This window comes from Heterodontus francisci, chromosome 13, assembly GCF_036365525.1.
Source record: "Heterodontus francisci isolate sHetFra1 chromosome 13, sHetFra1.hap1, whole genome shotgun sequence".
In the NCBI taxonomy this organism is placed as follows: domain Eukaryota; kingdom Metazoa; phylum Chordata; class Chondrichthyes; order Heterodontiformes; family Heterodontidae; genus Heterodontus; species Heterodontus francisci.
In genome coordinates, this window is record NC_090383.1 from 3222951 (window position 1) to 3295039 (window position 72089).

At 42.7% G+C, this 72089-nt stretch overlaps 2 protein-coding genes across 2 annotated transcripts in view; one reads left to right on the top strand and one right to left on the bottom strand.

Moving 5' to 3' along the window:
- Positions 1-1530, bottom strand: part of zgc:153169 (uncharacterized protein LOC767799 homolog) — a 12021-nt gene extending 10491 nt beyond the window's left edge. The window contains 2 exon segments of the mRNA XM_068045648.1: positions 1211-1349; positions 1425-1530. Of these exon segments, the coding sequence (XP_067901749.1) occupies positions 1211-1349; positions 1425-1530 (245 nt within the window).
- An 8663-nt stretch (positions 1531-10193) lies between these two features.
- Positions 10194-55098, top strand: actr2a (actin related protein 2a). The gene is made up of 9 exons (XM_068044264.1): positions 10194-10360; positions 21750-21860; positions 27954-28169; positions 34685-34757; positions 39118-39254; positions 44489-44638; positions 46001-46146; positions 46384-46516; positions 53842-55098. Exons 1-9 carry the CDS (start codon positions 10313-10315, stop codon positions 54010-54012), a joined length of 1185 nt encoding a protein of 394 aa, XP_067900365.1. The 5' UTR covers positions 10194-10312; the 3' UTR covers positions 54013-55098.
- The last annotated feature ends 16991 nt before the right edge of the window (positions 55099-72089 follow it).

Below are 72089 nucleotides of genomic sequence, written 5' to 3' on the forward strand. Positions count from 1 at the left end.
TTCTCATCTATATGCTGCCCCTCGGGGATGTCATCCAAAAGCACAGCATTAGTTTTCACATGTACGCTGATAACACTCAGCTCGAACTCACCACCACCTCTCTCAAGTCCTCCACTGTTGCTAAACTATCAGACTGCTTATCTGACATCCAGTACTGGATGAGCAGAAATTTTCTCCAATAAAATATTGGGAAGACTGAAGCCATTGTTTTCAGTCCCCGTTCCAAATTCTGTTCCCTAGCTACCAACTCCATCCCTCTCCTTGGCAACAGTATGAGATTAAGCCAGGCTGTACGCAACCTTGGTGTTACATTTGACCCTGAGATGAGCTTCCGACCTCATATTCATGCCACCACTAAGACTGCCTATTTCCACCTCTGTAACATCTGCTGCAACATCTCTGTAATATCTGTAGCAGCTCATCTGCTGCTGAAACCCTCAATTATGCCTTCGTTACCTCTAGACTTGACTATTTCAATGTACTCCTAGCTGGTCACCCACATTCTAATCGCCATAAACTTGAGGTCATCCAAAACTGTGGTGCCTGTGTCTTAATTTGCACCAAGTCCCGTTCCCCTATCAACCCTGTGCTCACTGACCTACATTTGCTCCCAGTCAAGTAACGTCTTTATTTTACAATTCTCACCTTGTTTTCAAATCCCTCCATGGCCTCACCCCTCCCTATCTCTGTAATCTCGTCCAGCCCCACAACCCTCCAAGATGTCTGCCCTCCTTCAATTCTGGCCTCTTGTGCACCCTGATTTTAATCACTCCACTATTGGTGGCCCGCCTTCAGTTGCCTAGGCCCTAAGCTCTGGAATTCCGTCCCTACACCTCTCTGCCTTTTCACCTTGCTTTCCTCCTTTAAGACACTCCTTAAAACCTACCTCATTGAGCACACTCTGACCTAATATCTCTTATTGTGTCTCAGTGTCATACTTTGTTTTATAATCGCTCCTGTGAAGCACCTTGGGACATTGTATTATGTTAAAGGTGCTATATAAATATACATTGTTGTTGTTAAATTCCTACAGGAATCTCTGATAGTTTGGTTTATAGACCAGGGGGTTACAATACAGAAGGAGGCCACTGGCTATTCAGCCCATCTTTCCACGATTCTAAATTATCCATGATGTAAGGTGAACAATTCTGATGAAAATGGGAACACCCACTAATTGAAATAGTGACAACAATAAACAACCAGCACATACCCAGCCATGGCTGCTACAGCTTCAAAGTGGCCAGGAAGCCCTTCCATGATTGCAGCATCACACTGAACAACTCCAGCTTCGTTTGGGATGCCCCCTCGGCCCACCACATAACAGCCTGTCTCCTTGTCATTCTCTAGTTCTGTAAGTTGAAACAGAAAGAAACTTTAATTTATTAATATGCTTTACCTCAGTTGGAGATGTTACCTTGAAATACTGTCAAAAATCTGCAACACTCTGGAGTGGCATGGTAGGAACAGAGAAACAGGAGTAGGCTGTTCAGCCTCTAGAGCCTGTTTTGCCTGGTAGATCTCTCTGGACATCTAATGTACTGTGCCAAGAAGTGGGAACTGAAATATGAAGGGTTTAGATAGAGTAAATAAAGAGAAACTCTTTCCAATGGGTGAAGTGTCAATAAACAGAGGGAACAGAGTTAAAGTAATTGGCAAAATAATCAGAGGCGATATGAGGAAGAAGTTTTTTTACACAACGAGTGATTAAGATTTGGAATGTGCTGCCTGATAAGGTGCTGGATACAGATTCAATAGTAGCCTTCAAAAGGAATTGGATAAACACTTGATGGAGGAAAAAATACAGAGATACTGGATAAGAGCAGAGAAGTGGGACTAACTCGACTGCTCTTTGAAAGAGCCTTCACAGACTTGATGGGCTGAAAGGCCTCCTTCTGAGCTGTACTATTATATGATGCTGATTATCTTTTTAAAGGTAAAGATCAGTTGAACAGATCCATTAAGTTCCAGTATTCTGAGGAGGACACAATGGCTTCCCGTATTGTTATTGTACTGCTGGAGCTACAAGCTGCCTGAAGTCCCCACATTCTGTCTGCCTCCTGTCGTTGTGAACAGTGTAAACAGCTGATTGAAGCTGCCTGAAGTCTCCATCAGCTGTTCGCAGTGTTTACAATTACAGGAAGCAGTCGGAAAGTGGAGATTACAGGCAGCTTCGGGAGTTATTTCGTTCCTATAACCTGGCCATGCACAAATGATCCAGAGACATGAGTTCAAATTCCATCTCAGCAGCTGGGGAATCAAGTAAATCTAGAATTTATAAAAAAACTAGTCTCAGTAAAAGTGACCATGTAACTATCAGAATGTCATAAACACCCACCTGGTTCACTAACGTTCTTCAGGGAAGGAAATCTGCCGTCCTTAACCAGTCTGGTCTGTATGGTACTCCTGTCTCACAGCAATGTGTGTGACTCTTAACTGCCCTGTGAAATGGCCTAGCAAGCCACTCAGTTGCACTGAAGAAGGCAACTCACCACCACCTTCTCAAGGGTAATTAGGAATGGGCAATAAATGCTGACCTTGCCAGCGATGCCCACATCCCAAGAGTGATTTTAAAAAGAAAAAAAAGTCATTTGGTAGTACAGAACTTGAGTATTGCTGAAAACACAGACATTTTGTTGAAGCTTTTCGTCTTGCACTCATCAGGACAACTCACAAGAATACCAATGTAAGGGAAAGCAACAAATTTATACTGTATGAGAAGAGAGCGCTGATTGGTTAGCAAGTGGACTCTGATTGGTAGAGGCGTTGCCATGGAGAATGCACCAGTAAATGGTGACTGACAGTTAACTGCCAAGCTTTGTTTGAAGTTTACACCAGGCAGCTTGACTCTGATTGGTCAAGGCATTGCCCTGAGGAATGAACCAGCGAATGTCTGTCACTTATTTTCTTTAGCTGAAACAGGCGCAATGTGTGTACATGTTCTTTCTGTCTGCAAAGATCAGGGCCCTGTGTATTAATATATGTAGCTTCCAGTACACGCAAATGCGCCACACTGCGAGCCAACTGACAATCTTAAATTGGTTGTCAGTGTAATTCTTAGCACACTGAGGATTATTTAGCAAATGTTGTCCAATCACAGAATCACATCTAATGTTGGACACAGTGTTTTGAGTTTTGCGAGCATGGGCTGGTTGGGTACCTTGCCCGTTGTGAACAGCAGAAGGGACATGCTGTTTGATACGAACTGCCAGGCTTTGGGACGAATGGCCTATATACATAGCAGCACACTGGCATTGAAATTCATATACCACATTAGTCATTTATGTGATAGGCAAAACGTGTAGTGTTCACCACTAACAGGATGCTGCTGTCAAGCCAAAAAGACGTTATAGAGTGTTGAAAGAGATGGCTACAGAGATAGTGGATGCATTGGTGATCATCTTTCAAAATTCTATAAATTCTGCAACGGTGCCTGCAGATTGGAAGGTTGCAAATGTAATCCCAGTGTTTAAGAAAGGAGGGAGAGAGAAAACGGGGAACTACAGACCTGCTAGCCTGATCTCGGTAGTAAGGAAAATACTAGAATCTATTCTAAAGGATGTGATTACTGGACACTTAGAAAATGATGGTCTGATTGGGCAGAGTCAACATGGATTTATGAAGGGGAAATCGTGTTTGACAAACTTGTTCAGGTTTTTTGAGGATGTTACTAACAGAATGGATAAGGGGAACCAGTTGATGTGGTGTATTTGGACTTTCAGAAGGCTCCTGATAAAGTTCCACATAGGAGGTTACTAAGCAAAATTAAAGCGCATGGGATTGGGGTTAATATACAAGCATGGATTGAGTAACAGGCAGAAAACAGAGAGTAGGAATAAATGGGTAATTCTCAGGTTCACAGGCTGTGATCAGTGGGGTAGTGCAAGGATCAGTACTTGGGCCCCAGCTATTCACAATATATTTCAATGATTTGGATGTGGGGAGCAATTGTAGTTCCAAGTTTGCGGATGGCACAAAATTTGGTAGGAATGTGAGTTGTGAGGAGGATACAAAGAAGCTTCAAGGGGATTTGGACAGGCTGAGTGAGTAGGCAAGAACATGGCAGATGGAATTTAATATGGATACGTGTGAGGTTATCTATTTTGGCAGGAGGAACAGAGGTGCAGGGTATTTCTTAAATGGTGAGAGATTGTAAAGTGTTGATGTCCAAAGGGACTTAGGTGTCCTTGTTCATAGTCACTAAAAGCTAGCATGCAGGTGCAGCAAGCAATCAGGAAGGCAATGGTATGTTAGCTTTTATCACAAGAGGTATTGAGTACAGGAGCATAGAAGTCTTGTTTCATTTGTTTAGAGCATTGGTGAGGCCACACCTGGAACAGTGCGCGCAGTTCTGGCTCCTCTGCCTGAGGAAGGATATACTTGCCATAGAGGGAGTGCAGCAGAGGTTTACCAGACCGATTCCTGGGATGGTGGGATTATCCTATGAGGACAGATTGAGGAGACTGAGCCTGTATTCTCTGGAGTTTACAAGAATGAGAGGCGATCTTATAGATACTTACAAAATTCTTAAAGGGATAGACAGGGTAGATGTTTCCCCTGGTTGTGGGAGTCTAGAACCAGGGGACACAATCTCAGAATAAAGGGCAAGCCATGTAGGACTGCGATAAGGAGGAATGTCTTCACTCAGAGGGTGGTGAATCTTTGGAATTCTCTTCCCCAGAGGGTAGTGGAAGCTCAGTCACTGAGTAAGTTCAAGACAGAGGTCGTTAGATTTCTAGTTGCTAATGACATCAAGGGATATGGGGATAGAGTGGGAATATGGCGTTGAGGTAGACCATCAGCCATGATCTAGAATGACAGAGTAGGCTCAAAGGGTTGAATGGCCTATTCCTGCTCGTATATTCCGATGTGTGGAGTACAAATACTGGCATAGACTGGTTGGGCCAATAGCCTGTTTCTGTGCTGCAGATTCAGTGTAATCCTGAGTTAACTGGCAGACAGATTACAGCAGCACAAAATATGCTGAGGACCTCCTGTATTTTCAGAGCTTTTTATGTCTTCATTTATGAGGAAGACATGAATTGATGGGGAACTCTTAACCCAAGCATCCTTTGGCCACAATCTATCTGCCAGATTATTTACGATGTGGTAATTGACATGCACATACATACAGGTTTTCTTTTTAGGTCGCTAACACCACACAACTGTTTATCAAATTGCCAAAAATACTGCTCTGCAATAGCTACTGAAAGGTACGTAGGTTAATGGTGATTAAGTCAAATTTTACTTTTATTGCTTTAGATTCCACCATTTTTACTGGTGTTTTGTGTGAATTCCACAATTCTGCCCATTTTTTCATGAAAATGTAAATGAATGGCTTTGTCCAAAACCTAGCCTACTGCCTTCTGCATGTTATTCCCTCATCAAACTGCTGTAATAGTAGGATGAAAATTATAGCTCAGTTCAATCTTCATACAACTTGGAAGAAAGCACAAGAGTGACTGAGTGCAACGCTAAACAGTATCAGCAGAGAAAACATACCTTTTCTTCCAACATTCACATTATTCAGATCCTTTTTTAAAAATAATTCTTAAACAGAATAAAGAGCTAATGGACCATTCCGTTGAGTTATAAACACATCAGAAACAGATTTTCCCCCACTGAACCATGATAAACTTTCTTTTTAGCAAATTAATTCCAATCAAAGCCCTTAATAAGCTAACCATAAAGAAACACCCATGTGATTTTTCTGAGGTGTATAATGTTCTTCTATGTTGTTATATTTGGAAGGTGTTTTTAAAATCATTGTAACCTACTGGATGGTGGGCAATGCAGAGATCTGAGATGTGCTGCAGTGGATGAACCTGTTTTCCATCAGGATTTGGGAATATACCTCCAGAAACATCGTCAGTCAGCAGTTATCCACAGAGAGCGCCAGCCTACCAGTGCCATCTACAGGCACAACTGTATTTTCAAAAAATTCATTCATGAGATGCAGCCATCGCAGGCAAGATTGTGAATCCCTAATTTCCCTTGAGAAGGTGGTGGATAGCCACTTTCTTGAATAGAACTGAGTGACTTCTTGCTACGCCATTTCAGAGGGCAGTTAAAAATAGACCACATTGTTGTAGCTCTGGAGTCACACATAGACCAGACCATATAAGGATGGCAGATTTCCTGCCCGAAAGGACATTCACGAGCCTGATGGATTTATATGATAATCTGGTAGTTTCGTGGTCACTGTTACTGATCCTAACTTTTTATTCCAATTAACTAATTAATCACATTTAAATTTCCCAGCTAACATGGTGAGATTCTGAACTCATGTCTCTGGTTCATTAGCCAGGCCTCTGCAATACTAGCCCACCAACAAAATTATGGTGCTACTGTTCCCCTCCACAAAACACCATCTGCAGCAAGCATTGCACAGAGGGCCAGCCACTCAGTATGTAGCAAAACGTCTGCAAGGTTGTGCTCACAGATTCGTAATCAGTAACTTTGACAAACTTCATTTATACTGCTGCGAGCACACTCTCTGCTCTGGTGCACATGGATCTCAAACAGGATTTGAAAACAAACCTCCCCCGAGCACACACATTTCCCATGTCTTGCTTTGTAACAGTTCTGGACAAATACCATTTTTCCAATTTCCCCTTGCCTAAGTGGGCTGTTACTTGCTTCTGCATGGTTCGTGTCCACGGTACAGCAGACTGGGCAAATTGAAAAGTGCTGAAGTACTAAACATGCTGCAAAACTACATTGGACGCTGATGTGCAGTGTAGCCTCGCAGTTGGCAGCATTGGTTTGATTCACTTCATGTCATTAAGCATCTGACTGAATTTCTGTACGGTACACTACAGTGACTAACCCTTCCAAAGTATTTCATTGGTTGTAAAGTGCTTTGGGACATCCTGAGGTCATGAAATGCACTATATGAATGTAAGTCTTTCTTTTACATCACCAGGAATGCCGTTTGGAGTGCAGTGAGATTAATTAAAAGTCTGCTTAAATAAAGAAAAAATTGCATTTATGTAGCATATTTCATGATCTCAGCGATGTCCCTTGTTTTGTCAGAGGGTCAGTACTGAGAGAGGGCGGCACCATTGGTGGGCCAGTACTGAGGGAGCGCTGCAACGTCGGAGGGTCGGCACTGAGGGAGCGCTGCACCGTCGGAGGGTCAGTACTGAGGGAGTGCCTCACTGTCGGAGGGTCAATACTGAGGGAGTGCCTCACTGTCGGAGGGTCAGTACAGAGAAAGCGCCGCACTGTCGGAGGATCAGTACTGAGGGAGTGCTGCACTGTCGGAGGGTCAGTACTGAGGGAGTGCTGCACTGTCAGAGGGTCAGCACTGAGAGAGTGCTGCACTGTCAGGGGGGGGTCAGTGCTGAGGGAGTGCTGCACTGTCAGAGGGTCGGTACTGAGGGAGTGCACACTGTCGGAGGGTCAGTACTGAGGGAGTGCTGCACTGTCGGAGGGTCAGTACTGAGGGAGTGCCGCACTGTCAGAGGGTCAGCACTGAGAAAGCGCCGCACTGTCGGAAGGTCAGTACTGAGGCAGCGTCGCACTGTCGGAGGGTCAGTAATGAGGGAGTGCTGCATTATCGGAGGGTCGGAACTGAAGGAGCGCCGCACTGTCCGAGGGTCGGCACTGAGGGAGTGCCGCACTGTCAGATGGTCAGTACTGAGGGAGTTCTGCACTGTCGGAGGGTCAGTACTGAGGGAGCTTTGCACTGTCGGAGGGTCGGTAATAAGGGAGTGCTGCATTATCGGAGGGTCGGAACTGAGGGAGCGCCGCACTGTCCGAGGGTCAGCACTGAGGGAGTGCCGCACTGTCCGAGGGTCGACACTGAGGGAGTGCCACACTGTCCGAGGGTCGGCACTGAGGGAGTGCCGCACTGTCCGAGAGTCGGCACTGAGGGAGCGTTGCACTGTCAGAGGCTGAGTACTGAGGGAGCGCCGCACTGTCGGAGGCTGAGTACTGAGGGAGCGCCGCACTGTCGGAGGCTGAGTACTGAGGGAGCGCCGCACTGTCGGAGGCTGAGTACTGAGGGAGTGCCGCACTGTCGAGGGTGAGTACTGAGGGAGTGCCGCACTGTTGGAAGGTCAGTACTGAGGGAGTGCCGCACTGTCGGAGGGCGAGTACTGAGGGAGTGCCGCACTGTGGATGGTCAGTACTGAGGGAGTGCCGCACTGTGGATGGTCAGTGCTGAGGGAGCGCCGCACTGTCGGAGGGTGAGTACTGAGGGAGCGCCGCACTGTCGGAGGGTGAGTACTGAGGGAGCGCCGCACTGTCGGAGGGTGAGTACTGAGGGAGCGCTGTACTTCGGAATGTCAGTACTGAGGGAGTGCCGTACTGTCGCAGGGTCTGTACTGAGGGAGTGGTGCACTGGCGGATGGTCAGTACTGAGAGAGTGCCGTACTATTGGAGGCTCAGGACTGAGGGAGTGCCGCACTGTGGACGGTCAGTACTGAGGGAGTGCCGCACTGTCAGAGGGTCAGTACTGAGGGAGCGACGCACTGTCGGAGGGTGAGTACTGAGGGAGCGCCGCACTGTCAGAGGGTGAGTACTGAGGGAGCACCGCACTGTCGGAGGGTGAGTACTAAGGGAGCGTCGCACTGTCGGAGGGTGAGTACTAAGGGAGCGTCGCACTGTCGGAGGGTGAGTACTGAGGGAGCGCCGCACTGTGGATGGTCAGTACTGAGGGAGTGCCGCACTGTGGATGGTCAGTGCTGAGGGAGCGCCGCACTGTCAGAGGGTGAGTACTGAGGGAGCGCCGCACTGTCGGAGGCTGAGTACTGAGGGAGCGCCGCACTGTCGGAGGCTGAGTACTGAGGGAGCGCCGCACTGTCGGAGGCTGAGTACTGAGGGAGCACCGCACTGTCAGAGGGTCAGTACTTAGGGAGCGCTGCACTGTCGGAGGGTCGGCACTGAGGCAGCGCCGCACTGTCGGAGAGTCAGTACTGAGGGAGTTCTGCACTGTCGGAGGGTCAGTACTGAGGGAGTGCCTCACTGTCGGAGGGTGTGTACTGAGGGAGTGACGCACTGTCGGAGGGTGAGTACTGAGGGAGCGCCGCACTGTCGGAGGGTGAGTACTGAGGGAGTGCTGCACTGTCGGAGGGTGAGTACTGAGGGAGTGCCGCACTGTCGGAGGGTGAATACTGAGGGAGTGCTGCACTGTCGAGGGTCAGTACTGAGGGAGTGCTGCACTGTCGAGGGTCAGTACTGAGGGAGTGCTGCACTGTCGAGGGTCAGTACTGAGGGAGTGCTGCACTGTCGAGGGTCAGTACTGAGGGAGTGCCGCACTGTCGGAGGGTCAGTACTGAGGGAGTGCCGCACTGTCGGAGGGTCAGTACTGAGGGAGTGCCGCACTGTCGGAGGGTCAGTACTGACGGAGTGCTGCACTGTCGAGGGTCAGTACTGACGGAGTGCCGCACTGTCGAGGGTCAGTACTGAGGGAGTGCCGCACTGTCGGAGGGTGAGTACTGAGGGAGTGCCGCACTGTCGGAGGGTCAGTACTGAGGGAGCACTGCACTGTCAGAGGGTCAGTACTGAGGGAGTGCCGCACTGTCGGAGGGTGAGTACTGAGGGAGTGCCGCACTGTCGGAGGGTCAGTACTGAGGGAGTGCCGCACTGTCGGAGGGTGAGTACTGAGGGAGTGCCGCACTGTCGGAGGGTGAGTACTGAGGGAGTGCTGCACTGTCGGAGGGTCAGTACTGAGGGAGTGCTGCACTGTCGGAGGTGTTTTTTTGATGTTAAGAGGCCCAGTTTTCCCCCTGCAGTGGGTGTGAAGTTCTTGTTTAACATGGGGAATGAGGATCCTGTGCTGCTGGATCACCTGCCATTGCCGGATAGAGACACTCCATGGCCCCACCAGCCGCCGCCGCGCCCGCTCTACCGCCGCTATAGCAACCCGATCCTCTTCTCTGATTGGCCCGTCAGGCTGACCAATTAAAAAAAGTTAACAAAACAATGCGGCAAACAGTAAAAATCCAAATTAGAAATAAACATTTATTAACAAATTAAGAATCGGTTTAACAAATTAATTCAGAGTATTATTTCCCGGGCACTCCAGTTCCTCTTGGCAACCACCCCGTCCATCCATTTGTTTGAACACTATTGGTCCAACTACCCTCACAAGGGTGTCAATCAAATGATCTCAGCGATCCGGCCTGTCAATCACATGGGCCCCGCCCCCCCGTTGGTTAATGATGTCATCGGCCGAGAACCCGACTTCCACCGGAAGTGGTGTGTCACGTGATCCCAGTGGAGCGGGAGGCAACGGTCGGTGCTGATTTCCGGCCTTGGGAGGCTGGCTGAAAGTTGAGTTGAAACCCGGTGGCGGCGGCTCGAAGCGATGGACAGCCAGGGCAGGAAAGTCGTGGTGTGCGACAACGGCACTGGGGTAGGTGGCTACTAATTTAGATGAGATGTGAGTAGAGGAAGTGAGGCGGTGGCCCCGGGAGTCTGGCCTGTGCGGTTGCCGCGCTCCTCCCTGGCCGGCAGCAGGAGTGAGAGGGAGGAGGAGGAGGAGGAGGGAGGGTGAACGGCTCGTCTCAGTGAGACCGCGCCTCATGTATGCACTCCTGCATTTAGATAGCGCCTTGATCACGATTACACTGTGTCTCCAGTACAAATCAGGCTATTCGGCTTTACTGGTCCCTGTTGGTATTCCTGTTTCACACCAGCTTCCTTCCACCTCCTCACCTCAGCACTGGCTCAATATGCAGCACTCTGTCCAGTGAGAAGGTTGTAGATACAAGTCCCACTCCGGGCACTTGAGCACAAAAATCTAGGCTGCCACTCCAGTGCAGTACTGAGGGACTGCTACACTCTCAGAGGTACTGTCTTTCATAATGAGGCATTAAACTGAGGCCCTGTCTGCTCTCCCTGATGTACAAGATTCCATCGCACGATTGCAAAGAAGCGCAGGGGTTTTTCCCTCAGTATCCTGGGCCAATATTTAGCCCCCAGTCACCATCACAAAAACAGATTATCTGGTCATTATCACTTTGCTGTTTGTGGGAGCTTGCTGTGTGTAATTTGGCTGCTGGGTTTTCTACATTACAGCAATGACTGCACTTCAAAAAGTATTTCATTGATTGTAAAGCACTTTGGGATGTCCTGAGGTGGTGAAAGGTGCTACACAAATGCATGTTTTTTTTATCAGCGTAAACTTCTATTTTTACTCCCTTGTCTATTTTTTTTTAAATTTCCTGTTAAATGCGTCTATGCTACTGGCCTCAAGTACTCCCTGTAGTAGCAAGTTCCACATTCTCAGCACTCTGGGTAAAGCAGTTTCTTCTCAGTTTTTTACTGAATTTATTAGTGACAATCTTATGTTTGTAGCCCCTAGTTTTGTTCTCCCTGGAAACAACATCTTCACATCACTGTATTGAACCATTTCATAATTTTAAAGATCCCTATTAGGTTACCCCTTAGTCTTTTCTGGAAACAAGAGCCCCAGCCTATTTTCCTGATGGTTATAATCGATCAGTTCAAGTATCATCCTTGTGTGTCTTTTAACACCTTTAGTCCCTCAATATCCTTTTATAATTCTGAGACTAGAACTGTGGACAGTACTCCAGCCACTAGTAAAGCACCCCAAGATGCTTCATAGGAGTGATCATTAAACAAAAGTTGACACTGAGTCGCACAAGGGGATATTGGAACAAGTGACCAAAAGCTTGGTCAAAGTGTTAAGTTTTTAGGAGCACCTTTAAAGGAAGAAAAAGAGGTAGAGGTGCTTAGGGAGGTATGGCTACCAATAAAAATGGAAAATGAAAACCAGAGATGAGCAAGAGGCCAGGACTGGAGGAGCGCAGAGATCTCAGAGAATTACAGGGATGGAGGTGTTTCCAGAGTTGGGGCATGACAGCATTGTCTGTCTCATCTGCCTTTCAGCAGTCAACAGCACTGGGAGAGGCTGAACCATCTCCACTGCTTAAGTTGCATGTCGCATTACGGCCAACCACTGAACCAGACTACGAGTTGTGATTTGGAATGCCCATTCTGAAAGGGCAGTGGAAATGGATTCGACAGTAATTTTCAAAAGGAAGTTAGATAACTAGTTGTAAACAAAAAAAATGCAGGTCTATGGGGAAAGAGAAGGGGAGTGGGACTCGTGGGGTAACTCAAAGCTAGCACAGGCACGAAGGGATGAATGGTCTCCTGTGCTACGTTTCTATTAGAGAAGAAAATTGAGAACAGACACCTATTCACTAAAAAAGCGAAGACTGTGGCCTTCCCTTGTTGGTTTGGCTTTTGCTACTCTTTGTTCTTTGCAACTGCTATGCTCAATGTTTAATGTTCCTGTAAATGTTTTTTTGTGAATACTTCTGTAGATTTGAGTAAATGTGCACTGTGCAGGGTAGCGTCCAAAGTAGAATGCTTTGCAAAGCATGTGCTTTGAGAAGGCTTGTGGATGCCACTTGCTAAAAACTTCTGGTTTATTGACGTATCTTCATGATGTATTATGTCTTCAAAACATATTAATTATTCTGTATAATTTGAGGAACTTTCCCCACACTCCCCCTGTGAGATTTTGTGAAGAGTTTTGCAGGTGATGGGTGCTGTGACATGTGCTAAGAGGTACTTGGGCTTCTTTTGATCAAGTTTTGTGATTTACACTTGAGCATCACGTAAATCAAAAAAAAACTTCCAATTCAGAAATTATTTCAGATTACTGTTAAAATTTGATCACGAATGTGTTCCTAATAGTAATTGAAACATATGCTATTTGGAATGGGAAATAGTTGTTGCTCAATGTAATTACAGCAGTGAATAAATGGAACTTTGACCTTTGGATTAATGGAATAGACGAAGAGGGCTGAGTGGCTGCTTCCTGTGCTAAAATCTCTCTGCTGACTTGGTATTCTCCCCAAGGGTGTTTACTGTGCAAGCAGGAGCTGACAGGAAGTGTGCGCACTAGCCCCAAGCCGCATTTTTAAATGTGGTTATGAACTGATGCCAAAGATCATACATGCTTTAAAATGAATATGTAAGGGAAGGGTGGAGGTGAGCTAGTTTGTCCACTGACTTGTGCTTTTGGGGTGGTCCGGGAGAAAAACTCCACAAATGGGAGAATGCATTACTTGGTGTCTTACTGAATTGTACAGATTCGAAGATCTCTTGTTTCTCCATGGTCTGAGCTGAGGTAGTTGATTTCAGCAAGACAGGAGCTGACAAACTGCATTTGGCCTTGTTGCATTGAACGAGAAAGGTGGAAACCGACCAGGGTTCCGCTCCTTGTTGCTGTCCATTGACTGACTACAGCTGGAAAGGGTATGCATGTTGATGCCTGGCAAAAGCAGTAACAGAGCTCTGCTCAGCTGTGATGCCCACCACAGCTGACTAGCCTGCTGGCCCTCACACAAACCACTGCCTGCCAAGACACCAGAGCACTGTCCACATTTGTGTAGCGACCCTTGAATTTAAGTCAGCACCTTTGAAGAAACAAGGAGAGCATGAGGGTGCTTTGACTTTTGAAAGACTAATGCTCAAGCAGCAGTTATAAATCATCAGATTCAAGATTCACATATTACCCCCCCCCCCCCCCTCCACCAGTCAACAGCAATTTGTACTTATATAGCATCTTTAATGTAGTAAAATGGCCTAAGGTGTTTCACAGGAGTGTTATCAAACAGCGTTACTGAGCCACAAAAAATATTAGGACAGGTAACCAAAAGTTTGGTCCAAGGAATAGGTTTTAAGGAGCATCTTAAATGAGGAAAGAGAGGTGGAGGTTTCGGGAGGGAATTCCAAAACTTGGGGCCCAGGCAGCTGAAGGCAAGGCCACCAATGGTGAAGTGATGAAAATTAAAAATTAGTGGCGAGATCCTGGAAAATGTAGACCATTTCCCATATCTTGGGAGCCTCCTCTCGGTGAAGGCAGACGTAGACAATGAAGTTCATCATCGGCTCCAATGTGCCAGCTCAGCCTTCAGCCGACTGAGGAAGAGAGTATTTGAGGATCAGGATCTCAAACCCAAGGCTAAGATCATGGTTTACCAGGCAGCAGTGATCCTGCTACATGCTTCAGAAACGTGAACAACCTACTGCAGGCACCTCAAAGCACTGGAGAAGTACCACGAGAAGTGTCTCCGCTAGATCCTGCAAATCCGGTGGCAAGAAAGGAGGTCCAACGGCAGTGTCCTCTCCCAAGCCAACCTGCTTGGCGTTGAGGCACTAATCTCAAAATAGCTTTGCTGGGTGGGACATGTCATTTGCATGCCTGACACCTGACTCCCAAAGCAGCTGTTCTACTCTCAACTTCATAGCAGCAAGAGACTCCCAGGCAGGCAGCGGCAACGCTTTAGAGATGGTCTCAAAGCATCCCTAAAGAGATCAGACATTCCCGTCGACTCATGGGAGTCCCTGGCTTGTGACTGTCCTGCAGATCACACTAGACTTATCAGCCATCTCAGAACCCATTGATCTGGAGCAGAAGCAAGGGACTGCATAAGAAGGAAATTGTGGCAAAGAATTTTTAAATCTAGGCATTGCTTAACTGGGAACCTGTGGCAGTCGGCAAGCACAGTCGTAACAATAGTCTTTCATGTTCAAAGACTATCACTAAGATGTGGCAAGGATTTAGTCTGTTACACACGGTTCAGCTATTTGCAAGAATTCCATGTAGTGATGTCCTGCACATTTGCATTACACTCAATGGAAACTGTTAAAACGGAAGCATTAAGTGGCATATCTATCCATGGGTAATTTTCTTTGCTTTCGAATGCAACAGTTAGTTTGTGCAGTGGTGGTAATGAAGTGCAATGTTATTGTCCTATTAATATTGGCTGTTGCCTGTGCTAGAAGGTCAAGGTTCATGTACTGTAAAGAGTTAATATGGGTTGGAAAGTGTTTATGTAAGATTCTGTAATGCATGATAGAGCATTAATGTTTTGTTAGGAAAGATTTAACTATGCTGGTGTACTAACTTTACAAGAACAGTTTCCTCGAGTATTCTAAAATGCAGGTCATCAAAATTAAAACTACACTGGCGGTCTCCATTACTTCCAAATATGATGCAAGTTGACAAACTCTGATATTTGTAACTATTTATTCTTACCCTGGCTATAACCATTTTATTGGTGTATGTGCATGTCTGACTATAAGCAGCATGAATTTTGGTCATGCACTCATTTTGTGAATTAGTGTTTTACTGTTTTAGGACTCTTGTGGTCATGCAGTCAGTAGCAGCAGGTTTCCATCTTTACACCATCTGTAGATCAGTGACTTGTTCTCACAAAATGTACTGACGAGTTACAGGAAAATGTCATATTTGTGCACCTTCCCCAACGTGTTTCCAAATGTGTTCTTTTTCACAAGAAATCTCTATCCCCTGCAAGGTCGTATTTTTTTGATAGAGTGGGGAACAGTTACACATATTTCAGTGACTACTGTAGTTGTGTACTTAATTATTGGAATGCAAACAAGGTCTGTACAAAATTGTGTACTGGATATAGCTAGTGTCATGCTCCTGGTGCCATAGAGGGAATATTATAAATAATGGTTGATAAAGGAACACACAAATTAGAGGAGTGAACAGATTCATGGCAGATGTAGATAAATGAATAGTGCATTCTAGGGAAAAATAACTGAAATATACCCCCAAATGGTAAAGTTCTCAGTCGAGTAGAAGAGCAGAGAGTTCAGATCTTAAAGACATCATCTATCTGCAATCCTGCTTTTAACCACTGGAGCAGCAACCAACAGCTTGCATCTTAACATCGTAAAACATCCCACAGTGCTTCATAGGAATGTTATCAAACAAAATGTGACACTGAGCCCCATAAGGAGATTATTAGGACAGGTGAACAAAAGCTTGATCCAAGAGATAGACTTTAAGGAATTCCTTAAAGGAGGAGAGAGAGGGGTGAAGTTCTTCACAGAAATTCCAGAGCTTGGGGTCCAGGCAGCTGAAAGCACTGCCACTAATGGTGGAGCAATTAAAATCGGGGATGCTCAAAAGGCCAGAATTGGAGAAGGCTTACAGGGCTGGAGGAGGTTTTCAGAGATAGGGAGGGGCAAGGCCATTGAGAGATTTGAAAGCAAAGATAATTTTATTAAATTGCTTTCATTTTAAAGTCAACCAATGCTAAGCTATATAAAATTGTGGAAGTTTAAGGAAGTTGCCCTTAAATTGTACTGTACTCTGCTAGATAACAGCTATGTTGAGTTCAGTTCCAGTCATTGAGACAAAAGGGAGATACTCAACTTCTGGGAGCAGTAAAAGAGCAAAGAGATTGGTTCCTTGTGATCCTGCTCTCTAGTACCTGTGAAGATTGGAGAAACTTGGATTTTTCAGCCTTGAAAGATGGTGACTGAGGTGCTAGAGGTACTGAAGATATATTACTAATTAATAACTATCAAATATTAAAATCATGACTGTAGGGGAAGTGGTAGTGGAGGGCAGGTTCGAACAAGGAAGAGATAAATTTAGGACTGATATCAGGAAGTTCTTCAGTCCCTAACACATGAAATGGACTTCTGGATTGGATAGTGAAGGTTTAAACACTGGAATCATTTAACAAATACTTGTATCCTGTGATGGGACTATTGGGGCTTTCTGAATGAATGAGCTACAATGTCAACATTCAAAAAGGACATTGGTTTTATCTGGTACATCTGTGGTGTAGCTCCTCCAAGGCCACTAGATCCTTCCAAAATTGAATTCTATGCTTGAGATCATTCAGACTAAGGCTCTGTTCGGCTTTAGCATCACCTCGCTTTTAAACTAACCCCCTTAAGATAAAGGTCAATGTACCATTAGTCTTTGCACTAGCTTTCAGTGATTTGTGTACATGGACATAAATATTTTGCTCTTGCACAGCTCCTGGTCTCAACATTAAATTATTCTGATTTGTCTTTCCCAGTGGATGAGCTCACACTTCCCCACATTGACCTTCATCTGCTATAGTTTTACCCTCTCACTTATTTTCTGTCCCTTTGCAACTTCTTCCCATTTACCCAACTTAATGTGCCTCCGATATTAATCATCTACAAATTTGGATTTACAGCTCTCTATTCCTTCATTCTCATCATTAATGCACATGAAAACTGAGGCCACTGTACACTTTCCAGGGATGCCATTTATCTGATCCCACCAATGAGCCCTTTATCCCTACTGTGTCTCCTACCTCCCAAACGGTTGACTCTAATTCCATGCACTTTCATTTTTTGGAATAATCTCTTATATAATATGCAGAACCTTATCAGATGCCTTCTATAAAGTCCATATAGGTGACATCCGTAGACACTCCCCTATCTGCCAAGCTACTGACATCAAAAAAAAAATCACCCAGATGAGAGATTACCTAACCTCTGATCAGCTCATACTTGTCTAAGTGCTCAGTCACTGCCTTTGATAGATTCCAGCAACTTAGCCACAACTGATATACTGGTGGGTCTGTAATTACCTGGTTTATCCCTCCCTCCCTTTATAATGGAGTGACTTGTGCAATTTTGAAATCTAAAGGCACAGTTCGTGAATCTAGAGTGCTTTGAAAAATTGACTCTTGCATCTGCAATTTACTTCCCTTTCTTTCGATACCCTAGGGTATAAACCAGAGAGATTTGTCTATCTTCCATTATTTTTCTACATTACGATTGGTATTAATTCACTAAGTTCCCACTCTTGGACTTTTATTTTAGGTATCCGAGTACAACAGGTATTTTGTCCTCTTTCTCTAATGTGAAAATGAATACGAAATAATCATTTCGTCTGTCGTTTTCGTATCTTGTCTGGACCTGTCTTTGGTAGTCCTACATTCTTAATTCCCACTTTGGAGTAGAAAGTGGTTGTTATGCTTATTTGGGCATAACATGGGCACAAAGCATCGTAATTGAGCAGAGGGATAGTCTGTGCCCATTCTGTGCATGCATTGGTCCGACTGCTAAATTCATGTTGAATATATGTTAATGAGGGCATAACTAAAGCTTTTTGAAGGATGTCTTTTTCAAGTTTATTCCCGATAAGCGGGACAGGGGTCGGGCTCGGGATTCTCGAGTGGCTGCCAACAAGAGGCAAGTTTTCGTAACTCTTAAAAAAAAAAAAACTGAAGCTTGAAGGTGCAGGATTGCTCCCCCTGCCTCCACATCCTGACAATCACATGGCACCAAACGTCCCCATTGCTGTCTATTTTTCTCCTCCACTCCCATTTTTCTGATGCAACCCCATCCCCAGAACTTAGTCGAGGATCAGTGCAGGCTGTTTCAAACCAGATGTAGTGCAGCTATTTGCCAAGCCACCTTCCGAACCCGCAACCTCAAACACCTTGAAGGACGAGCAGCAGATGCATGGGAATGCTGCCACCTGCAAGTTCCCTTCCATGTCACACGCCATCGTGACTTGGAACTATATCGCTGTTCCTCACTGTCGCTGGGTCAAAATCCTGGAACTCCCTTCCCAACAGTACTGTGGGTGTACCCAGACCACCTGGATTTCAGTGGTCCATGAAGGCAGCTCACCACCACCCTCTCAGGCAATTAGGGATGACAACCCGTCTCTACCTCAATGCATTGGAATGTGGAGTACAGTGTTGCAAATTTGGGTGGCCATCATTAGCTGCTCGCATAGAGTCACCTTTTATCTGTTTCCTTTAATTCACGTTTCTGCCAGTGGATTAAAAATCGTCATTTGATATAGCATTTTTCAGCACTCCATCGTTGGCAACCATGCCTTCAGCTGCTAAGGCCCTAAGCTCTGGACTTCCCTCCATAAACCTCTCTACCCCTCTCTCCTCCTCTAAGATACTCTATAGAACCATAGAAAAATTACAGCACCGCAGGAGGCCATTCAGGCCATCATGTTCGTGCCGGCCAAAAAAACTAGCCCAATCTAATCCCACCTTCCAGCACCTGGTCCATAGCCTTGCAGGTTACAGCATTTCAGGTGCATATCCAGGTAGCTTTTAAATAAATTGAGGGTTTATGCCTCCACCACCATTCCTAGCAGTGAATTCCAGACACCCACCACCCTCTGGGTGAAAAAGATTTTCCTCATGTCCCCTCTAATCCTTCTACCAATCACCTTAAATCTGTGCACCCTGATAATTGACCTCTCCACTAGGGGAAACTCGTCCTTCCTGTCTACTCTATCTCGGCCTCTCATAATTTTGTATCCCTCTATTAAGTCACTCCTCAGCCTCATCTGTTCTAAGGAAAACAACCCTAGCCTGTCCTCATAGCTGCAACGTTCGACCCCTGGCAACATTCTTGTAAATCTCCTCTGTACACTCCAGAGCAATTATGTCCTTTCTCACTCTTTAAAACCTACCTCTTTGACCAAGCTTTTGGCCACCTGTCCCTAATATTCCGCTCTGTGGATCAGTGTCAGATTTTATTTGATCACTCCTCCACGTTGAATATGCTACGTAAATGATTGAGTAGTTTTTGTAGCAGGAAGGTTGTCACTGCTTAATTTATTTTCAAGTTAATGTATAATATCTGATAGGCTGGGAATTCTACAACGAGTAACTTGCCTCCTAACTCCCCAATGCCTGTCCACCATCTACAAGGCACAAGTCAGGAGTGTGATGGAATACTCTCCACTTGCCTGGATGGGTGCAGCTCCAGCAACACTCAAGAAGCTCGACACCATCCAGGACAAAGCAGCCCGTCCACAAACATTCACTCCCTCCACCACTGGCGCACAGTGGCAACAGTGTGTACCATCTACAAGATGCACGGCAGCAACGCACCAAGGCATCCTTGAAAGCAGCTGACAATATTCCAGCAATAGTACTGAAGACCTGTGCTCCAGAACTTGCTGCACCCCTAGCCAAGTTGTTCCAGTATAGCTGCAACACTGGCATCGACCTGGCAATGTGGAAAATTACCCAGGTATGTCCTGTACACGCAGCAGGACAAGTCCAACCCGGCCAATTACCGTCCCATCAGTCTACTCTCAATCATCAGCAAAGTGATGGAAGGTGTCATCAACAGTACCATCAAGCAGCGCTTGCTTAGCAATAACCTGCTCAGTGACACCCAGATGGGTTCCGACAGGGCCACTCAGCACCTGACCTCATTACAGCCTTGGTTCAAACATGGACAAAAGAGCTGAACTCGAGGTGAGGTGAGAGTGACTGCCCTTGACATCAAGGCAGCATTTGACAGAGTATGGCATCAAGGAGTCCTGGCAAAACTGGAGTCAATGGGAATCGGGGAAAACCCTCTGCCGGTTAGTCATACCTAGTGCAAAGGAAGATGGCTGTGGTTGTTGGAGGTCAATCATCTCAGCTCCAGGGCATCACTGCAGGAGTACCTCAGGGTAGTGTCCAAGGCCCAACCATCTTCAGCTGCTTCATCAATGACTTTCCTTCAGTCATAAGGTCAGAAGTGGGCATGTTCACTGATGATTGTACAATGTTCAGCACCATTTGCGACTCCTCAAATACCGAAGCAGTCCGTGTAGAAATGCAGCAAGACCTGGACAATATCCAGGCTTGGGCTGATGAGTGGCAAGTGACATTCACGCCACACAAGTGCCAGGCAATGACCATCTGCAACAAGAGAGAATCTAACCATCTCCCCTTGACATTCAGTGGCATTACCATCGCTGAATTCCCCCACTATCAACATCCTGGGGCTACCATAGACCAGAAACTGAACTGGAGTAGCCATATAAATACCATGGCTACAAGAGCAGGTCAGAGGCTAGGAATCCTGCGGCGAGTAATTCACCACCTTCCGTCCGGTTTCATTCCTTTTTATTGACTTCATAGCGGTTAGGTACAACTGAGTGGCTTGCTAGGGCATGTAAGTGTTAACCACATTGCTGTGGGTCTGGCGTCACATGTAGGCCAGACCAGGTAAGGACAGCAGATTTCCTTCCCTGAAGGACATTAGTGAACCTCCAACTCCAGCAACACTCAAGAAGCTCGACACCAACCAGGACAAAGCAGCCAGCTTGATTGGCACACCATCCACATTCACTCCCTCCACCACCGACGCACAGTGGCAGCAGTGTGTACCATCTACAAGATGCACTGCAGCAATGCACCAAGGATCCTTAGACAGCACCTTCCAAACCTGCGACCTCTACCACCTCGAAGGACAAGGGCAGCAGATGCATGGGAACACCACCACCTGCAAGTTCCCGTCCAAGTCACACACCAGCCTGGCTTGGAACTATATCGTCGTTCCTTCACTGTCGCTGGGTCAAAATCCTGGAAATCCCTTCCTAACAGCACTGTGGGTATACCTACCTTACATGGACTGCAGCGGTTCAAGTAGGCAGCTCACCACCACCTTCTCAAGGGCAATTAGGGATGAGTAATAAATGCTGGCATTGCCAGCAATGCTCACATCCCATGAATGAATAAGAGAAACAGATTTGTGTTGCTTAGTATTTTGAATTTTTTAGTCAGGTTATTTATAAAGTTATTCAGAACACTGTAGACATTTGAGAACTAACAAATTGAATGGATTTACTCCTGAGATACATACATATATATCTGCATGTATAAGTGTTTGTACATAATATATATTTGAGAATATTTGCTATTTAGAGCTGTGTTGGATCTGACTCAATACTGCATATAGTCATAAAAGTCAACGGTGTAAGAGCTAATCTTCAAGAGGGTAATTTCTGAGTGTTCAGCAGTTGTCCAAATTGTTTTTTTTCTGTGAAGGAATGATCTGCTTTGAGCCAAAGCAAGATAACTCTTTTCAGCCTGTTGTGACACAAGAACTTGTTTTTTTTCCTGTTTTGATAGATAGTTAACTGCAAAATGAATTGGCTATAAGAAACTAAATGATTTTTTTCCTTTTTGTCCCACTTTGTATAGTTTGTAAAGTGTGGCTATGCTGGCTCCAACTTTCCGGAGCACATCTTTCCGGCGCTGGTGGGTCGCCCCATCATCCGTTCCACTGCCAAAGTTGGGAATATTGAGATTAAGGTAAGGCTTTGGAAAGCTATGCTGTTAATGTAATGTCACTACATTTTTCCTAACCCATTTTATTCCATTGTGAACAGTATATGTATTGGATCCTTGCATGTTTTTGATCATTCTTTCAGTATAATGAACTGAAGGTAAAAACTAATCTTTCTTTTTTAATAGTAATACATACCTTACAAAAAAAAGTCAGCTTTTCTCTATGTTTGCACTCTTTCAGTCTTTTAAAATAGAAGCATTTAAATCACGTGTAATTGTTCTGTACAGATTATATAGATATACAGACTTTGTAAATGTCAAATGTTTATAAAGCCAAATTAAGATAAAAGGCCTTCACTTTTTGAGCTCTGGTATTAATTGCTAGACTTGACTATCGAAAATACACTACGGAAATAAATGTTTTAAGTGCTATTTCAAATTCATGCATTAGAAAGGGAGATTAAATACCAATGACCAAAACTGCAATGTCTTCAGTAAAGTTTTTTTTGAATGTGAGTAAAAAAAGTTTCTTCACTTTCCTTCTTTCCTCTCCCCCCATTCTCTGTCTTCCCACTCATTTTGGGTGAGGAGATAAACAGTCAGTCTTCTCTGAACTCCATCAATGTCATTCTGAGCGACCTGTTCAGAGAGACATTACAGTAGTTGAGGAATTACTTGGTTTCTGATTGTCAGCCCATACTTTAAGCCACCTCTACGTGAAATAGATTGTTTATAAAATATTGCAGGGTTAATTAAACATAGTTTTTCGTTGGATAGTGAAGCAAGTGTTGATGCATGGAATGGATTAAATCAGAAGTGAAACAATTTTTAGAAAATTTTGTCTTTTATCGGAGGCAATTTTTAAATATTTGCAATAAAAGATTCCTGACATTCATTAACTGGGTGGAAGAGGGTGAGTGTTTTTCACAGGTATTTGAAATGCCAGCAACTTCAAATATTTTACTCTTTCATGGCAGTTTGCAGCTTAATTCTAGTAGGTATAATCTGGGCAATCCTCACTGGACAATATAACTGTAGTCCTGATCTAGATTTAACGCTAGGACTTGTGAGTTAAAGTTTGGTCTTTTTGGCATGGCAATCTTAAGAGCTGTGGATGTTTTGACTGAAAATGGTCTTTCAAGTGACAGCTAACCAAAGGGAACTGTTTTATTTTCGATGTGATTGCCAGTTCCAAAGCCAATAACGAGATCCATGAGGAAAGGAAATATGTAAGCTTAAAAGTATTTAGTAATTAAGAGGAAGAAATCCAAATAGGTGTAGCTTGCACATTAAGGAAAGGAAGAAATATGAGGTGAGAAGTTAAGTGTTTACTGTTTAATTTTTTTTTAATTGTAGAGGGTTAATGTTATAGTGATAGTTACTTTATTGCTGGAATATAGGCTTTGAAACAATATTAGTATGAGCTGAAAGTTTAAAGGCTGAGGGTGATTAAAATTCCCTTGAGCTGCTGATGCACTAAGGGTTAAATATTTCCTAAATTTAATCACTCTTGGCAATATCTTTTTTCTGGTGATTTTTCATTCCCTGGCAGCATGAAACGTGCATCGATGATGGTAATATTTGCAAACCAGGAACATTATAAGCAGCACTTGCAATCAATAGGGCCAAAAAGTTGAGCAACTTAGCTTGTTCAGAAGTTTCTCACAAAATGAGATATTTTGTCCCCCATTTGAAATCTGGAATAGTCATGTAAATAATGGCCAAGACAGCAATTCAGATTCTGTTTTAGTTCCAGAGAGTCAGATAAGATAATGGAAAGGATTGTTCTGTGGAACACAAAAGCACAATATCATTTACTTCAACTATAAGTTAAATTGTATGTGATTTGAGAGAAATGTAAAAATCCATCAGTGTATGACAGTGTTGATTCTATACCATTTAGAAAAATAACTTTTGTTTTTATTATTGCAGTACTAAGTTGCTCTTGATACAGCTTGCAAAACACTATAATGTCCTGAGTAACTTGCTTTATAAAGAATGAGGCTGAACAGAGCCATAGTTTTTTTGCTGTAAGTTAGACTGTTCCACAATTGATGGGGAGGTTCCTCAAAGTTCTGTCATTTTCTTTTAATTTTGGAAGGCACTTTGGATCTTTGAGTTCCGGGAGTGATATTTTCACTCAGACCTTTTCTGACCTTTGTTTTTACCTTCTCTCTCTCTCTCTTTCTCTCTCTCTCTCCTTCACCTGTTGAAGTAGAATAACAAAAAGATGGTAAGTAAGTTGTTGTAGTGTGGCGTGTTCATTTTTTCATTTCATTTTATTTTGGTATTGCAATCAAATCATCCAAACTTTGCATTGAAATAATTCCTTTTGTTAACATTCTGCAATTTTTTTTTTTACTTCTAACAAGACAGCATTTTGTAGATTGCTGTTCCCTCTTATGCTGGAAAGTTAACTCGTCTATTCTATTCAAATTTTAAATGCACGGAATTTGTATTGGCCGAGTGTTGGTGGATAGGTGCATTGCATCAGAGTGATAGAACACAGTCACATGTTACTCACACAGCAAATTGCTGATCTTTCCGGGCCATTTGGGGCAGTTGCTAGGTGGAGACCAGATGTAGATGGTAGGGAAAATCATGGATATACCACCCATTGCAGTTGCATATCCCCTCAAATGCTGCTTACTGAAGAGAATTTGAAAAGGGCTTGGCATCATTAGGCAGAATGATTAGTCATTCAGCTGTGGAATGTTGTGTTGGGAATTTGCAGGGGTGTGGTGGGCACATAGAGGAGAGTCAAATCATTTTTCTTGAAGTTGAAAACTACTTAAACTAAGCTGTATAATCCAACACGTAAAACAAATTCAAGAATCTCAAGCATGTGTAAAATTCAACGAGTTGAGATTAAGGTATTTTACATTGAAAAGTGGTTGTTTTAAGATTAATGAGTGTTTATGCAATGTCAGTGCACTAATAAAATGATGTAATAAAAGCCTTGTATAATCTCTGCCAGGCAAGTGTCATGGAGCCAAGGAGCTTATTCAAACAGTTAAGGAAAATAGGGGGGCTGGTCAATCTGAGTCATGGCCTGATCCTCCCTCCTGGCCACTTGCAGGCCAGAAACCCCAGAATAAGCAATAGGGCATGGAACGGGCTGACTTACAAGAGGTGGGTGGGGGGGGGGGGGGGGTGGTCACTAAATATCTGTAGAACTTGCACACTTAGACACCCCCCGCCCCCCAGGATTTTATAGTAACTGTTAAAAACATTGTTAAATTCTGTTCTTGGTCAGGCTCCTGAGTAGGGTATGTAATGGGAATGATGATTTTCTGTGTTTAAAAATTTCAGTATGTCTGTTTAGATTTTCAGTGTTTCACATTACAGCATGAATTTGCCACAATATCTTTATTTTGCTTTGAAGCATGTATTTGAACTAAAATTACCCATGTTTGTGTGTATGTAGGTAATAGCATTTAGTTGGTTGGGACTTAAAACTAACACTGTTCTACTGGAGGCAAACACTTTGCCCATTCATTCAGTGACAATGGAATGTGGCTGATCAGGTGCAGCAATTGATGAATTCCTGTATGAACGCATATTCACTTTGCCTTGCACCAACAAGCAAGAAGTGTGTGTATTTTATCTGAAACCTCTACTGCACATTTGTGTACAGTATGTTTGAATCTTGCATTAGTGATGTATGTTTTTTGAAAAGGCACTTTAATGCTCTTGCTTACTGGACAGTTCTTTGATATTAATTTCCAGAATTGAATGTGTTTGTCTACCCAAGACTGCATATATTTAATGGATCTTTTCAAAATCTGATGAATGTTTAGTTCATCAATTTTATCAGAATCCAAGTTGAAATCTGACTAGGGTTTTGATTGTGTGCTCACTCTTTGGGCATGACGTGCTTTCTACTTTACGCTAGTCAGCATTTGGACATTTATCAGCATCCAGTGAACTGTCTGAGCATGACTAGTCTGAGGTATTGCATTGCTAATTTCTAGTTACTGTACTGTGCTCCCACGTAGAGAAAACCTTTTGTACAAGCTTTGTGCAAACTGCCTTCAGCAAATATCTATGTATACAGTGTGCTAAGTATCTTATCTAGTTCCTGTCAGGTGGCTGTACCAGTGGCGAGTGCAAAACCTGACTTTCAAGCTGTTTGGATAGAGAACAATTAATTTTTTTAAGAAGGGAATTTGTTCAATATTCTTGCCTGTCTTTCAGAGGTGTTCTGTTGTGGAATAGCTCTGTTGCACAAGAGCCTTGCATTTCTTCATTTCTTTTTGTTCTTGCTCTAGCTGTGCAGTGTCTCTGCCTTAGCCCTTCCCGAGACACCCAGAAGGAGCACAGTTGTGTAGGATATAATAGTTCAATGCCATATACCTTCCCTCCTTTTAACTTCTGTTTTCTATGCAATTGTATTTCACAGAATCACAGAATTGTTACAGTACAGAAGGAGGTCATTTGACCTGTCGTGTCTGAGCTGGCTTTCCAAAAGAGCAATTTACCTAGTGTTACAGCTCTGCACATTCTTCCTTTTCAGCTAACAATCCAATTCTCTCTTGAATGCCTCGATTGAACCTGCCTCATCACACTCAGACTGCATTCCAGGTCCCAAACGCTCGCTGCATGAAAAAGTTTTTCCTTGTGTTACTATTGCTTCTTTTGCCCATTACCTTAAATCTGTGCCCTCTTGTTGTCGATCCTTCCACCAATGGGAACAGTTTTTCCCTATCTACCCTGTCCAGACCCCTCATGGTTTTGAATACCTGTCAAATCACCTCTCGGCCTTTTCTCCAAAGGAAACAGTCCTAACTTCTCCAATCTATCCACGTAACTGAAGTTCATCATCCCTGGAACTATTCTTGTGAACCTTTTCTGAACTCTCTCCAATGCCTTCACATCTTTCCTAAAGTGTGGTGCCCAGAACTGGACACAATACTCCTGTTCTGGTCCAGTGTTGTATGCAGGTTTATCATAACTTAAAATCAAAACTACTTGTCCCAGTTTGCAGGAGCTTGTAAACTGAGGCCAGATGAGTACTCAACTAACAGCTACAGGTTCTGAGAATATATTTCTGTGATATCATTGCGTGAAGAGTTGAGCAATCTCAACCAGGACAACTGTAGGGACATTGGAGTTGGTCTCAGCGTCTCTAGGCAAGGGATGGAGAAAAATGGGCGAGCGATTCTCTCATTCGTTATCATCAAGCAGTCCCCGCTGAAGCTTAAGAATGCAGGGATAGTGAGGATTAGACTTGGCTTCGATAGTCGTTAGGCTGATTAAATTGCTTGTTAAAAACCTTTTTGTCTTAATTATAAAAGGTTTCTTGTGGGTATTGTGCCTGTTCTGTAACATAGATCGGTGTCTGGGTGAAAAGGGAAGAATAAATGGGAAGTAAAGCATAGAAGTTGAGAACATTACTTTTTAAAATTAATCTTAATATACCTGTATGATACTAAAATAATTCAGATATTTTGTGCATATAATTTAGAGTATTTTGGTTAATCAGCTTTAGGATTAATATTTTGGATTGATTAACAGCTTTTATAATGAGTTTAGTGCAGTTGTAGCCTTTTCTCCTAACTGATTTACTAACATCCTTCTTTCACCATCTCTTCCATTATAATATTCCGACCATTATAATACTCTGACCCATGCTTGGACATTGTCATCTTCTATGGTTTCTCTATTCCTATGGTCTCTATCTTCAACCGTTATCGTATCTTTCACTACCCACAGATCTTTACCCCATTCCAACCGCATTTCCCTGGAACATACTCTCGGATATCATTCCTCGCGCTTTCAAAACTGCACTCATCACCCGATTCTAAGAAAATCTCTTCAGACCTCTGTGCTTGCAAATTAGCACTACTTTCCTTTCCAAAGTTCCTGATTGTGGAAGTTTCTTGGTTTCCAGTTTTTTGAGAGATGAAATGATGCTGATAACGCTTTACTAAGCAAGTTAATTCAACCAATAACTTGCCTAATGCAGTTTTATTTTGCTATATTTCCTTAAAATTCTTGTTTTCAGTATTTTTTTAAATTTTATTTTGTTGAAGTTGGGCTTTCTTACCCTTCTATTGAACAATGCTGATCGCTGTCTCATTCTGAAATTTATTATCTTTCATTTTCCCTTCACAGGATCTCATGGTGGGCGATGAAGCCAGTGAATTGCGTTCTATGTTGGAGGTTAACTATCCTATGGAAAATGGCATTGTTCGAAACTGGGATGACATGAAGCATCTGTGGGATTACACGTTTGGCCCTGAAAAGCTAGATGTAGACTCCAGGAATTGCAAGATTCTTCTGACTGAACCACCAATGAACCCTACAAAGAATAGAGAGAAGATAATAGAGGTAAGAATGTTAGTTGAGAGAATCTGATTTTGTTGTAGACTTGGACTTCATGAAGACAGGAAAAACAGTTGACTTATTTTAGAGGCTGTTTTTCTGCCTCTGTCCCTCTTGCAGTTGTCAGAGCAATAAGTACCCAGCCTGAATCAGACACACTTGGCTCTGCTTACAATTGCAGTAAGACTTTTGTTCAATATCTCAAAATATTTTTACATATCTGCCAATTAGAATCCTGTCAAGGTGAAAAGGAAGATCAGTTGTTTACAGTAGTTTGACAAAAGTGCTGCTATGTTTCTAACATTTAAACTGTAGACTAGAGGAAGATGAACAAATTATTTTTCAGCTCCACTGGACAGTTTAAACTCTTCAAAAAATCTTGTGCTTATGTGCTGACTTTTTTCTTTAAAAAATGCTTAAAATGAGTCAAATGTAGTGCTGGGAGGAGGGTGAGGTGGAGAGGCTGGATGAAAGAGCATGGCACATTCCACTCAAGCAATTTGGTAAGATGACCAAGATGAGCTGAGAGACAGTTTTCCAATGGAAAACCTTGTTTACAGGCATCTGAAATGGGCTCATTTGTTTTGTTCATTTAAAAGAGAATTTCATTCCAGATTCAGGTTGCTGGTTGATACAATCTCTGCCTGTTAACTTGTTCCAAATTTATGATTATGAAATTTAAACTAATTGGGTCGACCTGTGGAAAATAGTGACGTGGCAATTTTTGTGCGTGTGATGAGTAATAGCCTGTGTAGACAGTTAATCTGGAGGGTCTGCCTGAGGGGATCTGGAATGTAAATTACTGCTGGTTTGTACTGGTGGGTACCATGGCAATGGGATTCTGGAGGTGGTCTTGGTTGTACCACTGCAGACTCAGTTTATTCATCCTGGCAAAAGGAGGTTGGAATTCTCTGAAATTAGATCTGTTTGCTCTGAAATCTGCCTGAGTTTACTAGTCTCTGATAGTAAGCTTGAGAGCAGTGTATTATGGTGTTGGGTATTGTTAGTCTTTGTGATGCATATTTACCCACATAACCTGTTGATTACACGATTATCATGTATTCTGTATTCTCTGGTACAAAATTGTACAGTGAAAATAGTTTGCAATTTAGTAGTTTAATTTAGTTTAGAAACTGAAAATAAAACTCATCAATGCTATGACAGGATCAGCACTGTAAATTTGGCTGTTTTCCACGCTAAGCTTGCCAGTGCTCACTTATTCTAAAATTCTTTTGGGCCTCCTTATCTCGAGAGACAATGGATACGCGCCTGGAGGTGGTCAGTGGTTTGTGAAGCAGCGCCTGGAGTGGCTATAAAGGCCAATTCTGGAGTGACAGGCTCTTCCACAGGTGCTGCAGAGAAATTTGTTTGTTGGGGCTGTTGCACAGTTGGCTCTCCCCTTGCGCCTCTGTCTTTTTTCCTGCCAACTACTAAGTCTCTTCGACTCGCCACAATTTAGCCCTGTCTTTATGGCTGCCCGCCAGCTCTGGCGAATGCTGGCAACTGACTCCCACGACTTGTGATCAATGTCACACGATTTCATGTCGCGTTTGCAGACGTCTTTATAACGGAGACATGGACGGCCGGTGGGTCTGATACCAGTGGCGAGCTCGCTGTACAATGTGTCTTTGGGGATCCTGCCATCTTCCATGCGGCTCACATGGCCAAGCCATCTCAAGCGCCGCTGACTCAGTAGTGTGTATAAGCTGGGGGTGTTGGCCGCTTCAAGGACTTCTGTGTTGGAGATATAGTCCTGCCACCTGATGCCAAGTATTCTCCGAAGGCAGCGAAGATGGAATGAATTGAGACGTCGCTCTTGGCTGGCATACGTTGTCCAGGCCTCGCTGCCGTAGAGCAAGGTACTGAGGACACAGGCCTGATACACTCGGACTTTTGTGTTCCGTGTCAGTGCGCCATTTTCCCACACTCTCTTGGCCAGTCTGGACATAGCAGTCTGGACACTCTGGTTGTAAATGCCTGTGAGCATAGCAGCGAACCAGAATAGGCGCTATTGTTTGCTATTTGATGCACATGTCATGAGCAATGCGACGCTGAGTTTTTTGCCTGATTGCTTTCAATATTCAAGGAGGGAAGCCTGTACTGATTTGTGTTCCAGTCTAAGAGAGCCTGTCAAATGCTTAGTGAAATGCAGGTGAAACCTAGATGTACTATTTAGGGGGCTGATTGTTAGGGGCACCCAGACAAGAGCCGAGATGCCAGTCTCCTTGACCAGAGCAATCCAACCCCAGACCATGATCCTTGCTAGCTTCCTGATTCACCAGGGCTAAGGTGCAGGAGCGGTGATAGTCGATGAAAATGAAACCTGATTACTTCACTGGTCACTGTTGTGAGCATATTGCAGAGTTCTCCTCAGTGTCACTCCAGCTAAAGGCCTGCTCAGGTCTGGAAAAAAAACCCAACCCGGCCCAAGTTCTTCCATTTTTTCCCGCACCCGACCACCGGAATGTTCATTTTCTCCAGTTGACAGCATTCGTTTTACATCCATAGTGCACTCGCTGTACTTAACACTTTTGGATGGGTGAAATGGAAGGAAGCTGCAGCATGAGCGCGATGACATCATCGAGGCGTTCACTGCACAGACTGAGTCTGGAGTCCGGGTGCACGTTTCCCTCCTTGACATCCTGGACTCCCAGCTCAGGCAGGCTTTTCAAATTTTGATGCTTACTTACTCAACTTCCCTTTTCCTCCCAGCAGAACAAAAGGTAGTACTGTGTGTGTTGACCTGGACCCGGACCAACCCGACCTGAGCCCAAAAGTCGGACCCAGAAGAGCGACTTGACCCGAACCCAACACGTCATCGGGTCCCGTCGGGTTCCGGTCGGGTAGCAGGCCTTTAACTCCAGCTTCATCAGTTATTGACCTTGGGAGTGGGGAATTTAATCAGCTTGTTGGAAGTACTCAGACTCTCAGCGGTCTCTCCTTCTCCAAGAAGTGGTTGGGCAGGGCCAGTTGCTCATCTGAGATAAGCCTGGACATGCCTAAACAGGAATTTGTCTTGGACTATTGAATAAGGGTCCACATTGTCCTTGGGGGAAAAAACTTTGACGTTTCTGAAAGACTGGTTCACCAGGAGGGAACTGGAGGCTGCAACCAGGGTGTTGTGCTCATTCGCATACACCTGCCTTCCCAGGTTCAGCTCCACTATCTGGAGAAAGGAGACGGGCACCTCACTGATAGGCAAGATGTCATGAACAGCCTTTTTTTATTCTTTTGGAGAAACCTAGAGTTGACGAGGCCTGGATGCTTTCTGTCCATGGATCTCAGTTCCCAGATTAAACCTGTACATCACTCACTTGGAAAATATGTTCAATATATAGCGGCAAAGTTTTGAAGTTAGAATCGATAATCCTGCATGTCATGTTGAGATATATTTACCCAGAATAGTTCAAAAATTGTCAGCAAGAGAATTAGTCTGAATAAGACCAATGTGAGGGGCACGTTGTCCTGAACGTTGCACAGACCACAACAAAATTTGGCACCGAGCCAAAAAGGAGATATTAGGATAGGTGACCAAAAACCTGGTCAAAGAGATAAATTTTAAGAAATGCCGTAAAGGTGTAAAGAGGTTGAGAGGTTTAGGAAGGGTATTGCAAAGCTTAGTCTGAGGCAGCTGAAGGCATGGCCACCAATGGTGGAGCAATGAAAATCAGGGATGCGTGGAGATCTCTGGGCTGCTTCTGTTCACATTGCTGTTTTTGTCACTGCTTCTGGCGGTCTATGCACTGGATGTTCGTCCTGGCTGACACTGCATTGTATCATTGCTCACCAACTCATGCAGTCAGCTGTGGGATTTTCTCAGCTGTCAACATTGTTATGAGACAACTTCAGGTTGTGCTTGAGCGATCTCTTTTCTGTTGCCAACCCGATTTCCTTTTGACCTATTCCAGCTTGCTGTGACTTTACAGATTCTTCCATGCAGATGACAATCCCTGACCCTTGCAGACATGCTGTAACATCAGGGTCTCTCACAGTGGTTTTGCCCTGCTTTAGGATCTCTGGTTTGAGCGCTTGATAGACCTTCAGTGTTTCAGGAGGAACTTATCAAATTGCAGGATGTGACAGCAGTAACATGTCTGGGTCTCTGATCTGTATGGTTGAATGGTAATAGTCCTGAACAGTTTCTGCTTGGTTCTGGAGATGAATTCCATGCTAGTTCCAGGTATGCTATCTTAGTGTTCCAAGTGTAGAGCTAGTTGTGATCATTGCAATTCCTAGTTGTACATTATTTGATAATATGCTACAAATAAAGCGCATTTATTTCAATATCAATGGTAATGATCAGTTTGCTGTGGTACTCTCCTGCAGTCACCACATACGTGATTAACACATTTGTCAATATGATATTGTACTGTACACGTGGAACAGGTCCTTGTTCAATTCTTGTTATAGAGAATGTAGCATAAATTTTCATTAACACTAAAATATATTTTAGTCTATTCACAGGGCATAGCATAGGCTTGCTAATTATGGTTGGATGCATTCCTGAGGGTTTCATCACCTGACCACCTGCCTCCAACCACCCACCCCACTCTCTGGTCATTGGCCCATCCTCCAGGCTCCCTGCCTTCCCACAGCTGGTCAGAAAGTGAACAAACATATTCAATTGGATGAATCTTGACTGTTACTGAAACAGCTATTTCTCCCTCAACCACCATTTGCAATAATTCTACAACTAATGAACTAAAATATTCAATGAAGCAAAAAACACTTCAAGATCCTAGGAGTTTTTTTCCTTTCTTGGAGTTGCAGGCTGCACCATCTTGGAGACGTATCTTCAATGCCTGGAGACTGCAGTTTGATTCTGGAGGGTTGGCGACCCTAAGCTGGGCCAAGGACAGACGTATGATTCTTGGGGAAAATTACATCCTGAACGAACTTGATGTTAGCATACCTGTTAGTGGATGTTAAGTGGGCAAGGAAGTGTGGGGGAGAAAGGGTCCAATCCTGCCATGTTGTTCTGTGGCTGAGATATGTGGAAGTGGTCCTTCCATCTTCCTCCCCTCTTGCCCAACAAACAGATTGTATAGGAATCTAAAATAACTTCTCTTCTGGGTGTTATACAGTGAACAATGGTGGGTTTTGTTTTGTTTCTTTGAAGGATGCTAAACTCTACATGCCAGTTGGGGATAAAAGCTACAGCTTAACGAATTCTACCCAAGGTGTGGACTTTGTGCTGATACAGTATGGTTAAGTTTAAATCAACTACAAAATCTTGACATGTTCAGTTTCATTAAATTGCTGAAGACTGTTGCCCTATCAAGATTAGCAATTTACTCATTTTACTCATTGATATTTTGTGGAGTTGAATATGGGAGTCAAGATCAAAGGTTACTGAGTTGAAGGATAATTGGACCAGGATTGGCAGTCGTAATTCAGTCTGCATTCATACTTGTTGCAGAGTAAAGACACAGGTTTTGACTCTCATTTGATCTGCTTATGGACTCTCTGGTCTAAACGTGAGAAGTGTTGTGGGGAGCAAGAACTGCTAGAGTAAGAAGTTTTTTTTAATTAAAGATAGGGTGATGTGTGATGATTAATGAAAACTTCATTTAACTGCAAGAAAAAAAAAGCAAAATGCACACTGATGCATAAGAAGTGAGTGCTTTTGGGATAAGGTATATTCTCAGAGCAGAGAATTCTCTACTCCCCTAATCATTGCACACCTGACCTGGCAGTACTCAAACAATAGTAGTGGATGCCCAAATAGTAGTGGTGACATCTCTCACTTTGGCAACAAAATACCGTTGTGTATGCTAGTCCTGCCTCTCTGCGTGTCTGCGTCTCCCCAGTGTGAACAGGGATGGCAAGATCCAAACTACTGACCCCTAAATACTGTGCATCACCCATTATAAATTGTCCTGACACAGTAATGCTTCTTGGCACTGAATCGTTGGTTTGAAAGCCTGTGGATGGGGGTGCTGAGGGCAGGTCATGTGTGGCAAATAGATTACTTGAGTGCATTCAGGCCCCCTGGTCTCTAATTTTAGAATTGAATGAATATGCATTGTTGGTAACTTCTGGAATTGAAATTTCTTAGCACATCCAGTTTCAATCCTCTGTACAACACCGTTTGTGTTGAGTTCAATTATAGCTACAGCATCTCCCAATAATCTTGGGCTTGATTCTAGTGGAACCCATCATGGCCCAGCATGGAAGGACATTAGCATTTGTGTTTTCCCACAGGATGAGTTCGCCAACCACAGATGAATGACCTGAGGTCAGGTGGGAAAGCTAAAGAAGTCTTGCTTCTTTCGTTTCTCAATTGCATCTTCAAGTACGATCCCAAAGTACATGTGTAGATATCTGAAAACCAGACTATTCTGTCACTCAATCAGGTTAGGAATATTTGAAGTTGAGGGATGTAGATAAAGAGGAGCTAGGCATATGTATGTTGTACTTCATACTTGTCGGGCTGTTATCAATTGATTTAAAAATGTATGAAAATAAGATGGATGGAAAGGTGAGGCTAGCTAATGTACAAATTCTTTTCCTTGTTTCAGGTGATGTTTGAAACTTACCAGTTTAGTGGAGTCTACATTGCCATTCAGGCTGTGCTGACACTGTATGCTCAAGGTATGTATGTCTGAGATTTAGTCGATTGAGGAGAAGTTAAACAAGATGTAATGTAATATATACTTTTAAGCTATTTTTGGGATAAAAGGTTCTTAAAGTTTGAATAAAATTGATCAGACTAATCTCATCAGTTTTAAGTTTGCTAGTGGATCTCCAGTGGAATTTGAGTGAGTTGGAGAATGCTGTCTGTCACTAGTGCCTGATGTGTTGCTGTTTCTTGCATTATGTCTCGTGATGCTATTCACCCATGACACTTTTCTATTGCATCAAATTTCAAATACACTAACCTACCCTCATAACATTCTAAAGCAATAAAATTAATGGAAGATGCCCTCCATAATGAATGAACAAAAAATTACTATTTGCCTAATCTCAGTTAAATATTGAAATCCTAAATTATGCTATGTAGTCAGGTTAAAAATGGAAAGATAATTATGAAATACCACAAATTCTAAACAAATCTTCCAATGTAGTTTGGAAAAAAAATTAAAATCATCTGTAAAATAAGTAAGCAGCATTTAAGTTTTGCCGATTTTTAAGGAACTACAAAATTTCAGATTATCTCAAATCTCAGCATTTCAGCTTCTAAAATACAAAAAAGATAATTACTTCATAGAAAAAATTGAGCAAATGTCCCTTAGATTTTTAAAAAATTCAACATCCATATTTATTTTAACTCCAAATTCCTGGTAGAGGTGGCAAATGGTATCAAAAAATAATTTTCTGGAGGATATGAGAATATGAAAGGAATAGAAAGATAAGTTGAAAGACAGATGAGGTAAGTAGAGTGGGAGGAGACTTGGGTGGAGTTTAAACACCACAGATTAGTTGGGCCGAATGGCATGTTGGAGCTTTATATTCGATCTGAGGTACCATAGAAAATAGATCTTGTATTCATCATAACTTGTATCCCCTGTGAGCTTTTGTACACATCTGATTAATGTCCTTTAATAGGAGTGAAGGAATGTTCATATCTGCAGTTCAGAAAGGACCGTGTCTCTCTCTCTCTCTCTCTCTCTCCACTTTTCATGTAATTATCTGTTTTTACACACCCATAGGCTTCTATTCGGAGTGTTTTTTGCCATTAGCTTTTTTGAACCTGTTAGTTAGCTTTTGCTAGTTTTCTAGATTATCATATATGCTGACAGTGTGGGGAAGTAACCCTTTCTATTCTTATGTCGCATTAACAACTTGGATTCAGAAGTGGAATGCAAACTGGTCATACTTGTGGATAATACCAAACAGAGATGTAAAGGCCTTAGAAAGGGTACAGAGGAGGTTTACTAGGATATTATCAGGGATGAGGGATTTCAGTTATGAGGAAAGGTTGGAAAAGCTTGAATTGTTCCCCTTGGAACAGAGAAGGTTGAAGAGGTGACCTAAGAGAGTTACAAAACAATGAGAGGTTTTCATAGAGTAGATCGAGAAAAACTATTCCCTCTGGCGAGTGGGTCAATAATTACGTAAAAGATCCCAAGGTACTATTTCAGAGAAGAGTAGGGGAGTTGTCCCCAGTGTTCTGACCAATATTCATCCCTGAGACATCACAGGAACAGGTTATGTGGTCATTATCTCATTGCCGTGTGCAAATTAGCTGTTGCATTTCCTACATTACAACAATAACTCGACTTCAAAAGTACTTCATTGGCTATAAAACACTTTGAGATGTCCGGTTGTCATGAAAGGCGCCTTATAAATGAGTCTTTTTTTCTTTTTAGAGACCATAGATTTAAAATCATTAGCAAAAGATCGAGAGGGGAGATGAGAATTTTCACTGAGTTATCGAGATCGGGGCATTCTGCTTGAATAGATGGTTGGATAAATAATTTTAAAAGGCAATTGAGCAGGTACTTGAGAACGAGGAATTACTGGGTTCTGGACAAAAAGCAGGGATGTAGGACTAAGCACGACTAGCAGTTCAACGAGCCAGTACAGGCAGAGTGTATTTTTTATTGTATGAAGGAGGAGTTGTTGAATCTGAGATGGTTGCTCAGGCACTACCAAACAAATCAGATTATATATTATGACCGAGGCAGGAGGAGTGCACTGTCTCTTCTAGTTCTACTTCTCCACAGGTCACATCACATTTTTAAAAATATTTACCCAGTTATCGATGCAGTCAATCATATAATTCACTCTTTATCCTAGAATAAAATACACCAACCAGGTTTCTTTAATAAAAAATAAAATTATCATTTTATTGTAAAACAAGACTTAAGCATTAACACAGATTGAAAAATGAAAGTTCCTCTTTTTAAATTCCACACACAGACACTCTCACACACTGAAAAAGATAGATATTCTCTCTGCAGAGGTCTGTTACAAAAAAAAGACAAAAGAGAATACTTTGGCCAATACTTGCAAATTCTTGAAGAAAAAAATATGGAAAGATGTCAGTTGTTCTTTTCTGGTCTGGTGTCCCAAATATGCGTAGATGACTGTCACTGGGATCTTTCTCGAGCAATTCTTTCCAGGCAACGTTGAGGATCAGTTTGGCAGGCTTTTCAGGAGAATTGTGACAACGGGTTTCTGGCAGGTTTTTTGGGAGAAATGCAGCATCAGTTTCTCTTTATTTTTATTTATTTATAGATACGGCACTGAAACATGCCTTTCAGCCCACCGAGTCTGTGCCGACCATCAACCACCCATTTATTACACTTGATTCTCTGGAGGTTCTCAGAGATGGAAGAGGGTGAGCTGATGGTGGCTGCACTCTTGGTTGGTTTTCTCCAACTGTCTTCAAAACAGTTCATACCCCAACACACTGTCCAAAGCAAAACCAAAAACAATATCTCGAGTCAAGCCTCCTGACCCCTATATATCTTGAATTTCACTTCTCTGTAAACATTTTCCCCAGGTCACCAAGGTTTCTGTTTATTGCTTAAAGCATATGACTTCCAACAAGGTTGTTTTTAAACACCATCTGTGTCCTTGGATTCACGGTTCTGATAGGTCACAGACCTGAAACGTTAACTCTGCCTCTCTCTCCACAGATGTTGCCTGACCTGCTGAGTATTTCCAGCACTTGGTTTTTTTTTTCAGATTTCCAGCATCTGCAGTATTTTGCTTTTATCTTGTACTAGTGAAGCTGAATTGTACATATTTATATTGTAAGTGCTCTTGGGAAGTGGCTGAATATTGACTGTTTGTTTTTCTTGGTGAAATAGCTGCATTTATTTTCAAGTTACTCTCTATATACAGGGGAGAAATACTAACCTGTGTCTGACTGCTTCCTACATCTGTCCCGACAACAGCGATTTGCAATTCTCTTAACAGCTTTACTATAGTTGGTGTCCCAAGCAGCTTTGTGGGGGAGATGTTTTTATATAAAAAAAAATCTGCTGAGCCATGGTGAGAAAGTTAGAGGTGACAAAAACCTTGGTCAGAAACATTGGATTGGAGAGTAGGGACCATGGCAACTGAATGCTCCTCCACCATTGGTGGAGTGAAGAGAGGGAAGTGCAAATAGGTGAGGGTCAGTGGATCAAAGACTGTGGGAGGGGGCATAGAACTGGAGGAGGGTGAGTGAAGACCAGGCGAGACTTGATGCAAAGGATTTTAAATTCAGGTTGCTTTGGGGACTTGGGGCCAGAGTGGGTCTGCAACAGGGAGGCTTGAGTTTTGATCAAGTGTGAATTTATCAACTCGTAAATGGAGGATGCAAGGTGAAAGAAGTGTGAAAGAGGGTTTTGGCACTAGTGTGCATGAAATAGAGACTAAGGTGGGAAAATATCAGGTGGGAGTGAGCAGCCTTGGGGTTGCGGGATGCAAAGACTTCACATTAGCTGATGTAGACAGAGTGCTTGGGAGTGCAATGGTGTTTGAGGGAGTGAAGCTTATACCAGCGAATAAAACCATGGTTTCAGGTTTCAGATGGTCGGGTTCCAGACATTTTGATTTGTCCGTGATGTAATCAGACTGATGGCACTGAGGTGTATGTAGAGATCATAATGGGACTTGGTGATGGGAGCTAAACTACTGCCAAGTTTGCTTGGGGCATGGGGGAATTGAGTGTGTAATAAGACAGCTAGGTGTTGGTTGTGGGAGGGAGACTTTCTGCACTCAAGATCGTGTAAAACAGATGGAGCTGCTACCTGTGTGGCGGACCTAATATGCAATTGTGGCGAGAGAGAGCGAGCGAGTGAGGGGTCTCCAGCTGTAGTGCTCTGCCCATTCTCCCCCATTTCCTTTGTGGCAAGAGCCTAGTTTGTTTGTGGCAACATACTGTATTACAGCATCACCCAACTGGGATTGTCGGATGACCTTGCTTTGCACTGTTGTGCTTCCAGTAACAATAGTTTGCATTCATTCACAAGTGTAATGTTTTGAGTCCTAATGAACTCTTTATTCTTCTCTTCAGGTTTACTGACTGGTGTGGTTGTGGATTCGGGTGATGGCGTGACACACATCTGCCCTGTCTACGAAGGGTTTTCATTGCCACACCTAACGCGGAGGCTTGACATTGCCGGCAGGGACATCACCCGATACCTCATTAAGGTGCCGAGAAGAGTTTGATTGCATTGCTTGCTGTCGGTGTTAAATAACCAAGCAGTATTTTATTGCTGTTCTGCACTGTCTGCTTCCAAACTTCTCAATATCATGCAGAAAAGACTGGCTGTCAGTCAGTCTTGGGAATGTCTGATAAAATAATTCATCCCCTGTTACAGAAAAATGCAAAACTGGTATTACTGCAGTACAGAACATAGTTTTCAATTGTGGGTGCTCTTTGGTTTGTTTGAAATGAGCTTATTAGTCCAGGTATATTGGTGGTGCCACTCTCTGGTCCTGCTTGAATGTTTATGCCAGTGTTTAATGTTAATGCATCACTTGGAATAGACCATCAGATTTGATGAAACCACATAACTTTAAGGCGCTTGTACACTGCTCCCATGCCATTGGACTCTCCAATCTGGGACTTTGGGCTACCAGCCAGATACAGAATGGCCACCATTCACTAAGGCTGGAGCTGGAAGACCAGTTTTTTTTTTTAACTCAGTCTTTCAGATTTTCAGTCTTGGTAATTCCTGGCAGAAGCCAATATAATTTGCTTTAGGGAGGAACATTTGTGGAACCCAGCGACAAAGGGCAAGCCTCTTGCAATGTAAATATGCTAAAACCGTTTCATCAGCCCGTTTGCAAACCCATTCGGTGCTGTGAAACCATTTGTCACTAAGTAGAATTGAATGCTATTTGAAGTGTTAGTTTACCTGCCTTACACTTGAGATTTTAAATCATGTTGGAGACAAAACTCAGATTTGCCTGTGTTGAGTTGTATTTATATTGATCTTTAGATTAATTGAGTTTGCAGCACAAAAACAAGCCATTTGGTCCAACCAGTCCCTGCTGCTATTTATGCTCTACTCAAGCCGCCTTTATCAGCATAGCATTCTCCTTCCTTTCTCCCTCCCGTTTATCCAGCTTCCCTTTAAATGCTCCTATACCATTCACCTCAACTCCCCCCTGTGGGAATGAATTCCACATTGTCACTACTCTCTAGGTAAAGAGGTTTCTCCTGAATTCCCTATTGGAGTTCTAGGTGACAGTTTTATATAGATGACCTCTGTCTTTGCTGTTCCCTACTAATAGTTGTAATGTTTTCACTCTATCTAAACCTTTCATGATGCAGAAACTGGGTTGACAGGTCTGCTGTTGGTCGACAGAAACCAGATTTAACAGCATAAATGCCAGGATCGCCAGGCTGTCTTTCAATTTAAAGGAAAATCAGTGGAAAAGACCCTTAATGGTGCGGTGGCCTGAGCTTGCAGCAAGTTGCTCTGTCTGTTTGCTTTACCATTTTCTTCATCAATGTGCACTGAACTCAATCCACAGGCTGTGTTTAAATTGAAATCCAAATCAAAGCACCAGTGAGTGGAACATGACTTAATTGTGCAGGCAGCCAGTACTGTAACCAGAAGATGCTGCATTTGACACATAGTCCTCTTGCTAAGTCTCAAGGCAGCACTGGAAAACTGCATTAACTGGTATACAGGGAAGTGCAAACCTACTTTGTGATTTTTGTCAATGTGTTGGACAGCTGTTGATCAAGACAAAGTATAACAATAACCTGTGTTTTATATAGTGTTTTTTAATGTCCTCTGACAGTGATCAATGGCGAGCGAAATACAGAGACATCAGAAGGGAGAACTGAAAAGCTTGGTCAGAGGTGGGCTTTAGGGAGGAGAGGGGTTTGGGGGCTGTGGGAAGTTCCTAGATGCCTGAAGTTGGAAGAAATTTGGATCAGTCGATGACAAAAGAGAGACATGGTTGAGGTCATGTGATGGTGAGAATAATGGCTGGTCTCAACTTTCATGTGGAAGTGGACTCTGTGTCACCAGATGTCACTGTGGGCCAGCATGTAGATGAGAAGCAGGCCAAAGACAGATCCTTGGGGGACTCTGCAGGAGAACCATGGCTGGAGGTGAACTGACAACACAAAAAGACAGGCCCATGGAGCTGCACAGTGGAGGAGCGGGTCTACCTTACCAAATGTTGCAGATTGGTCGAGGAGAAGGGATAATGTGTCACTTAAAAAGTTTAGTTTAGTTTAGAGATACAGCACTGAAACAGGCCCTTCGGCCCACCGAGTCTGTGCCGACCATCAACCACCCATTTATACTAATCCTACACTAATCCCATATTCCTATCACATCCCCACCTGTCCCTATATATTTCCCTACCACCTACCTATACTAGGGGCAATTTATAATGGCCAATTTACCTATCAACCTGCAAGTCTTTGGCATGTGGGAGGAAACCGGAGCACCCGGAGGAAACCCACGCAGACACAGGGAGAACTTGCAAACTCCACACAGGCAGTACCCAGAATCGAACCCGGGTCGCTGGAGCTGTGAGGCTGCAGTGCTAACCACTGCGCCACTGTGCCGCCCCTTGTGTTTGTGCCTGTTTACAGCTGCCACTATATTAAATATGTAGAATTGTGTTACCAGAACAATAGTGAGGTGGGTAAATAAAACATTTGTTCCAGCAGTTTGTCTGTCAGTGTGTTAAGGGCTTGTGTTCCATGTGATTGCTGTCAGTTGGATGCACTCTAAAAATGCTGACATTGTGCTCCAGCAACATTTTATTTGGGTAATCGATTGGTAGATTTCCTAAATTATTGGATTTGTGTGGTTGTCCGTTTCCACATATGATATTGTAGTGATGAAATATGGGAACAGTGATAGTTTTGTCTCTCTCCCTCCCACTTCAATCTTTCTCTCTTTATGTGGATTCCACTGATTGTCTGGACTGCATGGAGAACTCTGCCTGTTCCATTCAAATTACTGAGTTTCCTGGGCCATGTCCACATATCTTTGAAAAGAATTTTCAGACTGCAGAGAATGCTTCAGTTGTTAGTCTGGTAATGTACATCCAGCTGTGTGAAGCCAGCATTGTTTGTAGAGAAGAAATCAAAAACAAAATGCTGGAAACACTCGGCAGGTCTGGCAGCATCTGTGGAGAGAGAAACAGTTAACATTTCTTTCATGAGGAGGAAGAAACTCTGTGGAGCTCTCATTTTCTGTGCACTTTCTGCACTCCTGAAGACAGTGACTGAAGACTAATGTTCTATCTCACCATTTTGCTATTTCTCAATTGTTGCTGTTATTTCACCATGTGTACTCACTGATCTTCACCTGACAACGCACCTAGATCTCCAGTCGGATTGCTGAATTATGAGAATGGTGAATGGGAATGCTGACTTGTTTTCTCTCCTTGACCCGTTCACACCCCTACCCTTGCAAATTCTTTCTCTAAACCCCAAGCCACAAAAGAAATCTGGGTGGTTTCGAAAGTCAGTTTGTCAGGGGCCCATTTTCCAGTTGGGTGTTTCCAGGAGCACTTGGGAGTGCAGGATGTTGGCCCTTTTTGGGCCTTGTAGCTGCCTTGCTACCCTTTGAGCCCAGTCATACTGGTTTTCTTTCTTTCCCACCTTTCCCTTTTCTACATTATCTGTGTTTTTAGTTTCTAAATCCATGTAGAAGTTCTCTGCTTTTTCAGCTTCTCCAAATGCATCTGTGTTGTAGTTTCCAGTTCCACCACCAGGTGGTGCTGCAGTGCCACCTGGTGACGGTAAGTGGAACTACAGAAATGCTGCTGCAATTCAGTTCCCAGAAAATCTGGGTCTTTGCGTCATTATAGTGCAGAACTGTGGCGTGGAGGCTTGTGAACACGCAGAAGAAAGAGGAAATTATGGGGTCACCAACGTAAACCATTAATGACGCCACTCCATATTTTGTCCTGCTGCACAAGTTAGACTTGAAAGTAATGACTGGAGAGCTGGCAGCGGGGTGATTGACTTCAAATAATTCTATGAATTGAAATGGTGTCAGGGCCTGGTTGTGTTGGCTGATATAACTTGCTATAATGTTTGATTAGGATTTATCTCCTTTTGTCAATAAACCAATTCTATTTTTGTTAAACAATATTTTCTTATGCATTTATTGCCAATCTGCCACAAGTTAAAGTTTAAAAGTTCTCGAGAGTAAATAAATGCTTTTAAAAAAAAAAGACAATTCAATAAATGTGTTGTGTGTACAAATGTATAATCAATGGCAGGTCAGTTTTACCTGAAAGTATGGGGAATTGTCTATAGAATAACTCTAAGTATAGTAACAAGTGACTACGCTGGTTCAAATTCGGCACTATCCTCGCTGCGCCGTTTTCTAATTACAAATGCAGGAAAATATGGAGTAGGTTTAATCAGTAGTGGGATCACCCCATCAGAAAGTGCAATTTAGATGTGGGACACCGATCCCACCATTGCAGGAAAACCATGCTCTGACATAGTACTGTGCAATGGAGGGAGGCCTTCTGGAAGACAGGGAAGGTGTGCTTTAAGTCCTAGGAAAAAGGATTTCACAAACATTGCTTACTTTCAGTCTTAATGTTAAAATGCACCCCCAAAGTTAAAGTAATTAAATCTGATTCCATTAAGACACTTTTGTTAAATTGCCTGAACTAGTTTTGATTAGTTACTTGAATAGTCAGACTCTGAATATGAGATTGTGGGTTCAAGCCCCAAGCCATGATTTGAGCACCTAATCTAGGCTGAGACCTCAGTGCATTGCTGAGCGACTCTGCATTTTCATGTTTTTCTGGTTAAGCCAACTGTTCAGGTAAAACATCTCTCGGTGATTTTTTGAAAGTGAAGCAGGGACAGTTCTTCCAGTATCCTGGCCAACTTCACCCCTCAGTCAACACCAGCAAAAGCATTATCTGCTCATTCATCGCACTTGCTGCTGCAGGACCTTGCTAAGTGCAAATTGATTGCTGTGTTTGTCAACAAAACAATTTTTCCAAGGAAATTGCCTGTGAAATCCATCACAAATTGCTGAACTGAAGGGGGTAGGGAGATGCTTACAGTTGGTAAGGTTTCAGTTGATTACTGCCTATTTAGGTCATTGTTAAATCCAACAACTTGCACTGTAAGTCATTCGAGGTGTTGTGGAATTTAGAAACTTAAATGGAACCAAGTTTTGAAACTCTTTTACTCATCTTGTCTTTGTAATGGATTGAATGTTTTTAAGCACTCTCAACTATAATTTAAAAGTATGGATAATTATATTTATATAATCGCTCAGAATTTCTTCACTGCAAGTGTTTCACGTTGAATATCAGTGCTGGTGCTTGGTGAGTCTTAGACTGACTAGGCTCACTGTGGCAAGGCTTGGAAAGGCTGGCTGTTTCAGTGATAATGTGTTGCTCAGTGTTTAACATTTTAAATTTTGCAGTTACTCCTGCTGCGAGGTTACGCCTTCAACCACTCAGCTGATTTTGAAACTGTTCGCATGATGAAGGAAAAGCTGTGTTATGTGGGATACAACATTGAACAGGAGCAGAAACTGGCATTGGAAACCACTGTTTTAGTGGAGTCCTACACGGTTTGTATTCCTAGAGTCTAAATTAGTGATTTCCTTGTTCTGAAACATGCACTCGCCCTAGAATTTGCAACCACAGAATTCTGAAAGTGTAAAAGTGTCTTTGATCCGTTCAGCAGGAAATAGAACCAGTGACTGTAAATTCTTCCAACCACCCTCCCCAGCTATTTTCATCACATTGTTTCCTCCTGCTCTCCTCCACCCTTCCACCCCACAGAAATCCTTGTTTTGGCTCTTTAAATTCTGTATTTCTTAGTGTATTTTCGGTCTGCCCCCCTCGGTCCCACAATTCATCTGTTCACATTTGACTTTCTGCACCTGTTGGTTCTTGTATGCAGACCAATAATTTCTGTTCTAGTTTTTTTGAATGTACCTTACTTAACCAGGTTGTGAATGTCTTTTATTCCTGGGGCCAGTGCATGCTTTTTTCACTCGAACTGAGTTCCCACCCAGTGCGCCCAGCTGAGATACAGCATGATTAAAGATGCAGAGGGGAGTTTCTCACTGTTCTGGCACAGTAATGAACTTCAAACCCTCCTGGCCGCCAGTATCCGGTTTCATTTCCTGCTTCACATTATCGATATTTCTGTACCTGTTGAGGCTTGTTCATTTCATGCTGCTGTGACCAGCAAAGGCAGGGCACTTTTCAACTCAAATTGATGAATTACATTGAAGGACAGGTCCTAGAGTTTGTTCTGTAACATTGCTCAGTGAACAGTCTACATTTTCTGCTTTATTACATTTTTGTTTTGCATCTAAATTTAGGTAGGTTTCTTGGCTGATTTGTAATTTTATTTTTAAGTGGGATGAATATTTTGTTTCTTCACTGTGACTTGACATTTCCCTGACCTATTGAGGGTAATGAGAGTTCGCAAGCTTTAGCTAGGGACACAGTAACTAGTAAATGTCTCGCTCCACCTTGCCTTTCCCTCGTAACTTGTGAAAGCACTGACTTTCACTGGGGTATGGATCCATAGGTGCTCCCAATTCCTCATTAAAGTGGCTATTATACCTATATGATGAATAAGTCCTTGTACCTGGGGAGTGTGGGGGGTGCATTGCCATTAAACTGTTCTCCCTGTATTCAGTTCCCAGCAGGATGCAGTGGGTAACTGAGCACACTTTCCCTGCTTTGCTTCCCATGTTTCTGTTCTGAAGGTGTACCTGAGTGGAAACCCACTACACCATTCAGTCCTGAAAACGGGTCTCTGATGCATTTGGATCTGTTGCAACGTGACATACCCGTTTCGGATCAGCAAGGTTATCTTTTAATCTAGACATCTCTGGAGAGCAGTTACTTTACCTTCATAGATTTGTGTGATGCTGAATTGCTGGGTTTGAATTCCTAAAGCACAAATTCTTCAGCTTCCAGATGGCCGGGTTATAAAAGTTGGAGGAGAACGGTTTGAAGCTGCTGAAGCCTTGTTTCAGCCTCATCTCATCAACGTTGAAGGTGTTGGTGTTGCTGAGTTACTTTTCAATACCATTCAGGCAGCTGATATTGATACCAGGTATGTGGGCGATGTGCATTGGAGGATTGTTGAAGTTTTTGCTTTTTTAAACTGCGATATATCACTAATTACTGGGCTCTGGGTGAATGCTGTAACTTGTGATACAAATTTCCATGTGTTTTTAGACATCAGTACATTCTGCTACAACTGGTTTTCCTTTATGAAAATTTCCAAGCTAATATCAGCTTGTAAATTTGCCCTGGTGATTCATTGCCATCTGTAATTGTTCCCTCCCAGATCGGAGTTCTACAAGCACATTGTCCTGTCTGGTGGCTCCACCATGTACCCAGGTTTGCCTTCGCGCCTGGAGCGTGAGCTCAAACAGCTGTACCTTGAGCGTGTACTTAAAGGAGATGTTGAGAAACTTTCTGTAAGTCAAACCTTGCTGTTATAAATGATTCAAATTTCTCCATTTGTGATTATGATAAAAACATTGTTTAGTGGAGTGAATAAACAGTGCAATCTATTTTACTGTAATTGCAGATAAATCTGGGATCTAATGTTGCAGAAGTGTTCCACTGTATCTCCCTCACCATCTCAACTCATACACCCCAGAGTGGATCTTCCATTCTCCTAGTTCTGGCCTTGCTTTAAAAATTCTCATCCTTGTTTTCAAATCCATTGTCCATCCAGTCGTAGCCAGAGAATCACCTGCAATGGTTTCTCTTCCTGCTGCCAAACCATTACCTCTGGTGTCCCCATGGATCTGTACTTGGCCCCCTCCTATTTCTCATCTACATGCTGTCTCTTAGCGACATCATCCAAAAGCGCAATGTTAATTTTCACATGTACGCTGACAATACCCAGCTCTACCTCACCACCACCTCTCTCGACTCCTCCACTGTCTCTAAATTATCCCACTGCTTATCCGACATGCAATACTGGATAAACAAATATTGGGAAGACAGAAATCATTGTCTTCAGTCCCTGCCACAAGCTCCATTCCCAAGCTATTAACTTCATCCCTCTGAATCAGACTGTTCGAAACCTGGTGTCGTATTTGCACCCGAAATGAGCTTCCAACCACACATCTGTGACCACCTATTTCCACCTGCTTAACATCGCCTGACTGTCTCTTGCCTCAGCTCATCTGCTGTTGAAACCCTCATCTATGCCTTTGTTACCTCTGGACTTGACTATTCCAGTGCACTCCTGGCTGACCTCCTCTGTTCTACTGTGTAGATACTTGAGGTCATCCAAAACGCTGCCCATATCCTAACTTGCACCAAGTTCCATTCACTCATCACCCCTGTGCTTGCTGACCCACGTTGGCTCCCAGTCGGTGCCTTGCATTTAAAATTCTCGTCCTTGTTTTCAAATCCTTCCATGGCCCCACAATCATCAGGTATCTGCACGCCTCCAATTCTGGCCTCCTGAGTATCCTCTGATTTTCATCACTTCCCCCATTGGTGACCATGCCTTCAGCTGCCTGGGCCTGAAGCTCTGGGGCTCCCTCCTAAGCCTCTCCACCTCACTACCTTTCCTCCTTTAGGATGCTCGTTAAAACTGCCCTTTTTGGTCACTTTTCCTAATATCTCCTCATGTGGCTCAGTATCAAATTTTGTTAGGTAACATGGCTTTGGGACATTGAAGGCGCATGATAAATGCAGGTTGTAGTAGTGTGTCTCCCCCATCTGCTCTCTTTTTTTTTTTAACCCACCACCACCCCCTCCATTGTTAGCAGAGACTTAACCCTCCAAAACGTCACTGGAGTTCTCTTCCTAAACCTATGTTTTGCCATTCATTGCCTCACTTTGAAATGTCTCCTCAAAACCTACCTCTGGTCTTGCCTTCATTTGCCTCCTTGAACCTTCTTTCCCCCTCTCGGTTTGTGTCTAATGCTGCCGCTTATTAATTGCCTGATGATTTGATAAGCAAAGGGGTGAAAGGTTATCAGAGGTAGGTGAAAATGTGGAGTAATCAGTTCAGCCATGAACTTAGTGAATGGCTGAGGAGGCTTGAAGGGCCAAGTGGCCTGTTCGTATGCAACATATTATGGTTGAATTCAATAGCTCACCATGTAGGGAACGTGTGGAATAACTCCTCCTGCAGCATTACCTCAGTGAGTAAGGGCAGTCTCAAACTAATCATCTTGATAGCTGTCTAGCCTCTGTCCCACACGGTATGGTAACATTGTGCTTGTTATACTGGACTCTCAATCCAAAGGCATGGACTAATAATCCAGAGGATTCCAGTTCAAATCTGAGTTTAAGAATTTGAATTCCATTTTAAAAAATATCTGGGAAGTGAGGAGCTGGTTGGACTCAGTAGAAAGTCAGCATGAAGTTATTGGTTTGTTGTAAAAACACAACCTGATGTCTGTTAGGGAAGGAAGCCTGTTACCCTTACCCGATCTGTGCCTAAATGTGACTCCAGACCCACACCAACAACTTCCTTCTGAAGTGGCCTAGCAGCCCACTTAGTTCAGGGTGACAGGGAATGGGAAATACATGTCGGCCTTGCCAGCAACTCCCAAGAATGAATAAAACAATCCCTCCTTCTGCTCTGTTTATTCTTCCCATGGGGATCTCATTTTAAAAGAAAATCATGTAGCTACCCACCCAGCTGCAAGCTCTTGTTTATTACTGGATAGTGTCTGACTGGAAGTGAAAAGGTTGTGGCTTTAATCTAGATTTTCATGCAATACTGAAGTGCTGAATGGTCAAAGGTGCTGTCCCTTTGGATGACATTAAACCAAGGCACATGCAGTCTGAACGTTAAAGATTGCAAAGAAAGAAGGGTGTTTTTTTTTTTTCCCTAGACTGCATTATTTCCTCAAATAACACTAAAATAGGACAAAACTTGAGGTATGAAGTAGTTTCATAAGAGGCTTTTTAAGTCAATTTTCTCCAATCCCCTGTCTTTCTCAGCTGTACTGCGATACAGTTCCATGGGCTGTGGTTGATATTTAGCACCTAACCAAAGTAGACGCTATTTATAGGTGATCCTTGGAGACTATTAGCAAGCAGTTTGACTACAGCTGACCCTGATTCTGTCCCTATCTGATGTCTCTGCATGCATTTCCAGTAGGAGTTTCTGTGAAACTACTGAATGGGAATCCTGGCTGATTGAGCACTTTGAGTGTGGGACCCTCCTGAGCTGTGAGGTTCAGTGACTAAGGGTATAACTGAGCTATTGAAGTGCTTCAGAAGCTGCTTTGTACCACAAGTCTGGTAATGCATAAAAATGAGACGTGAGTAGCTGCCTCTTAGTGTTCTGGTGGCACATAACCTGAATCGAAGTGATGCCATGTGGGAGCTCCAGGATGCTTCCCGTATTCCCATTTGTGCAGGGAGTGTTGTCAATTGCAGCAACTTGAGCTCCGGGTTTTGGAACTTGAGCAGCAGCTGGCGACACTGTGGTGCATTCATGAGGATGAGAGCTACATGGATAGCACGTTTATAGATGTGGTCACCCCACAGCTTAAGGGTATGCAGGGAGAGAGGGAATGGGTGACCACCAGGCAGTCAAAAAGAATCAGGCAGGTAGTGCAGGAGGACCCCTAAGTGCATCTCACTCTCCAACAGGTATTCAGTTCTGAATACTGGGGAAAGTGATGCTTCACTTGGGGAGTGCAGCCAGAGCCAAGTTTATGGCACCATGGGTGGCTCAGCTGCACAGGGGGTGCAGGGAAGACTGGAAAAGCCATAGAGATAGGTGATTCAGTGATCAGGAGAACAGACAGGCGTTTCTGTGGCTGCAGACGTGAATCCAGGATGGTCTGTTGCATCCATGGTGCCAGGGTCAAGGATGTTATTGAGCAGCTGCAGAGCATCCTGAAGGGGACGGGTGAACAGTCAGCAGTCGTGGACCACATCGGAACCAATGACATTGGTAGAAAGAGGGATGTGGTCCTGCAGTCAGAATTTCGGGAGCTGGGTAAGAAATTAGCAAGCAGGACCGCAAAAGTAGTAAACTCTGGATTACTCCCAGTGCCTCGCACAAGTGAGTACAGAAATAGAAGGATAAGACAGATGAATGCGTGGCTGGAAAGATGGTGTCGGAGGGAGAGCTTCAGATTCCTGGGACATTGGGGCCGGCTCTGGGGGAGATGGGACCTGTACCAGCCAGACGGTTTGCACCTGAACGGAGCCGGGACTGAATTCCTTGCAGGACATTTTGCTAGTGTTGTTGGGGAGGGTTTAAACTAGTTTGGCAGCGGGGTGGGGACCTGAGGGTAGACTCTGTTGGGACAAAAATCAAATGAAAATGGAAGGCAGAAAATTAATGGATGAGTCTGGAAGACAGAGGAAACAAAGGTTAGAAAATAAGAGAGTGTGTTTGGCAGTGCTCAAGGGTATCTATTTCAATGCAAGGAGTATAGCAAATAAATCAGAAGAGCTGAGGACACAGACACATGGCAGTATGATATCATAGCTATTACAGAAATATGGCTTAAGGAGGATCAGGAATGGCAGCTCAACGTTCCTGGTTACAGGGTTTTCAGGCGCGATAGGGGGATAAGAAAGGAGGGGGTGGCAATTCTGATCAAGGAAACTGTTACAGCTGTGAGGAGGGATGATTTGTTGAAAGGTTAATCAAATGAGGCCATATGGATTGAGCTAAGGAACAAAAATGGGGCAATCACACTGCTGGGAGTGTACTATAGACCCCCAAACAGTCAGGGGGAGATAGAAGACCAGATATGTAGGCAAATCTCTGAAGTACAAGAACAATAGGGCAGTAATAGGGGATTTTAACTACCTCACTATTAACTGGGATAGTTTTAGTGTGAAAGGAATTGATGGAGCAGAATTCTTGAGGTGCGTTCAGGAGAACATTTTTGCCCAGTATGTAGCAAGTCCAACAAGAGAGGGTGCAGTTTTAGACTTCGTTTTAAGGAATTAAGATGGGCAGTCAGTGGAAGGGGTGGCAATGGGAGAGCATTTTGGTGGTAGTGATCATAATTCAGTCAGTTTGAACATAATTATGGAAGAGGACAGTTAGAACAGGAGTTAGAGTTCTCAATTGGGGCAAGGCCAATTTTACTGAACTGAGGAGTGATTTGGCGAAAGTGGAGTGGAAACAGCTACTTGCAGGTAAATCAGTGTCAGAGCAGTGGGAGACATTCAAAGGGGAGATTCAAGGAGTTCAGAGTAAACATCTTCCCACAAAGAAAAAGGGTGAGATGGCCAAATCTAGAGCCCCATGGATGTCAACGAGCCTACAGGGTAGGATAAGACAGAAAAGGAAAGCTTATGTCCAACACCAAGAACTCAATACTACAGAAAGCCGAGAGTACAGAAAGTGGAGGGGTGAAATCAAAAAGGAAATTAGGAAAGCAAAGGGAGGGCATGAAAGAATATTGGCAACCAAAATCAATGTGAACCCAAAGATGTTTTATCAATACATTAAACGAATAACTAAGGAGAGAGTAGGGCCCATAAAAGACCAAAAAGGTAACCTATGTGTAGGGGTGGAAGATATTGGTATGGTTCTTAATGAATACTTTGCGTCTGTCTTCACAAAAGAGGGGGACGTTGCAGATATTGTAGTTAAGGAGGAAGAGTGAGAAATATTGGATGTGATGAACATAGAGAGAGGAAGTATTAACGGGATTAGCATCCTTGAAATTTGATAAATCACCAGGGCCTGAGGAAATGTACCCCAGGCTGTTAAAAGAAGCAAGAGAGGAAATATGGGTGGCGCAGTGGTTAGCACCGCAGCCTCACAGCTCCAGCGACCCGGGTTCAATTCTGGGTACTGCCTGTGTGGAGTTTGCAAGTTCTCCCTGTGTCTGCGTGGGTTTCCTCTGGGTGCTCCGGTTTCCTCCCACAAGCCAAAGACTTGCAGGTTGATAGGTTAATTGGCCATTAGCAATTGCTCCTAGTATAGGTAGGTGGTAGGGAAATATAGGGACAGGTGGGGATGTGGTAGGAATATGGAATTGGTGTAGGATTAGTATAAATGGGTGGTTGATGGTCGGCACAGACTCGGTGGGCCGAAGGGCCAGTTCCAGTGCTGTATCTATTAAAAAAAAAAAATAGCAGACCATCATTTTCCAGTCCTCACTGGATACAGGTGTGGTGTGGGAGGATTGGCGAACTGCAAACTTTGTACCTCTTTAAAAAGGGAGTGAAGGATAGACTGAATAATTACAGGCCAGCTAGTCTAAGCTTAGTGGTAGGCAAATTCTTGGAATCTATTCTGAGACAGGATAAACTGTCACTTAGGCACAGGTTAATCAAGGATAGTCAGCATGGATTTGTTAAGGGAAGATCTTGTTTGACCAACTTGATTGAATTTTTTGAAGAAGTAACAAGGAAGGTAGTTGAGGGTAGTGCAGTTGATGTGGTCTATATGGATTTTAGCAAGGCTTTTGACAAGGTCCTACATGGCAGACTGGTTAAAAAAATTAAAATCCTGTGGGATCCATGAAAATGCAGCAAGTTGGATACAAAATTGACTCAGTGGCAGGAAGCAAAGAGTAATTGTTGATGGGTATTTTAGTGACTGGAGGGCTGTTTCCAGTGACATTCCGCAGGGCTCAGTACTGGGTCTCCTGCTTTTTGTAGGAGGCATGATCAAGAAGTTTACAGACGACACAAAGATTGGCCATGTGGTAGATAGCGAGGAGGATAGCTGTAGGCTGCAGGAAGATATTGATGGTCAGGTCAGATGGGCAGAAAAGCGGCAAATGGAATTCAACCTGGAGAAGTGTGAGGTGATGCATTTGGGGAGGTCAAACAAAGCAAAGGAATACACGATAAATGGGAAAATACTGAGAAATGTAGAGGAAGTGAGGGACCTTGGACTGAATGTCCACAGATCCCTGAAGGTAGCAGGACAGGTCAATAAGGTGGTTAAGAAGGCATATGGAATCCTTTCCTTTATTAGCCGAGGTATAGAATATATGAACAGGGAGGTTATGCTAGAACTGTATAACTCATTGATTAGGCACCAACTTGAGTACTGTGTGCAGTTCTGGTGACCTCATTACAGAAAAGACGTAATTGCACTAGAGAGGGTACAGAGGTGATTTACGAGGATGTTGCCAGGACTGGAAAAATGCAGCCATGAGGAAAGATTGGATAGGCCGGGGTTGTTCTCCTTGGAACAGAAAAGGCTGACAGGAGATCTGATTGAAATGTACAAAATTTTGAGGGGCTTGGATAGAGTGGAGGTGAAGGGACTATTCACCTTAGCAGAGAGGTCAGTGACGAGGGGGCATAGATTTCAAGTGATTGGTAGAAAAATTAGAGGGGAGATAAGGAAAAACTTTTTCACCCAGAGGGTGGTGATGGTCTGGGACTCACTGCCTGAAAGGGTAGTTGAGGCAGAGACCCTCAACTCATTCAAAAGGAGTCTGGATATGCACGTCAAGTGCTGTAAGCTGCAGGGCTACGGACCAAATGCTGGGAGCTGGAATTAGAATAGGTGGATTGTTCTTCGGTTGGCACAGACACGATGGGCCAAATGGCCTTTTTCTGTGCCTTTAAAGTTTCTATGATTCTATAATTTCTATTCTAACAAATGTTCCTTAAGCATCAAGTTACTCAGCACAACTTCTAAGGGTGGAGGAGGGGGAAACAGGTAGGTGTCTGATATCTACACAATTGTATTTAAAGGAATTGTCCAAATGACTGAATAGGGTTTTTTTCTATTAGTATGGAATGAGAGATTAAACCTTGTTAAAATGTGCTTCACTGTTTGCCAGTTTTGTTTGGTTCTTGCTGAATGTTTGTTTCCATATAGAAATTCAAGATCCGTATCGAAGATCCTCCTCGGCGTAAACACATGGTGTTTTTGGGTGGAGCTGTGCTAGCAGACATTATGAAAGACAAGGATAACTTTTGGATGACCCGGCAGGAGTATCAGGAGAAGGGTGTGCGTGTGCTCGAGAAACTTGGAGTGACTGTTCGATAAACTAACGCATTCGTTCCAACGGGTCTCGCTGCTTTTATTTCCTTGCTCATGTTTAAATCATTTGCCTATCTGACATGGATAGGCTTCTGCCCTTTGACTCCTGGGCTCAGCTTTTGTTCACTGGTACTGCTGGTTTCCTTGGAGAGCTTTGTTTAATGTTTATCAATTTGCCTAAACTTAAAAGCATTTAACTTGAACATTTCCTTGCAAACAAAAAAAAAAACCAAGGCAAAGGGGAGGGTGTCTGTCTTCTGCATTGTGACAACCCTGTAGGCATTTGGAGGACCACTGTCGGGTTCTTTATTTGCATCTGTAGCATTGGACTACTAGCTGTGCTTGTAGCACACTAGATAGTTTGATGTTCTGGCTATGAGGAACTACTCCATTCATTTATGTTAAAGAATAAAGCAGCTTTCACTACCACTATATTGCAGTGGTTAGCACTATCGATTTAATGATTTTTAATGTAGGTTCACCTTCAGGAAGTGGGGCCAGAGTACATTGTTGCCAGTGTCATTTTATTTTTAACAAACCTTCATTGCCGAGTCCGGGGACAGGCTCTGGCAGTGAACTATTACATTCAGTTCAGATTCTTTGTTGTGGGATGTTTAAATGGTAAATGCCAGCTAGCGTGATTTAATTATGTATGTTACTTCCTCTTTGAAATAGTGGTATGCAGTGATGCACATTTCTGATACTGTAAAGAGGAGGAATGTGACAATGGACATACAAAATACTCTTCTTTTGGCACAAGGCTACAGCAAAAAAAAACTTGTAAAACCAAATGGGACTGGGTTCCCTGGTGTTAGATTTAAAAGGTTTGTAGCTATGTTAACTAAAAATAAACCTATATTATATAAATATATATAAGATATGAAAAACTAGAACTTACTTATAAATCGATCGAGCTGATATTTAAGTTGATCAGCGCACAATTGTCTGAAGCACTTCATGTTGGAACTCATTAAATATTAAAAGAAAAATTGCAGCGAATACAGTTACCCAATGCCAGAAGAGTCATTATAACTGGATGTCTTTTTCATATAAACTGCATAAAACAAAATAAAGCAAAATGATTTATAGATATTTGTGCATACATTGTTTAGATTGATGTCAATATGTCTGGTGTGGGGGGGAAACTTGATGTTTCAGACAGTCCTAAAATTAGGAATTTGAGTGCCGATGCAGGCCACTCAGCCCATTGTGTTTCTGCTGCTGCTAACCCACTAACCTGAACTATCCACTGTACTTTACCTGTAACCTTTTAATATTCTAGCCATTTAACCAACTCCCTCTTCACTGCAATCGGCTTGGCTTCAGTAGTTGCCTGTGAAATGCATTCCACATTGAAATCACCTTATTGTGCAAGGGAGAAATATCTTTTATACTGCTGCAATTTTCACGCTACTATCTGAATAGTGTAAATATTGTGAAAACTTTTCTTAATCTGTTATCTGCCAAATTTAGATCCTATAACTTGCAGCCTGGAAGCTGTACCAAATATTTTGAAAAGTTTGGTGTACCTGTCTATAACATACAAATATGTGAGAGAAGGTGTGTGATTTTTTTTTTAAACTGGATGAATAGTATGCAAGCTGTTTGGCTTTGGGTTTTCTCAGAGCTTTCCATTCAGAGTCCCCTTCAACTTATTTTAGAGATGTTATCTGACCTGGCTGCAATAAAAGGCTGAATTAACAAGGTCCATACCTGCATAACATTCTTCAATTATCTTGGATCTTTAATGAAGTTTAATTATGGGTTAGCCTCATTATCCTCCTTGCTTAAACCAGCACAGTGTTTAAGAAAGAGTAAACTGGTGAGAGTATTGTATGACTTTTGCTCTGCTTTAAAAAAAAAGTGCTGTGCAACTTTCAGAACCGGTAGTTTAGCAAAGTACTTGTGTAGATGGTTCCTATTAAAATAATGTCAAGTTGACCAACAAAAAAATTAATCCAAGTTATCTTTTGTATGAGGTTGCTTAGAGCACCTAGTGTAATTTCGCACTTGCTTCAGGAACACTGAAAAGATTCAGAAGCATGCTCACTGCCCTAAAATCAGGTTAGAAAACTGCCTGTGCACAGCTATTTGTGACAAGAAGCAACTATACTATTACCCATCAAAGTAGTTCTTCAAGCCTGGACTTGATATCTTCTGTGTGAAGTCCTTGGCTTTTTTTGAAAGTGGAATTTTTCATATGCAAGGTGAATTTAATGATCATTGCAGTATGTTAACTGGTTCAATCTCTGAAAAGGTGATTTGATTGACCCCTTTTCCCCAAGGCTTTTGGCTCTGTGAAGCTCAAAGAGTCGCTGCAGTCACTGTCTCCCAGAGATGAGTCTAACTTCAGAAGTGGGGTCAGCGGGAGTCTGACACCAGGATACATTTCTTCACCACTTGCAACCTCATTACACCATAATCATGAATCACTAGTTGACAATTCAGTGGTAGTGAATTTGGTGGGTTTTTGATTTAAATCAGTTTTGCCAGTGAAATTTGAAAACCAGATTCCTGGCATTGGACATTTCACATTCTTTAAAAACCTCACTACTCCATGTTTCCAATAAGGTCTATGCTCGGTAATATACTTCTGCCTGTGTCTGAAAGATTTATAGTGCATATTTACACAACCCAGGTTGGTTGAAGGGCTTTGACAGGGTAATAGATATTTCAAGAATCAAAATTGAAGTTGTAGTTGAAAAAAACTGTATTCTCAGCAAGCCTGATTTTCTAACCTCTGGTGGTACTGAAACGTCAATGTCTTCATAACATCTGATGTGCTGTTGGCTGCACTGCTTAGTGTAAACAATGAGAGATGTTTTTAAAAACTACATCAAATACCTGTGAAAATGTGAATCTATGATAATGCTATCAGTTTAAAGTTGCCTCCTATTGCTGCAAAGTAAATGCAGCGAGCTGGACCCCTCCCTAGGTTTGCACTGAGTCTCTGCAGTGGTACTGCATAGACATGTTTACAGAAGGGGGGAGTTGTATCAAAGAGCCACCACTCTCCCTAGAGACTGAGCCATCCATTCTGTTCTCCATTGTTAAATATTTTCTGAAACAAAACAAACTGAAGAAACTGGAATTAAATATCAGGAAGCAAAATGGTACATTTTCAAGCATTGAGTTTGCAATTGCATTTTTAAGGTTTTTGAAGCATTTTTTGTGCTCATTGTGAGAAATATTTGTGCAGGAAATGGAGTATTTGTAATCTGGATGCCCCAATGAAGTTTGAGCACTCCTCGACCAGTTGCAGAGTGCAAATCCCTTTACTCTGCCCAAAAATACTGCCTCCATTCTTTAGGTGTCAGCTGCAGCTCATTCGGTAGCACACTCACCTCTTGAGGCAGCTGGTTCCACTCCAGAGGCTTGCGCACAAAATCTAAGCTGACACTCCAGTGCAGTACTGAGGGAGTGCTGCACTGTCAGAGGTACGGTCTTTTGGCTGAAATGTTAAACCAAGGCCCCATCTGTCCCCTCGAGTGGCACTATTTTGAAGAGCCGGGGAGTTATCCCTGATGGCCAATATTTATCCCTCAACCAACATTATGTGTTCATTATCCCATTACTGTTTGTGGGAGCTTGCTGTGTGCAAATTTCTGGCCGCATTTCCTATATTGCAACAGTGACTACACTGAAAGTAGTTAATTGGCTATAAGGTACTTCAGGCCATCCTATGGTTGTACAATGCCCAATATGAATGCAAGTCTGTCTGTGCATGTCTGTCTTTCCCCTTAAAGCACTCGGGGATGTGATCTAATTTGGAATATACTTTAACACCTCCCTTCCCTACTCTCTGCCTGCCACAGATCAAAAATATATTTTGTAGCTTTTCCATCCCCAAAACTTTATTTTCAAAATTAGAATAACATTTTTAACTGCAACTTAAATGTTTTCTCGAATTTATAGTAAGCTTTTCACTAACTGAGTTGTGGCAAGTACTCATTTTGTTCAAATCAGTTACTGTGTCCATACATTTGTGTGACAAGTGCATCTTCATCGTGAACTGTTTGAAAGTTGGCAAAAACTATTTTAGTACACACAGTTTTGAACCAATATGTTCTTTACAGTGAAAATTGCCACTGAATTTCCTAGACTATGTAAGCTTGGTAGCAGTTTGCAATTGCCAAGACCCGTGATCTTCAGGAGTCTGGAGGAAATGAAGGCTATCTTTGGATAACTTTACAAAATATGACATTGACTTTCATGTCTTTGACTTCCTCAACCAGCACACATAAGGCAAGGAACTTTGTCCTGAGATTATTGGCTTGACTATATTCTTGACTATTATCTTTGCTTGTGTCAAAATGGTTTTCTTGGGATCTGCTTATGACTAGGCTGCTATCTGTGTGGTTTATGTGCACAAGTACACTTTTATTAAAAAAAAATTACACCAACATTGCATGTGTGTTTCTTTTAACTCTCCTACATTGGCTTTCAAGAGGAATCAAGTCACCCGATTGAACAATTGGAGTGGATGGGCAAAAAGTCATTATTTGCTACTTTTTCTATCCTGTGGGTAGAAACACTCTATGCATAAATGGGGTAGTTTCACCACTAGAGGAGAGATGACTGCAGATGCTTGACACAACTTTCCAATGTGGCTTTGTAGTATAAATTTAAGTACAAGAGTCCCTTTCATTTCCCTGTGTTAGCATTGTTCACAACGTGCTTGAACAGGGCAATGTAGGAATGTCTGCTAATGGTTATTTTTCATCTGCTCTGGGCTCAATAACAATGCTGTACTGTATTATGAAAAGATTATTTAATCCTTGTGGATTAAAACCAGCATATTTTTTACATGCTGTAATGCTTTAATTACATTCACATCAAGGTTGCACCAGCTGCAATCCTGCCTCCGACATGCAAAGTTAAAGTATCTGAATTGTAGGTGTCAGTATGAACCAGCCCAGCCTTGGATTGACTTTGTCACCACAAATTCAGCATGCAACCCTCGAAATCTGACAGTTTTTCTTCCTTTCCGTCATTGCACCTACTTAATTGTTTTTGTCTCAGCTGTGATCGGTGTCTCACAATTTAAGAAAATTATGAAATTTAAACTTGAACCAATTTCCCAATGCACAGAACAGGAAAAACTCTTTAAAATAAGGGCAGACTGACTACCTACCCACAGGTTTCATATTGCGAGCCCAGATTCGGGGTGAAATTGGTCTTTGGGTAGAGTAAAATGGATAACAACGAATTGGTAGCCTGCTTTTGATATTCCATTGAGGTCCTTTTTCAATGTTTCTTTTGTCTAAATCAGTGAGTGTCGTCTTTGACCCTGAGCTAACCTCTGCATCATAAGGACTGCCTATTTACACCTCCATAATATCGCTCTCCTTGGGAGCCTTTCACATTCAACTATTCCAACCCTCTCCTGGCTGGCTTCTCCATCTTCCAGACTTCGTAAACCAACTCACAGAATAATACAGTGCAGAAGAGGCCCTTCAGTCCATCGAATCTGCACCCTTGCATTAAAGACACCTGACCTGTCTACCTAATCCCATTTGCCAGCACTTGGCCCATAGCCTTGAATGTTCTGACGTGCCGTGCTCATCTAGAACTTTCCCTGTGTGCTATCCACTTATCCATCAACCCTGTTCCTGCTGGCCTACCTTAGCTCCATGTCCTCCAACATGTCAATTAACATTTTTATTCTGTACTTGGATCCTTCCTGAAGCTCTCAGTTAATGGCAGAAACATTGAGCAGGCTGTAGTCCTAATTTGTGGCTCTGATGTAATGTTGCCTTCTGAGACTATTTACTTATTCTGAGGAAAACTTTCAGAATAGAATTATAACTACTTAAAAAAAAAATCCACTTGTCTGTTTCATGCTTTTCTAACATTACCTTTACTGTGGGATGCACAGGGTGTAGGAGTATATAAGCTGGAAACCAAAGCCCTTCTGTTATAAGTTAATGTTATTATCTCTATCCACTTTACCAATTGAAGTAAAACTTTGGGAATTATTTGTCTTCTATGTAACTACCCTGCAAGCATCCTGTCCCCTCAGACCAGTTTGCAGTCAATATCCGTTATTAAATAGAAGTTTTCATTAGTTTTGTACTGCCAAACAGCTGGCTATCTTCCTTTAGTTAATGCACATTTTAATGGATTTTGAAGAACCCTTCATTGTAATATTTCCATTTGTACTTTTTTGTGGTTCTCAAGTGGATGAAAAATCAAATGTTTTTGGTATTTTTGATACTTTTGGTGTACTTGGATGTCTCCTTACACAGTTTTCTTTCTGTTCTACACTTTTTTGTTGAGCATGATTTCATTGGCAATGTCTGTCTCCTTGTCTCTTAGCTACCCATTTTTCATGTGTAACTCTAGGAGGTGAGTGCCTACGTGATTCTGATCCCTACTTTCTTTCATCTGACAGTTTATACATTTTCCAGAAGAGACCACAGTTAGTTACCAGGAGTGGGACCTGCCTGGGTTTTTTCTCCTTCACTAGCCTTGGGGCACTGATTGTCATATTTAACACCAAGATTGTAACCTGCACGACCTAGGGAGCAACCCTTAGAACTTGATGGGTACAAAACCTGTTTTAATCAAATGCTGAACATTCATTGTAGAACTATTATTACTAACACACAATTTCAAGACCGCATTAAAAAAACATATTTGATATTGTTCAAGAATAGTTAAAAGTGAATTTGAGTTGTTCTGAGATGTTTCCCCTCTTCAGCTAACATAATGATAGTGAGTCTGTTAATGTTAAAATGAGATATGAACGCTCAAGACCAATTTGAAGAATTATGCAAGATTTCACATTTTAAGACATTTATTATAACAGCTAGAATAAAAGAAATCCCCATTGATTAAATACCACTTATGTGTAGCTGATACCCTCAAATTACAAAGAAAGGTATTTTCTTTACTTAAAAATTCAAAGCCTCACGCTTTCCACAGTCCTCTTTGGTGAAATCTTTCCAGTTATGAGCAAGCAAATTGTACCACAACACAGTACAAACTCAACTGTTGCCTAACACAATAGAACAGGGAAGAAGTTTCGACCGGTCGTAATAAGGTGAGTCTGTTACAAACGCTGGACTTTTTAACATGATTTATGTTGTAAAAACTGCAATTTTTAAAAGTTTAAGATAGAGTCAGAGAAGTCAGGTGAGCTCACATCCACTCTGCTTAAAGACAAGACAAAAATCTTGGTTACCAGTTCAATAGGTTGGATTTCCCAGACCTTTCTCAAAGTCAGTGCCCTCTTTGCTCACTACTCCAAGCACTTTTGATCTGGACGTCCATCAATAAGGCGGTTCCTGTTGGTCTTTTACTTCTCTGCATACCTCACCTTTCAAAACAGGTCCAAGTCTTTGCAGCCTTTCACTATCAGTTTTTCTGAGAGCAGGTGTTCTCTCCCTTGAGGCTGCCACTGCTGGTTGTCTTCCTTACAGCCTGTTCTGAGGCTGCAACTGCTGGGCTCCTTTCCTACAGCCTGTCTGCCTTCAGAAAATCTGTTGAATTCATTTGGAATCAAAAGTCAATAACTCATTGTCCTTTTCCAATATGCAAAGTGCATCAGTCTGGCTTCAGCAGAGCCACCTGGGCTTTTCATTGTTTTCAGGTGTTTGTAGCTGCCATGCACATTTACATTCTCAATCACTGACTCCTTTTTCACGATCTGAAAAATCTGGGGCAGGTAAAACCCATTGTTCTTCAGGTGTTATAGTCTTGTAGTTTTTGCTTTTCAAACAGGTCTTTGATCTGGGACCTTTGTCCTGGTAACCAAAATTTCTGTCTTGTCTAAGCAGAGTGGAAGTGAGGTCACCTGACTTTTCCGACTCCATCTTAAACTTTTAAAAATCACAGTTTTAAAAACATAATCGTGTTACAAAGTCCCGTGTTCATAACACTCACATTACTACAGGTCTAAACTTTATCCCTGTCCTATTGTGTTAGGCAACAGTTGTGTTTGTACTGTGTTGTACTACTTGCTTGCTCATGCCAGTGAAGTCATTTCTGTTTAATCATTAAATAACAAATTGCTTTCAATGCTGTGGATAAGACTCTGAAGTGTTTACAGTCCTGTCTCATCCAGTTTAACCAGTCAAAATAGCTTAAAGCTGCTTCATGTGGTTATTAAAACAACTGTAATTAACATTGCTTTCAAAGGATGAAGACAGGCCAGGAATTTACCTAATTGCTATGTAGGTGAACACAGGAACTGGTGTAACTACAACCCATAAAGGGAATGCTTAGAATGTCAAAATAATGATGATGGATTCTCCCGTTGCTTTGATGGATGAGTGTTCAGCAGGGAGCTTGGTTGGTGTCATCTCGTATGTGAAGTTAAACCAAATCTTGATTTGCAGATCCCATTGCGGATATTACATAGGAAATCACTATTGGAGGGGTGGGTGAAGGCACTGGCTTTGCAATGTGCTCGCTCGTCCAGTAGGGTCCTGACTGTTCTCAAATGTTGAGAGTTTGATGATAAAGACTTCTCCATTTGGATGTCCATGGTTGTTTTTTTTCCCCATGTAGTGTGTCCAACTTACAGGTTTTGGTCCAATCTGCACCTTCTCCTTTGTTATCTCTTGCCCAACCCCCACCTCACTTGTTTATAATCTGTGACTTTTCTAATATTTGTCAGTTCCGAAGAAGGGTCACTGACCCGAAACGTTAACTCTGCTTCTCTTTCCACAGATGCTGCCAGACCTGCTGAGTGAATCCAGCATTTCTTGTTTTTGTTTCAGATTTCCAGCATCCGCAGTATTTTGCTTTTATTACAGGTTTTGAGAATGGCTTTCGGAATGACTTTGTATCTAAGTTTGGAACATCCTATGGTGTGGATTCCCATGCTCAGCTGTCTGTAGAATACCGCCTTTGGTGTGCAGAAATCCTTTGTGCAAGCCATAGGGGCGACCCTGTGAAGCTGAGCTCTGATGAGTACCTTGCAAGAACTTCTGTGTCCTGCCACTTGATGTTGCAGATAGATCTTAAGCAGCGAATGTGGAATGCATTTAGTTGCTTTATGTGATGCTGGTAGGTTGTCCATGCCTCATAGCTATAGAGAAGTGATGTGAGAACCACTGCCTGGTAGACTTTGATCCGAGACAGTCTCCATGCTCTCTCCAAAGCCTGTGGATGAGCCTGCCGAATGCTGAGCTTGCTTTTGGCGGACGATGTGCAATTTCATCATCCAATGTGATGATATTGAAGAGGATACGGCCAAGATAGCAGAACTTCTGAACTGAGTTGAGGGGTGTATTGTTGATGGTGACTATGGGTCTTGGAGTTTATGACCAGGGGCAGGTTGGTACAAGATCTGTATTTTTTCAGACTTATTGAGACTGAAACGTTCTGAGGCTTGGGCAAAGCAGTCAACAGGCAGCGGGATGTCCTCCGTTGTGTGTGCTATGAGAGCACAGTTGTTGGCAAATAAGAGTTCACTTGCTAGCTGTTCTTTGATCTTTGTGCGAGCCTTGAGCCTTTGTCGATTGGAGAAGTTGCCAACTGTCCTGAGCTGAATGTGCACTCCTATGTCGAGATCTTTGAGTTCAGACAAGAACATGGCTTAAAAAGTAGATTGCAAACAGAACTGCCTTGCTTGGTGCCATCAGTGACAGGAAAGACATCTGATAAGGCACCATACTGCATCACACTGGCCATCATGAAATGAGCAGATGACCCTGATCATTTTTTAGGCCAGCCATATTTGTACAGCACCTTCTACAGGCCTTCACAGTTTACTGTGTCGAAGGCCTTCATCGGGTCAACAAACACCATGTGGAGGTCCTTGTTCATGGGACATTTCTCGAATTTGACACACTGCCAAGATTATGTGGAATGTTGCTCGTCCAGCACGAAAGCTGTACTGTGAATCTGGGTACACCAAGTCTGTAAGATGAATGAGAATAACACTGCACGTATTTTTCCAGCTTTGGGGGAAGTGAAATTCCGTGGTGATTATCACCTGTTTGTCCAGGTGAATTATGGAAACATCCTTGTAATCTTGGGCACAATGCCCTGGTTCCAGATTAAGAAAAGGCTAGTGAGTTTCCTAACCACGTGAGCTCCTCTGTCAAATACTGCAGTGGAAAACCATCGGCTCCTGGAGATTTACCCACAGACTTTATGGCCTTGGTGACTTCAACTAGAGATGGATCGAGGACAAGTTCATCCAGAATGTGATGCTGTGGAAGTGATTCAATTATGCATCACACACTGTGGATTCTTAGTTCAGGAGATTGTTAAAATGCTGTGCCTAATGAAAGAGAATCTCATGCCTGTTCATTAGGAGCTGATTGCCATCTGCTGAGAGGACGGGTATTGTACTGTTGGTTTTGGGGCCATCAACCGATCAGAGACCTTCATGGACAGCCTGCAGGTCATGCTTATTGGCAGCTTCCTAAAGCTCTGCAGCCTTGTTCTCCCACCATTGGTTCTTCATCTCTCTCAGTTTGGCCTGTGCCGTGTGTTTTGCTTGATGGTATCTGGCTTTTCTTGCTGGTGATTTTTTTTTTTGTCAGATATATAGGATCTGTGAGTGTTGTGTACATCATCCAGTAGCTTGACTATATCTTGGTCGTTCTTGTAGCAATCCGTTTGATGCTTCTTGGTACTTCTCTTTGAATATCCAAGGACCTCAGATGCTGTGCTATGAGTGACATCCCCTAACTTCTTCCAAGAATCTTCAATGTCTGTTAGTTTTTTCTGGGATGCCAGTAAGCTCTACAGCTATCTATTGTTCCAGTTCCTCTCTCTCTTGGCCGAGTCTTTTAGGATAGTTATGTCAAGCTTCCTTTGTGGTTTGACTCTGTCATTGTGCTTCAGGTATTATCTTCAAGGACATGATGGTCCTGACAAGCCAATGGTCTGACCAGCATTCAGCACCTCTAAGGCAGCGAGCGGGTAGAGCACGTGTCCTTGAGGTCTCTCTGTTGTACAATAATATAGTCCAACATGTGCCAATGTTTAGATCTAGGGTGTATCCATGTTGATTTCAATTTATCAGCGTGTTACAAGGTTGTGATAGTGAGGGCACACTCCCTGCACTTAGAGAGAAGAAGCTGGCTGTTTAAGTTGACTCTATCAATGCCATGGTGCCCCAGTACTCTCCTCCATGTATTAGTGTCTGTGCCAACACAGGCATTGAAATCCCCAAGGATCATGAGTTTGTCCTGGTGTGGTACTCTAATGATCCCGCTGAGATCGTCGTAGAATGCTTCTTTGACCTCGTCTGTGTGTATCATTGTTGTCATTTCTCTCCGAATACTCCTGCCCCATGTGATCTTCGTTCTCCTTTCATTTGTTTAGAAATCCCCACCCCGCCATAAACGTGGGCTTATGATTGAAGACTAAACATTCCAAAATGACCTCTTGTGGATCACATTTGGAGCAAGTTGCAACATCGTTACAAAATAATTATAAGGATAACATTCCCATTGCCCTAACAAAAACAGTTTCCAAAATTTGTTCAGTTTTTGATGAATGGGAAAAGCTTTAGGATGTACTCAACTCTGATCTGTGTATCCATAGAGTTTAAATTTGGTAAAAACGATCCTGTTTGGTCACAATGAAATTGTACTCCACCTCACCCATTCCTACCAGCATTTTCAATCCCTTGTCAATACCTTTGAGTTTCCACATTATAAACATGCATCAAGGAAAGAAATCTACTTCAGTGTTCTCCAGTTGCTTTGTTTGTTACAGTATATTTGCCCCACAAGTTGTACTGTGTTGAATACATTCCAATCATATTCTTGAGTGACACCTTTGTTCTGCAAACAGGTTTTGCCTCTATTTTTCTTTCTTTATACAGTGGACCATGGAGTCTGGTTCAATGTATGTCACCACCTACCTAATAACTCGACAAACCGCTTAAGAGTTGGATGTGTGAAAAGGTTGTGGAATGGCTGCTGATCCTGTATGAAGTATGATGGAGACTACGGAGAATGTATCCTTTGGGTGGCTTGACTCTTGCTTTCTGATCTTCTCAGACAAATCATGCTACAGTCATTTTTGCTTCAATAACCAGACACCTGTAAATTTGTCCTGAATAGTAGTCAAATTTAGCAAGACTCTGATGTACCCTAGTTTTCTCAGTAGCAGGGCTACTGATGGCTCCTGTTTAGACTCTTGCTGTAGGTGTTGCAGAACTCAAGTGGCTTACTATGGTTGAGGCATTGGCTAATTGAGTAGATCATTTAATCTATTTTTCAGCTGTGAAACATTATCAAAAAGCACCAATGGTTCTCCCACTCATTTGTTCAACAGTTCTTCCCTTGCAGGTTTTTCAGTGTAATACTCTTACAAAAGTAAAAAGTATTGATAAATTTGTATAAACCATTGGTTATGTCCTAAGTACTCAGCTGTTTTGGTGCCTCAAGCTAGTGAGAACAGTAAATCTGATTACCATGAGGGGCTGAATGCTCTAGGACACTCCAGTGCGCACTAGACAGATTAGCCAAACAGCAGTGCATAAAGTATGTGAATGATGCCGGGGGAGCTGCCTTTTTTAGTGTAAAGGGGACTGAATGAAGTGGCCACAGTGCTTTTACAAGCTGGCAATGAGTCCCAAAATTAGCACATAATCTAGATTGTCACTTAAGTGCAATAAAAAGGGAATGTTCCTTGGTTGAAGGTTTTTTTTTGGATGAGATGTAAGACTATTATTCCTTGGACTATTTTATCACCCTTTTTGAAAATGGCAGCAATGTTAACTTTCCAGTAAATCAGGACGTCCCCTATCACATCCCTTCTCTCTTAGCGCACGCTGCCACTTGAGATTAATTATGGTGGGTTATTTTCATGCCTTATTCACCATGTACCTAATCTGCACATAGTGCACTGGGCAGGAACTTGGTGTGCAAGTTAATTTAAATGTAGGTACCACAGCAGATTGGTCAGGTCTTATTCTTGCCCAATTTTGTAGACAAAGTTAGTACACCATTTCTTTTCCTGTCCTGTCTGTCTAATTCATCGCCAGAGTTTATATCTTCAAGTTGTCAGATACATTATATCAGAACTTGTAGAACATTACAGAATGCTGCAATGAGCAACCAGTGCACTGACACCAAAGTACAGAGGAAGAGGCCTGATTCATATAAAGACTGGGTCTATTGAACTTCTGAACCTCTGTTTATCTTCTAGGAAGATAGATAATGGCTGCAACTTGTGTTTTTTCCAGTTATTACAATTCTTCAAAAATAAATTTTAATACTTAAACACAGCTATAGTTTGTAGTTTATTTTCTGGCATCTGTTCCCATTCTTCCCCCGGTACCACTATCCAATCCACTGTTAATCCAATGTTACTCTGGACCAACCACTAGGAAGCTGATGAATGATTGTTTAATCTGGGTAAGGAAATCTTGAATTAAAATATGTGTTCTATCAGCTAAACATGCATTCTGATAGTACATGGATCACCCTGAATCTAATATTTTGATCATATATTTAGAGCACTTGGTATTAGGAATAAGCAATGAACGTAACTTTGAACTTTCGTTATTCTGTTGAGCTTTGAGTTGGTGATACCAGAGATGCAAGAGAAAAGTCATTGATAAAGATATTTATTTCCACATAGTTCAAAAAAGCTGATATCAATTTCCCCCTCCCTTGCTCAGCTGCTGAAATCCTCGCCCATGCCATTAGCACCTCTAGACTTGACAATTCCAATACATTCCTGGCTAGCCACCAATGTTCTAACATTCCCCCCCCCCCCACCCCCTGCACCCCCCACCCCAATAAATGTGAGGTCATGCAAAACTCTGCTCGTGTCCTTACTTACACCAAATCCATTGCACCATCACTTCTGAGCTTGCTGACCTACACTGGTTCCCAATTGAGCACCATCTAGATTTTAAAATTCTCATCCTTGTTTTCAAATCCCTCCATTTTGTACCCCCTCCCTATCTCTGTAATCTCCTTCAGTCCCACAATGCTCTGAGATATCCACACTCCTCCAATTTAGTCCTCTTGCGCATCCCCCATTTTAGTTGCTTCACCATTGGCAGCCATGCTTTCAGCTGCCTCGGCCCTAAGCTCCCTAAACCCCTCCTCCTCTCTATCTCTCTCTCCTGCTTTAAGACACTCCTTAAGACCTGCCCTAACATCTCCTTACGTGGCTCAGTGTCAAAATTTATGTTTGATTATCGCTCTTGTCAAGTGCCTTGAGATATTTTGCTATGAGTATTACAGAATACAGAGACATTTTGTCAAAGCTTTTCATCTTGCACTCGTCAGGACAATTCACAAGAATACTAATGTAAGGGAAAGCAACAAATCACCTTACATTGGTATTCTTGTGAATTGTCCTGATGAGTGCAAGATGAAAAGCTTTGACAAAATGTCTGTTTTCAGCACTACTCAAGTTCTGTACTACCAAACGACTACATTTTACTATGTTAAAGGTGCTACTGACCACCTCCAGGCGCGTATCCATTGTCTCTCGAGATAAGGAGGCCCAAAAGAAAGAAAGGTGCTATATAAATGCGAGTTGTTGTTCCTTCACTCCTGAGATATAATCCTAAGCCGACCCATCTTCCTTCCGCGTGTCAGTTTTACACATAAGCCTAGACAGTAGGTTCCAGTGGGGTTTTGTTTTCTATGGGGCCATCACACTTCTCACCTTTCCAGCAAGAGCCACTGGGTTGCACAAGGGTTAGTTACAAACTGAACATTGCATACTCCAACCAAATCATCAGGGCAGCTTCCTGACTAGTGAAGGGTTCTTTATTCTTTCTTATGGTTTGTTTAAGTAGTTTGTTGCTACTTTGTAGCTGGATCATGAGAACATACATAAGAAATAGGAACGGGAGGAGACCATTCGGCCCTTCGAGCCTGCTTCACCATTCAATACGATCATGGCTGGTCTTCTACCTCGACTTCACCTTCCCACACTCTCTACATGGCCCTTGATTCCTGATATCCAAAAAATCTATCAATCTCTCTCAATCCTGACTATAGTCAACGAATGAATCATCACAGGCCCCTCTAATGGTCATTTACAGAGTTGGGTTGGTAGCAGATGAGAGAGAATGCAATAGTCAGCCCCTTGAATGGGAACAGAGAAACCAAAAAAAGACAAACTATTAATGTAACAATATTTCCCAGACTGTGTTGCAAACTGTATTAAGCAATAATATAATGCTTCATTTCTGATCTTTATTCTCATTGGTTGCATCTAAGTCAATCAAAAATATTCACCAAAGTGTAGGAATGAGCATCCACCGCTCTCTAGAGAATTCCAAAGATTCACAACCCTCTTTGTGAAGAAATTTCTCCTCATCTCATTCCTAAATGTCAGTCTGTTTATCCTGAGTATGTGACCTCTTGTTTTAGACTCCCTAGCCAGGGGAAGCAACCTCTCGGCATCTTCGCTCTCATGCTCTCTAAGAATTTTCTATGTTCCAGTGAGATCACCTCTCATTCTCTAAAGCTCCAGAGACTATCGGCCCGTTGTACTCAATCTCTCCTTGTAGTTCTGCCCTCTAATCCCAGGAACCTAATAAATTGCAGCACAATAACCCATTGGACAAACAGCTTGAATCATTCAAATCCAAAATTAGAATTTTAAGGCCAGCTGTATTATTTGAAATGCTGCAAGTTAAAAAATGAAAAGCTTAAAAACTACATTTTCTCCATAAACTGCATTTTTTTCTCGCATCGGAATGAATTAGCAACAGATATTGATGGGAAAACATTCTTTACACCAGCTGATGTGAAGATATTTCACTTTTTGCAGTAGTTATTTGCAACTCGTATGTCTAAGCACACATCTCTTCACAGCATGTTCAGTAGTGTGATAAAACAAACCGGCTGCAAAAGGTTAAATATCCTTGCAGAATTATTTTGTTTCCTACATAATGACCTTATTGGAGACAATCTAATCTTGCTACTGGTTAGAAATGGTTATTTTTTTGTGTCTATACAGTTGTTTTAAATATTTAAGATAACTTTACGGATCAAAGTGAGGACCATTAGAACATAGGAAGAACATAGGAGCTGGAGTAGGCCATTCAGCCCTTCGAGCCTGCTCCACCATTCTAGATCATGGCTGGTTGCCTACTTCAAAGTCATATTCCCACACTGTCCCCATATCCCTTGATGTCAATAGCAACTAGAAATCTATCAATCTCTGTCTTGAACTTACTCAGTGACTGAGGTTCCAGCACCCTCTGGAGAAGAGAATTCCAAACATACACCACCCTCTGAGTGAAGAAGTTCCTCATCTCAGTCCTAAATGGCTTGTCCTTTATTCTGAGATTGTGTCCCCTGGTTCTAGACCCCCTCAGCCAGGGGAAACATCCTTTCTGCATCTAGCCTGTCTATCCCTTTAAGACTTTTGTAAGTTTCTATGAGATCACCCCTCAATCTCCTAACCACCAGAGAGTACAGGCCCGGTCTTCTCACTCTCTCCTCATATGACAATCCCACCATCCCAGGAATCAATCTGGTAAACCTCCGCCGTGGCAAGTATATCCTTCCTCAGGCAAGGGGACCAGAACTGCACACAATATTCCAGGTGTGGCCTCACCAATGCTCCAAACATTTGAAGCTAAACTTCTTTGCTTCTGTACTCAAATCCTCTTGCAGCAAAGGCTAACAGACCATTGCCTTCCTGATTGCTTGCTGCACCTCCATGCTAGCTTTCAGTGACTCATGAACAAGGACACCCAGGTCCCTTTGGACATCAACACTTCCCAATCTCTCACCATTTACGAAATACTCTGCACCTCTGTTCCTCCTGCCAAAGTGGATAACCTCACACTTATCCACATTATATTCCATCTGCCATGTTCTTGCCCACACACTCAGCCTGTCTAAATTCTCTTGAAGCCTCTTTGCATCCTCCTCACAACTCACATTCCCACCAAGTTTTGTGTCATCTTGGAAATAATACAATTGCTCCCCACATCCCAATCATTGATATAGATTGTGAACAGCTGGGGCCCAAGCACTGATCCTTGCGGTACCCCACTAGTAATAGCCTGCCAACCTGAGAATGACCCATTTATTCCTACTTTCTGTTTTCTGTCTGTTACCCAATCCTCAATCCATGCTTGTATATTACCCCCAATCCCATGTGCTTTAATTTTGCTTAGTAACCTCCTATGTGGGACTTCATCAAAAGCCTTCTGAAAGTCCAAATACACCACATCCACTGGTTCCCTCTTATCCACTCTGCTAGTAACAGCCTTTAAAAACTCTTAAGTTTGTCAAACATGATTTCCCCTTCATAAATCCATATTGACTCTGCCCAGTCAGACCATTATTTTCGAAGTAATCACATCCTTTAGAATAGATTCTAGTATTTTCCTTACTACCGAGATCAGGCTGGCAGGTCTGTAGTTCCCCGTTTTCTCTCTCCCTCCTTTCTTAAACACTGGAATTACATTTGCAACCTTCCAATCTGCAGGCACCGTTGCAGAATTTATAGAATTTTGAAAGATGATCACCAATGCATCCACTATCTCTGTAGCCATTTCTTTCAACACTCTATGTGAAGATCATCGGGTCCTGTGGATTTGGCAACTTTCAGTCCCGTTCATTTTTCCAATACTACTTTTTTACTAATCCTAATTTCTTTCAGTTCCTCATTTTCACTAGTCGCTTGGTTCTCAATTATTTCAGGGAGACTTCTTGTATCTTCCTTCCTGAAGACAGACACAAAGTAATTATTTAGCTTCTCTGGCATTTCTTTATTTCCCATGAGAAATTCTCCAGTCTCTGCCTGTAATGGATCCATATTTGTCTTTGCTAATTTTGTCCTTTTTATCCGTATTTTTATTTCTTGTTAGTTTACATTCATATTCTATTCTCTCTATCAATTTCTTGGTCCTCTTTTGGATTCTAAACTTCTCCCAATCCTTCAGCTTATGTCCTTTTTGGAACTTTATAAGCCTCCTCCTTTGATCTAATACTATCCTTAACTTCCTTTGTTAGTCACGGCTGACTTGCTTTCCCTCTTGGATTCTTTTGCCTTAAATAAATGTGTGTTTTTTTTAGGGCGGCACAGTGGCGCAGTGGTTAGCACCGCAGCCTCACAGCTCCAGGGACCCGGGTTCGATTCCGGGTACTGCCTGTGTGGAGTTTGCAAGTTCTCCC

What these genes read in the sequence shown, in the direction of transcription:
- actr2a (XM_068044264.1), top strand. Translation starts at nt 10,313, where the DNA reads ATGGACAGCCAGGGCAGGAAAGTCGTGGTGTGCGACAACGGCACTGGG. An exon ending in TGTGCGACAACGGCACTGGG is followed by an intron (nt 10,361 to 21,749) that starts GTAGGTGGCTAC and finishes CACTTTGTATAG; the next exon opens with TTTGTAAAGTGTGGCTATGC. An exon ending in TTTTAGTGGAGTCCTACACG is followed by an intron (nt 44,639 to 46,000) that starts GTTTGTATTCCT and finishes CAAATTCTTCAG; the next exon opens with CTTCCAGATGGCCGGGTTAT.